Source organism: Panicum virgatum, chromosome 4N, assembly GCF_016808335.1.
Source record: "Panicum virgatum strain AP13 chromosome 4N, P.virgatum_v5, whole genome shotgun sequence".
In the NCBI taxonomy this organism is placed as follows: domain Eukaryota; kingdom Viridiplantae; phylum Streptophyta; class Magnoliopsida; order Poales; family Poaceae; genus Panicum; species Panicum virgatum.
The window spans coordinates 17,332,722-17,404,474 of record NC_053148.1 but is presented as its reverse complement, the minus strand read 5'-3'; the positions used below and the strand labels follow the sequence as shown (position 1 = coordinate 17,404,474).

Below are 71,753 nucleotides of genomic sequence, written 5' to 3'. Positions count from 1 at the left end.
ATATATATATATATATATATATATATATATATATATATATATATATATATATATATATATATATATATATATATATATATATATATATATATATAACCCATGTGACTCGCCAATGATTTGGGCTGTAGGTGAATATGATAGTGTAGAGATAGATGTCCCTGTGGAGCGGAGGAATTCTTGGGTGGCAGCGTCTGGTCGTGGCGTAACCTACGTGAACGTTAAGAAAGATCACATGCATGTTCTCCGCAGAACTGGCCGGTACAGGTTGACCGTGGCCACTTTGGCTTTTGCGCGTCATCGGCCGGGGAATGTTAGTTTGGAACATCCGGATGATTGCTTACCGGTTTGATCAAAGAAAAAGCGGGGCTTTGTGTGCGGACGGTGCAAAGGACAATGTAGGAGCTAGACCAGGCTAAATTTGCTCAGAAACTTCGTGAACAAGTGGGATGTTTAATTTCTTGCTCAACAGACCAGGAAAATTAAGCTTTGATTATCCGTCCATAAGCACGTATATCAACAACCTCGCCAAGCCAGTATTGTCACGTACTCCATAGCACGTTGCCCCGTGGAACATCAACGAAAGTATGAGTTGAAAGCATTCACCGCGGCAGCATTGTAGCTCAACTTTCGACATGTGGGTAATCGATTTTCGTCCAAAAATATTGATGAGCTCCAACATGATATTGTTCAAACTCTGATTTCCGACCTTTAGTTTTTGCTTCACAATTGCAAACTTGAACTGAAATAAAATGAGAGTTTTAGCATATATATAATTACTGAACTTTAAACACACAAACCTCACTATATATCAACTTAAGAAGAATTCGACTATAAATTGCAAAAGTGTGGAAAACAAACTTAAATTTTCATCAGAGTTTCAAGATGTTAGAGTTATGCATAATAGCTAGAGTTATGCACAATAAACTTAAATTCATAACTTTTCATATGATCTCGGATGAAGTCAAACTTTATATCAAAATTGTAGTGAACGGCGAGATCTGATCGTTGCGATCCGCGCATTCTAGAGCTTGTGTGTTGACCAATTCTACGTCAACATACTTTTTGGCGACTCCGCTGGGGAAGTATCTGAGTTCATCGGACGCTATGGCCGGTGATAAGGGTGACCCCAAGGTAGATGCGACTCCCATCGACATCAAGTATGAAGACATACCTGAGGAGACGCGCAAGCAATTCGAGGCGGCGTTCGAGAAGGAACAGGAGGATGCCAAGAATAGATTGCTTGCATGCTTCGGGAAGACATGGCAAGGCGTGTTCAAGAAAGAGGAATTCAAGATGCCTACATTCACACCGCCGCCGCCGAACCCATCTATTATGGCTACGGCAGGTGCTTCGTTTGCTTCCACTCCAAGCGAGGTAAGTTTTACCTTCGATTCCATCAAGCAGTTTGCCGATGCTTTTTTGAGTCGATTTGAGCAATCACAAAAGTTTACACAAGATATGCTTATTGACTTAACTATGCAAAACAAGGGGATGAAACCTGTCAATGAGTATTCTAATTTTACCCCTAAGGCCCTAACCCTAGTCTTTCGGCCGCACCATCAAATTATCAGTATGGTATGCTACCGAATTACTTCGCGGGGCAGACACCCCCGCCGGGCACAGTTCGGCCGTCCAGGGCCGAACCGGTCAGACCGGTCGCATCGACCGGTCAGACCGGTGCACCGGCGGGCGGACCAGTCAATCAGACCGGTCAGACCGGTGCCATGGTGCTCGGTTCTGCGTCACAGCCACAAGTCACGCCTCCTCCTGCTTCGACTGAGTATAGCCTGGAGCGAGAATTGGCGGATTTTGTGCCGCCGTATATGACAAACTCATACGGTGAACCACCTTTCCCTCCACCGTTGCCCAAGGATGTTTGGGATGATTGGCTTAGGGCCAATCCGCAGTACGCCACCGCACAAACGCTGTCCCCTACTGATCCTGCGCCACATCGTTTCGGCCAAACATCCACGGGTAATTATGAGGCCGATCTTGCTAGGATGAAAGAGGATCTGGCCGATATGTTCAAACAAAAGTTGGGTTTTGTTGCGGGTAGGAGTCAGCTATATCGTAGGCCGTATGTTGATGCTTTTGATTTGATTCCCTACCCTACTAGTTGGTGTGTTCCCGATTTTGTCAAGTTTAGCGGTGATGATAACGATCCACATGGGAGCATATTAGCCAATATATCGCTCAACTTGGAGAAGTCGGTTCTAGCAAGTCTTTGCGCATTCGCATGTTTTCTTTATCTTTGACTGGAACGGCTTTTTCTTGGTTTTCTTCGTTAACTCCTAACTCGATTCATTCTTGGGACGAATTAGAGCAAAAATTTCATGATCACTTTTATAATGGGGATAACGAAACTAAGTTGACGGATTTGACATCGGTTAGACAGGGTAGAGATGAGTCTATCCAAGATTACTTTAAGAAATTTAAAGATATTAAGAATTGATGTTTTAATTTGTCGCTTTCCGAAAAAGATTTGGTTGACTTGGCTCGTGCGGGTTTACGTTCTAGTTATAGGGAGAAACTTGATGGTTCTAGTTTTTATTTCATAAATCAGCTTCAGGCTAAGGCATTGAGTCAAGAAACTAAATTTAAAAAAGAAAAGGATATCTATAAGTCCCATCGTTCAAACACTCACATTGTTGAATATGATTCCGATTCATCGGACGATGAGGACAAAGAGGTATATGTTGCTGAGTTTGTTTGGCCCGCCTCCGCCAAACCATCTACTTGTACATCTCTTAAGCCGACTCAAAAGAATCGGCAGGAAGAGATGAAGTTTACTTTCGATGTGTCCAAGTGCGATCACATTTTTGATGAGTTATTACGACTTGGGCATTTGAAAATTACTCATGTTATACCACCGCTTGAGGAGCTAAAGCGGCGCGCTTATTGCAAATTTCATAATTCTTCATCTCATGCGACTAATGATTGTAATGTGTTTCGTCGACAGGTACAATCGGCCATAAATGAAGGACGATTGACTTTTCCGGAGATGAAGATAGATAAAGCTCCATTTCCCGTCCATACCATTGATCTCAACAATGCAAAGGTGCTGATTCGGCCGGATCAAGCCGAAGGAGCAAAGGGCAAGAATGTGATCATTGGGGATGATAGGCTGTTGACTGTTGATAACAAGATTCTGGTCAGGGAGGTGATTCAGGAGAAGACTCCTGATGGAAAGAAGAATCTGAGAATCATACTGAAGCCTCGCACGCTCGGGGGGCAAGAGGATTCTTTTTAAGGTGACCGTTCTGTTGCTCAGCAGAGGCCGGTCAGACCGGTTGCTCCAACCGGTCAGACCGGTTAGACCGGTCCTGATGGCCGGTCAGACCGCCCTGGTGGTCAGCCCCGGACATTCAAGCTGAAGCGTCCGGAAGTGGGTACATGAAAAACCAACCAGCCAAAGGTGCAGGGCAAGATTGCGAATCAGAAACCTACCTTTGGTCAACTGTTGAACAAATACTCAAAGGCCGCTCGAAACGATCGGCCCATAAAAAAGAGACCGAGGTCACCTCCGCGTCAAGGCGCACCTTCATCTCCTAGGGGAGAGTCAAGCAAGCGCAGGGGTGATGTGGTTACATTGTTCCCTCCTCAGCAGATGCAGCCGATGTACGCTACAATGCCATGGGTTCCACCGGCGTCGGATTCTCAATTTCCCGCATGGGAGAACAGGGGATTTTGGATGCAATGCTATCCGATGCCGTGCCCAATACTTCCAGGGGGAGGGAAGCTCCAGAGGACCTGTGTTTGATAGGTTGAGGCAGCCGGTTCACGACCGATTGGGTCAGCACCATTCTGGTCAGGGGCAAAACCCCAGACCGGTCAGACTGGTCTACCCTGACCGGTTAGACCGGTCTCAGCAGAGGCCGGCCCAAGTTCGTCCTATGTGTCAAGAATATCGCGTCAAAGAAAAGAAGGACAAATCAGTGCCGTTGCAAGTTGATTCTGAGAAGTTTCCAGCTACAAAGGTTGTGCAAGTTGAAGATGGAAAGGGCAAGGCTCAAGATGCACAAGGTGGACCGGTGGTTGTTTAGAAACCGGTCAATGTTTCTCAAAAGCTTGTGTTGGCTAACGATCATGAGGCCAGCAGCAGCAACCTCAAGGACCAAGACAAGGAGAAGTATTTTCAACCTAGGTGGTGCCCGCCGGGGTTGACACACACTCAAAAGAGGAGGTTGCAGCATCTTCGCCGCCAAGAACATAAGGAAAAGGAGGCGGAGAAGTTGAGGGATGAAATATTTGATGAGTGCATACCAAGGTTCCCTCAAGGCAAGATGTGGCGGGTAAAGACAGTTGATCAGCCCACAGGACCGGTCGGACCGCTCCAGCCGACCAATCAGACCGGTGTCCCAGACCGGTCTGACCGCTCAGAGCAACCGGTCAGACCGGTTGACTCTGAGCCTGAGCAGAAGGCTAAAGAAGTGGTTCCTACTTCGGATACTGATGTGTCAGATGTTCCGGCAGCTCCTTCTACAACAGAGGATGAGGAGTTGGTGGATTACGAGGCTTCTCCGGAACGCACAAGCATGGAGATCAATGTTGTGCGTTTTTCTGACGATTATTGGGCGGTTTTGGAGGAGGAGACGGCACATCTAGACTTTGGGCCCTGCGAAGCTATATTTCAGAAGCCCAAAGATTCGAACAACCACTTGAAGGCCCTCTATGTGAGGGGGCACATCAACGGGAAGCCAGTTTCTCGTATGCTTGTGGATAGTGGGGCAATTGTGAACTTGATGCCCTATTCACTCTACAAGAAGCTTGGCGGGACAGACGAAGAGCTCATCAAGATGAACATGACGGTCAGCGGCATTGGAGGAGGTGATCCCATTGGTGCGAAATAGGTTGCTTCAATGGAATTGACCGTTGGGAGGAAGACGGTTGCTACGGCATTCTTCGTCTCCGAGGTGCAAGGTAACTTTAACCTCATACTTGGACGAGATTGGATTCATGCCAATTAATGTGTGCCATCTTCCTTGCACTAGTTTCTTATTCAATGGATCGACGATGAAGTTGAGGTTGTGCATGGTGATGCATATTCCTTCATTGGTACCGCTGATTCTGAGTTCGTTGGTGCACATGATAACATCAAGTGCTTATCGGGCCTGGACTTGACCGATTACGACTTGATCAGTTGCACCAAGGAGGGTTTTGTCTCTGCAGTCCTAAAGCCGATGGAGAATCGGCTATATTTACTTCTATGATGCAGCAGGACAACGACACAAGGACGACTGGTCAGACCGCTTCCTCTGACTGGTCAGACCGGCCAAGGCCGACCGGTCAGACCGGTGCGTCATACCGGTCAGACCGGTCCAATGCAGAGTGGCTGCAGCAGCGCATCGAGCACTATCAGGACAAGGTGAATGATATGTGCGAAGCTATTGAAGACCTGGGCGACTTAGATAAGTTAGGCCAAGGTTTTACGTCAGCTGATCCTTTAGAAAAAGGTAGATATTGGAGATGGTTCTATTCCTAGGCCGACTTTTGTAAATGCAAACTTATCAGATGATTGTAAAGCCGATTTAATAAAGCTATTAAAAAAATATGTCGATTGTTTTGTATAGTTACAAGCCGATGTTATTAAGCATATGCTACAAAAGCCGATTTTGAGTGGAAGAATCGGAAAGTGGGCTTATGCGCTTATTGAATATGATTTGGCCTATGAATCTTTAAGAGCTATTAAGAGCCAAATTGTAGCGGATTTCATTGTTGAACATCGGATTAGTGATGAGCCTGATTTGGAAGTCGGCTATATTACTTGCACACCATGGAAGTTGTTCTTTGATGGATCGGCTTGTGATGATGGACAAGGGATTGGTGTCATTCTAATTTCACCGAATGGTTCTATTTTTGAGTTCTCAAATCGATTGGAGGAAGAGCGCATGAATAACCAAATTGAATATGAAGCACTTCTATTTGGCTTGGAATTTTTGGAATCCATGGGTGTTAAACATGTGGAAGCTTATGGTGATTCACTTCTAGTGGTGCAGCAAGTATCCAAGATATGCCAATGTTACAACGGTTCTTTAAATGCATATCTTGATAGATGCCTTGATATTATCTCTTACTTTGATGAATTTATAATCCGATATATCCCAAGAGATAGTAATCAGAAGGCGAATGCTCTGGCTCAGCAAGCATCTGGCTACAATATTACTAAAAAATATTTTAACATGAGAAAGCCGATGCGAGCAACAACCGAGTTACTGGTTCTAGACGAACCGGTCAGACCGGATGCTCCCACCGGTTGGACCGCCCAGACCGGTCTGACCGGTCCAGAAATCGGTCTGATCGGTCAGACTGCTGAAAACAGTGAGTCGGCCGCCACTTCCAATTCCAAAGGGAAGGCCGAGGTTGCTGACAGGAGGGTGCCTATTGTGACATATTTAAAGGATCCTGGTCGTGGTGCGGAGAGGAATATTCGGCGTTTGGTATTTAAATATATTTTGATCGGTGATGAGCTTTATCGTCGGACCGCCGAAGATATTCTTCTCAAGTGTTTAGATTCTGATTAGGCCCGTGTTACTATGGGGGAAGTTCTTGAAGGCATCTGTGGTACACATCAATCGGCTCCTAAAATGAAGTGGTTGCTTAGGAGAGCCGGTTTCTATTGGCCAACTATGATGGCGGATTGTTCTAGATATTATAAAGGGTGTGAATAATATCAGCGATTTGGTAATATTCAGTTAGTGCCTGCTGCGTTATTACATCCTATTATCAAGCCATGGCCGTTCAGAGGTTGGGGTTGCATTTCATTGGTCAGATTAATCCCCCTTCTTCAAAGGAACATCGCTTCGTGTTGGTTGCTACGGATTATTTTACTAAGTGGACCGCAGCGGTTCCTTTGAAGAATATGACACATCGAGAGGTAATTGGGTTTATTACAGAGCATATTATTCATAGATTCGGTATTCCTCAAACTTTGACAACGGATCAAGGTTCATCTTTTATTTCAAAGGAGGTACGTGATTTTGCCGAATCATATAAGATCAAGATACTCAATTCCTATCCATATTATGCTCAGGCCAATGGTCAGGCCGAGTCTAATAATAAAATCTTGGTAAAGCTCATCAAGAAGAAGATAGAAGAGAATCCCAGGAGGTGGCATGGGGTTTTATCTAAGGCATTGTGGGCTCATCGTATATCTAGACATGGTTCTACTAAAGTTACTCTTTTTGAGCTTATTTATGGTCAAGAGACTGTTTTGCCTGTTAAGGTAAATCTGGACGCTTATAGATTGGCTAAACAAAATGACCTTTCTGCTGATGATTACTATGACTTGATGATGGACAATATTGATGAAGTAAGCGACAAGCGGATGCAAGCTTTGAAGGAAATTGAGAAGGACAAGCTTCGGGTAGCTAGAGCTTACAACAAAAAGGTAAAAGCAAAATCTTTTCAGGTTGGTGAGCTGGTTTGGAAGACTATATTGCCTCTTGGGACAAAGAGCAATAAGTTCAGCAAGTGGTCGCCAAGTTGGGAAGGACCGTACAAGAACGTCAAGGTTATCTTCAGGAATTCTTATATGGTGGAGACGATGCAAGGAGAGCGTCTTCCACGAGCACTTAATGGAAGATACTTGAAGAAATACTACCCCAGCGTGTGGCAGGATGCTTAAAGACGATGACGGCCGGTATAAAATATCGCCCTTAGCATTATTTTTAGCCTTGTATTTTCTAGGCAGATCTATGTAACTAGGCTAGTTTCTGGTATTTACTTTTTAGTTTGTAAAGCTCACTAAAAAGCAGGGGGGCATATGTTGGCAGCCAAAATTGGCATTGCCAGAGGCCGACCGGTCTGACCGGTCGGGCCGACTGGTTAGACCGGTCTGGTTTGTGTAGTCCGAGTAGAGTTAGGGTTTGTGTTATGGAATCTGTTTGTAACTCAATTTGGATGGGGTACGACTTCCCCAGCCTATAAATATAAAGGCCACGGCCGATTGAGGTCCTTCTACCCAATCGAATCAATCAATTTACATTTTTTCTATTTTTCTCCAAACCTTAGCTTTTCCAACCTCATGTTATTCTTTGTTCATCTCGACGGCATTCAAGGGCGTCTTGAGTGGCCTGCCGACCTCAAGACAACCCTAGATCTTCGAGCTCCGACAGGGTCCCTCCTGAGCTTGAGATTCTAGGTTTCGCGGTGCTGTCTGCGTCCAACCGGTCTGACTAGTTGGCGCGACCGGTCTGACCGGTCGCCGGAGTTCATCGCTGGTGATCTGATCGTTGCGATCCATGCGTTCTAGCGCTTGTGTGTTGACCAATTCTGTGTCAACAACAAGGAGAGAGAAAGAGGTTCATCTGCATCGGGACAGTTATCTAGGGACATTCATGAGACGAGCTAGAGAGGAGTTTCATCTGCATAAAATTCATTCGGAATAGTTTTCTAATTCTAACTGTATCATAAAACTGTGCATTGAGATTGATCTAACTCTCCTGTTCTAAAATCAGTAGTTGTAGCTACCGATCTTTACTCCATAATCTCGGTTGACTCCGTACTATAACGTTGGGGTGACTCAACCTAGAGCAGGATGGTGACGTAATAACAATGATGTGATGCGCCTTGCCCGTCGACCTTGTTAGCCATCTATCATGCCAAGTAGTACCTGTCCGCGAAGTTACACGAACCAATGGCTACAACGCACATTCATTGACTGTCGGCCTGAAGAATTTTTGTTCCCATGTGAAATCAATCATATCAGAGTTTCCTGAAAGAATGAGTGCGGCAACTTGCAACTATATATGAAAGGCATGGTGCGGCCACATCTCACCTCTCAACCAATCCCACATGCACATTGCGACCTGCTGCGCCATTGATTATATACATATAGTTGCTGTTTGTAATGAACAAAAAAGCTATCCGTTACTATTACCAGCGCATATATATACGACCATTGACCTTGCAGGTTTAGTATTAAGACCTGCTGTACGGCGATACTTACATAGTGTTTTTTTTCTAGTTTTGGGCAAAATTCTTAATTTCAAGTATATCTTTTTCTTTCATTATGTATTGGCAGCAAAAATATAGATACTTATTTAAGTAATCTCTATATCACAAACACTTTACATTTGAATATTGAAAAAAAAAATCAAAAGAGACATCTTTAATCATTATTTTAATTTCTACCTTTTTTATGTCTTTGTTGCAATGGTACCGAGATGTACGATAATTATTTACTGCCAATGACAGGACATGTAATATCTCTTATTACCTAGGTATGGTTAAAAAGTTTTTCTGGTGATGGCCCTGGGTGTGGAACAACCATGCTTGAGCATGCACATTAGTTGGTAGTATGGCCTGACCTATACTGTGACAATCTTGCATATAAATGTAACAAGACCTTGCATTGACTATGGAACTTATCCAACAACACAATTACATCCCAGTGTTCATCATGAGTCTGTCTTTTTTTTTAATAAAATGGTGCCTTTGAGCATGAATAATCAGTAAAAATGATGAATTTAATTGATGCTATGATAATAACATCTTATGTTGTTCTTTTCTTATTTTTATAGTTTCTATTTTAGCATTGTGCAGGGCATCATTGAAGTGTGCCTTCACTTGCAACGTCAAGGGGCATGAAGAGGAGGTTATATATCCAAGACAAGAACCATCAGCTGAGCCGCTGAGGGACAAGGAAGAGGGTGTGTCGAGTGAAAGCTTCGGCATGGATAGCAATGCAAGGAAGGATTGGAGCTCAAACATGCATGTTTGGCATTGTCCTTGTCTGGCACAACTGATCGATGTTGAAGTAGTGTAACTGTGGAGAAGTTAGGAGCAGGATGACTGAATTTGGCTGTGCTGGTTTTTGTTTAGCATTGGCCAAATTATGTATAGTTTCTGTTGTCCCCTGAATGAGAAAGTATGTTAGGAATTCCCCTGGGTAGCCTATAAACCCGCAGTTGCATGTTCAGCAACTATAAGTTACTTATCCATAGTTTTATTTGATTTGTGTTAGTTCTAATTTCATTTTGAATTGTAACGTCCCGCCTCTCCGAGGCCGGGCCCGCTTACACTTGGCTGCTTTCTAGGACATAGATTGTCCTCACAGACCAACACCAGTCTTTTCTGCACACTTTGTCCTCACTCGTGCGCACCCGGAAAGAACTTTCCGGTCGGTCACCCATCCACAAATTTCTCCAGGCCAAGTACGCTTAACCTCGGAGTTCTTTGGAGACCGGCTTCCGGAAAAGAAGTTGCAACTTGTTGGTATGAGTATCCTATTAATCCTATTAAACCCTGGGCCGGGGTGCCACATGAATTATCCACGTTATTCTTACAAAATAAATTATTGCTCCTGCGTGGTTTAAACAACTATTTCCACATTTGGTTAGTGCCTTGAACCGACGGTGGAAACTTTATTTCCACCAGGGTCTCAATCACGAACTGACAATATAAAGTGTTGCATTTGTACATTTGGTGTTTAACTATGAACCGATGTACAAATATATTTCCACCATCAATTATGAAGTAGGACATGAACCAGTAAAAACAGTATGTAAAATGCAATGGACTGTGTACTCAAATTGACGGTACTGGTAAAAATCGATGGTGCTAGCTGTTTTTTCTTGAATCAGCACTACAAGACAGTTCTGTGATAGTATTAGGAATACTAGAACGAATTTCGTTTACAGAGGAAAATCAATTTGTAGCCTAGGATATCAAAAGAGAAATGCTATGTTACTTGCTGGTAACCTTTGAAGCTATCTTTCTAATTGAATGTTATTAGGACATTCTTTTTCTAGCCTAGATAAAACAAATCTTGGTTGGTCGAGAAAGTACACCAATCACAACGTGGAGACCAGCTGATCAGAGCTGTCCTTTTTCAGCTTCGTCTGCGGTAGATTACGTAGAACAGGATGGTTGCATTGCTTCACAGTTAGTGATGATACGCCCTATCAAAATGATGATTTGATCGATACGCATTCTCCTTCTGACCTGACCCTTTCTAGACATGTGCACAATCATGCGTAGTAATGCAGGTTCACGAACGACGAACTGCACTCGGCAGCGCGCGTTGATTGACCGTCGGCCTGTGGAAATTTTTGCCCCCTTGCATGTGAAGCCAATCAGAGCTTCCCCGGCCGGCTACCTGCAGGTAAATCATTGGTTACAGCCGAGTCTCAGCTCCTCGAGCCTCAACCGATCATCTGTCCCACATGCAGATTTGACCTGTGCCATACTGCCATTAGGATATCGATATATGAGGATTGAAACCATTGTATGCAATGTGCTCTCTCAAACTACCTGCTGGTGTGACAGATAATATGGATAGAATCAGAAAACAGTGCCTTTTGGAGAAGGAATGATAGATCCCAAAGAGGAGGTCACTTGGCAGCTTGGCCTATGGTTTTCAAGCCAAAAACCAAAGGAGGGCTGTAAGTCCTCAATCTTAGAGTACAAAATGATGCGCTTTTGCTCAAACAGCTCCACAAGTTCTATAATAAAAAAGATATCCCCTGGGTACAATTGATTTGGTTCAGATATTATGATAATGGTAAAGTGCCACATGGCTATAGAGAACTGGGTTCTTTTAGGTGGAAAGACTTGCTAAGGTTGTCTGTGCTTTACCGAGGTATTGCAAAATGTCAAATTGGAGATGGCTCAACTGTCCTTTTTTGGGAGGATCTCTAGGGTTCACGAGTTCTAGCTTTTGCAGCTCCCATGCTTATTTTCGTTTGCTAGAGATCAGAAAATCTTAGTCAAAAAGGTGATGGAGGCTGAAGACCTTGCCTCTCTTTTTGCACTCCCCTTGTCAGAACAAGCACACATTGAATTACAAGATCTACAGAATGAGCTTCTTTCAGTGCCATTTGTTGATGGCCTAAAAGATGTTTGGACCTTAATGTGGGGTGCGAAGGAATATTCATCTTGCAAATTCAATACCTTAGTCTTCTAGAACATGCACACTCAATTGTCCTTCTCTTGGCTCTGGTAATCAAAGTGCACGCCTAGGATTAAGTTCTTTGGCTCGTTAACAGACTAAACACGAGGAATATGCTCAGAAGAAAACATTTCCATATTCATGATGGCTACACATGTGTAATGTGCAACACAGGGGCAGAGGAAGATATCTTCCACCTTTTCTTTGACTGTACTTTTACAGTGACCTACTGGCAGGCGATCCAGTTTGATTGGCCAGCTATCAATGATATACATACAAAGCTCTCCTATGGCAGAGCGAACAATGCACATGGTTTCTTCATGGAGATTTTCTTAGTTGCTGCTTGGGAACTTTGGAATTTGTGAAATGACAAGATTTTTAATAATGTCATTGTCTGCAGAAGCCTTTTGGATACTCAAATTTAAGAAGCAAGTCCACCTTCAGCTCTTAAGAGTGAAGGAGATATTCCACCCTTAAATTGTACAATGGCTAGATTCTATTGTATAGAGCTTTTGCTTTTCTTTTTTTCGTTCTATCCTCCCTGACTTTTTGTAAGTATCTCTCTACTATACAGTTTTATTGCCTTTTATAAAATTCAAAATTGAAGCACTGTGGAGAACTCCCTCACAATTTTTCTTCAAAGAAAACCATTGTATGACGATACAAATACAATAAGCTGGCAAAATACTTGATGTTTGGGCAATAACAGTATCATTACAACATAACTTTGGCCATCATTAATTAATTGTTCTATTAAGATATTATTTATTGTAAAATCCAGGAAAGTATGTTGTGACATTATAAAAATAGGCATTCATACATGCATATCAATGTTACAAATCCGAAATTATCTATATTTGGAATCAGAGTAGCAAATCAGAAAAAGAAAATGTTATACATAGTTGACGAGCTGAGCGATGGCCTCATCAGCACCGTCTGTGTTCTTGTTTTCTATCCACTGCTCTCTTCGTTTTAGGAACGCGTCAATGCCTAAAATCATTTAGTTCTTGGAGGAGGCTACGCAGAGAATGGAGCTAGCACATGGGTGTGATTCATACCCAGCAACAGGTTGTCCAAGCAACAACTTTTTTTTCGCAATAGTGTCTGAGCACATCCAAGCAACAACTTAGGCAATACCATTTCGCCACCAGCAAGCCTAGCTAGAGCCTCTATAAATACCAGGAGTTGCAAGGGCAAGTCCATCCGCACATTGCATTCTAGATCGCATCACCGAAGAACATTCTTGTTATAGCCACGCAATTGCAGCTTCTGGGCCTGCAGTTGTTTAACACTACCGATCCATCAGCATGGCAATCAAGTCCTGTCTACTGCTCCCTTTGGCACTGCTGCTTCTTGCCAGCAGCTCGCCGGCAGCGGGCCAGCTGGAGGTCGGCTACTACAGCAAGACATGCCCGAACGTCGAGGCCGTCGTCCGAGAGGAGATGGAGAAGATCATCTCCGCCGCGCCCAGCCTCGCCGGCCCGCTCCTCAGGCTCCATTTCCACGACTGTTTCGTCAGGGTAAGTGTCCCTGTTCTGATCAATCTGAGTATTATATTGAAGCATTAATATACTTGATCATCATCATGTTCTACTACTTACACAAGCATTTCCATGGAACGCGAAATTACAGGGTTGTGATGCCTCCGTCCTGCTCAACTCCACCGAGGGCAACTCTGCCGAGCGGGACGCCAAGCCGAACAGGAGCCTGCGGGGCTTCGGTTCCGTGGACAGGGTGAAGGCCAAGCTCGAGGCCGCCTGCCCCAACACCGTCTCCTGCACCGACGTCCTCACCATCATGGCGCGCGACGCCGTGGTCCTGGCCAAGGGCCCATTCTGGCCGGTCGCGCTCGGGAGGAGGGACGGCAGGGTGTCGAGCGCCACGGAAGCGGCCGACCACTTGCCTCCTGCCTTCGGCGACATCCCGCTGCTCACCAAGATCTTCGCCGCCAACGGCCTCGACCTCAAGGACCTCGTCGTGCTCTCCGGCGCGCACACCCTCGGCACGGCGCACTGCCCGTCGTACGCCGGCCGGCTCTACAACTTCAGCAGCGCCTACAGCGCGGACCCATCCCTCGACAGCGAGTACGCCGACAAGCTGAGGACGCGCTGCAAGAGCGTCGACGACAAGGCCATGCTGTCCGAGATGGACCCCGGCAGCTACAAGACCTTCGACACCAGCTACTACCGCCATGTCGCCAAGCGCCGGGGGCTATTCCAGTCCGACGCCGCGCTCCTCACCGACGCCACCACCAGGGAGTACGTCCAGCGCATCGCCACCGGCAAGTTCGACGACGTGTTCTTCAAGGACTTCAGCGAGTCCATGGTCAAGATGGGAAGCGTCGGCGTCCTCACCGGTGCTCAGGGCGAGATCAGGAAGAAGTGCTACATCGTCAACTAGACTAGCTAGCTGCTAGCGGAAGCTTTTGCACCAGCACGAAATGATGGTAGTGCGGTCTGTAAGCGCAATGCATGTTTGTCTGAATTATTAATCAGTTTATTATTCTAATTGATGCGATTATTCTGTACATTAGCTCTTGTAAGTACTTCTTGCAGTACACAACTACACATAGCTGATGTTCTTTATCCGAGCGAGTGCCAAGTCTACGCAAGTACAGTTTAAGCAACGTCGAAACTCGAAAGCTGGGTCTGAAAAGGAATCTCAATGCTAGCTCCAAGTGCTTGAAGAAGGGAAATATAACCAATTTGTCATTTTGGAGAGTTTCAAGTTTGAAATTTAATTAAATAGTGAAGTTGTAGCCAACATAAAAGTTGTTGTATCAATCATGTACTACAACATGGAAGAAAGTTTGAACAAAAAATTTAAGTATTTGAGTTGGTATCAAATAGACAAAACAGGATAAGATTTCCGATTTCAGGATAAACCTGAAATACCCAAGTGTTGGGATGCAGTGAAAAAGGTGAAAGCTTGAATGGATTTTAAGTAAAAGTTTGTGAACGAAGTTTGAACAACAAGCACACCTAACTAAATTAAGTAGAAAATATGGAATATTTGTCTGTTGGTCAACCCTTTGAATGTAATGATCACATGCTGGCATATGGAATCAGTAAACCTATGTAAACCATTGTTGTTCTGCTCTAGGTGCGAAGAGCTCATAGTCAAGCTTTATGATAAAACATTGAAAATTTAAGCATCTACTCGTAGTGAACATTTATAGCAAAACTTAAGTCAGCAAGTTCACTAGTTGAGTAAATTTTATTTAGTACCTCTGTACTTAGTATAATTTTAATCCTTTTGTAGCAATGCCCTCCTAATAAAAATGAAGAGCAACACATTTTACCATCATAGCCATATTTTAAGGTCTTAATCCTTCATCAATTATTTACTTGATCTAGCTTGAAGCTATCAATAATATATAGAGTTTTACTTATGTTCCATACTTGACAATTATACAGTTTGAATTTTATTATATTAGTTCTTATCAAATTATTATTAGCTATTCTATACTGTTTCATATATCAAATGTTATTAAAAAAACTACTTGGTGGAACCGTGATGAACATGACAAGTTGAAGACAATCCGGTAAGTGCTTAATATGTTGTTTAAAGTTTAAATCAATTATTTAAGAATCTTAGTGACTTCAATCAAATGGAAAAACTCTAAACTACAAAGTTGTAGATCTCGCTAAGAGCTACATTTTTTTCGCGAACATGTCTGAGCACGTAATTCATTAAGAGAAAGGCAATATGACCATTATAAATCTTAATAGGCAGAGGCTATTAAGGCGGAAATAGGACACCACCAAGCAAGTGGCAGATGACCTCAGCAACAAACAAGACCAGGATGAACAACGGAGGAGGACACACCCGAAATCGCAAACCTATCCACGACCACACAACTAAACCTGCCAAAGAATACTATAATGTCAAAGGTGCAAAGGTCTACAATACAATAATAAAGGTGGCAAAACATCCACCTAACCAACCAACCACGGCGGCAGCATCCACTCAAAGCGATCCACGACCAAAACGATGGTGGCGGCAAAGCATTTGCCAGAGCAACAGTGACAAAGAAAGGCGGCAAAGCATCTGCCAGCTGACAACCAATGCAGCCCAAACGAAGTAGATGAAACGAAGCAAGGTAGACATAGAAGCAGGAGCCCTCCGAAAAGAGTAGATGACCACCACCATCAGAGCTTCGAAGACGACTCCTCAAGGGAGGGAGCGACGCCACAGGCGCCGTCATCTTCCGACCATGTGGTCAAGGCTTTCACCCAGAAGCTTGCAGAAGAGGACGGAAGAGGGGGAAGAATATAATGATGCCTTCAAGAAGGAATACGACGCCCGAGGGCGTCGCCATCATGGGTAATCTGCAAGCAGACCTATAGAATTTTTCCTTCACCCAAATTCCACCCAGAGCCAAAGGCCAATAACACTGCCACACGCATGGACTGGATGACGCAAGCAAGACGAAGGCCCGCCCTAGGGCGAGTAACGGTGGCGTTGTGGCCATGGCCCCTAGCGAGAGAAGCAATGGCAGCGGCGGCGCAGCCACAGCCTGGCATTTAGCACCTGATATGGCAGGGGCTGGTCCCGATCTTTTGATGAGAGGAGGGGTAACTTCGATTTGGGGGTGGAATCGATGTTGGCTGTCCGATTACAACAATCATAGGATGCTGCGCCTTAGCAACAGGTACACCGATACCGACGTTGGCTGTTCTTGCCGTGCCAAGAACACCCTTGAACCTGCTAGCAATCGAGAACAAGCAAGAACAAGATGAACAAGCAAATAAACTCACAGATCTGAACCAAATGAAACCTGAATCACGAGTTGGGGTCTTGAATCAAGTAAATCGGGTGGTCTAGTCGACACACACGTTCACTAAGAACTAGCAGTAGCTAAACTTGCATCTAAACAAAACCCACCTTCCTCCTGGCGGCTGGAGCCTCTATTTATAGATAGGAGACAGCCAAGAGGCGTGGGGAGGTGGAAACCCTAACACAATATGGGTCCTTAGTGGGCCAAACAGGTTACAAGGCTATCAGCCCAAGACTAGAGGTCTGAACATCTTCTGATCGATACAGAACGTCTCCGGTGGAATTTTGTAGTGGGGTTGGATCTGTTTGAAAGCAGACTTCAAGATCTTTCCAATGAGTACTCATATGCCTCAAACAACATCCGGAGTCAAAAAATATTGCCAAATCAATTTGATGTTGCCCGGCTGTACGAACTTGAAGTCTAAACTTGGTGTCCGATTTTGTGCTTCCTTGTTGTGCAATCTTGATGTCCAAACTGATTGGTTGACCTATTAGCTTCCTCTCCATCATTCCTAATAACAATAAAATCATCACAATGATTTAGTAGCATCCAATTCTGAGATGAAGGTTTATGGACAGCGAGGAACGAGTTTACCTGAAAATTTAGCTCTCATGCACGGGCTCTTGTCATTGGTCCTTGCTGCGTAGTAAGCATGGTTGTATCGTTGGAAGGGATGTCCTCATCATCCTCCCCATCTTGCATTTGAGTCGTCCTCGACTCAAGTTCATCTTCTTTGCCCAAATATGGTTTCAAGTCTGCAATGTTTAATGTGGGGCTGACCCCAAAATCTACAAGAAACTCAAGTTTATATGCATTATCATTGATCTTAGCTACAACTTTAAAAGGACCATCAAGTCTCGGAAGCAACTTTGACTTCCTCAAATCAGGAAACCGATCCTTCCTCAAGTGCAGCCAAACCAAATCACCTGGTTCGAAAGTGACATGCTTCTTTCCTATGCTACCAGCAAGTTTATATTTAGCATTCATGTTTTCTATGTTCTCTTTTGTGGTCTCGTGCATTTTTAACATCAACTCAGCACGTTGTTTAGCATCAAAATTCAATCTCTCAGAAGTTGGTAGAGGCAGCAAATCAATAGGGGCTCGAGGTACAAAACCATAAACAATCTCAAAAGGGCTCTTTTTAGTAGTAGAATGTTGTGAACGATTGTAAGCAGACTCAACATGAGGCAAACATTCTTCCCACATTTTTATGTTCTTTTTCAAAATAGCCCTAAGCATGGTAGATAAAGTTCTATTCATGACCTTAGTTTGTCCATCAGTTTGGGGGTGACAAGTAGTGGAAAATAGCAACTTAGTACCCAATTTAGCCCACAAAGTTCTCCAAAAATGACTAAGAAATTTTGCATCACGATCTGAAATAATTGTGTTTGGTACACCATGCAAATGAATAATTTCACGAAAGAACAAATCAGCAACATGAGTAGCATCATCGGTCTTATGACATGGTATGAAATGTGCCATCTTAGAAAATCTATCCACAACCACAAAGATACTATCCCTCCCCTTCTTTGTTCTAGGCAGTCCTAAAACAAAGTCCATTGAAATATCCTCCCATGGTGCATTAAGAACAGGTAGAGGCATATACAAACCGTGAGGATTAAGGCGTGACTTAGCTTTTTGGCATGTTGTGCAGCGAGCAACGAATCTCTCCATGTCCCTCCGCATCTTGGGCCAAAAGAAATGATCAGCAAGGATGTCTTCTGTTTTCTTCACACCAAAGTGTCCCATCAGTCCTCCTCCATGCGCTTCCTGCAACAATAACATACGCACAGAGCTAGCTGGAATGCATAGCTTGTTAGCTCGAAATACAAACCCGTCATTGAGGACGAATTTGTTCCATATTTTTCCCTCCTTGCAATTCAGCAACACATCTTTAAAATCACCATCATGGGCATATTGCTCTTTTATTGTTTCCAAGCCAAAAATTTTGAAATCAAGTTGTGAAAGCATGGTATAACGTCTAGACAAAGCATCAGCAATTACAGTTTCCCTCCCTTTCTTGTGTTTGATGACATAAGGGAAAGACTCAATGAATTCAACCCAGCGAGCATGCCTACGGTTCAGTTTTGCTTGACTTCGAATATGTTTCAATGATTCATGATCAGAATGTATAACAAACTCTTTGGGCCATAAATAATGCTGCCATGTTTCCAAAGTCCGAACTAGAGCAAGCAATTCTTTATCATAAGTAGAATAGTTCAAACTAGGCCCACTCAACTTCTCGCTGAAGTATGCTACAGGTTTTCCCTCTTGTAACAAAATACCTCCCAAACCAATTCCACTAGCATCACATTCAAGTTCAAAAGTTTTAGTGAAATCAGGAAGTTGGAGCAAAGGGGCATGGGTTAACTTATCTTTCAATGTGTCGAAAGCACTCTTGTGTGCTGCAGCCCAAGCGAACGTGACGCCCTTCTTGGTGAGTTCGTGCAATGGGGCTGCAATAGTGCTCAAATCCTTCATAAAGCGGCGATAGAATCCAGCAAGCCCGAGAAAGCTTCTCACTTGTGTGACCGTTGTGGGAACCGGCCAGCCATGTATTGCTTCAACCTTGGCTTGATCAACTTCAATTCCCTGCGGGGTCACAACATAGCCAAGAAAAGAGACTCGATCCGTACAAAAGGTACACTTCTCAAGGTTACCAAACAAATGTGCATCACGTAGAGCATTAAAAACCACACTCAAATGATCAAGATGTTCCTCAAGTGATCTACTGTATATCGAGATGTCATCAAAATATACCACAACAAATCTGCCAATGAAAGCCCGTAAAACTTCATTCATTAATCTCATGAAAGTGCTGGGTGCATTAGTGAGACCAAAAGGCATGACTAACCACTCATATAGACCGAATTTAGTTTTAAATGCTGTTTTCCATTCATCTCCTAGCTTCATGTGAATCTGGTGGTAACCACTACGCAAATCAATTTTTGAGAACATAATTGAGCCACTCAGTTCATCAAGCATATCATCTAGCCTAGGAATAGGATGACGATATCTGATTGTAATGTTATTAATCGCTCGGCAATCTACACACATGCGCCAAGATTCATCTTTCTTAGGAACCAAAAGGACAGGAATAGCGCAGGGGCTCAAAGACTCACGCACATAACCTTTGTCGAGCAATTCTTGCACTTGGCGCTGAATCTCTTTAGTTTCTTCGGGGTTGGTCCTGTATGGCGCATGGTTGGGCAAGGAAGCCCCGGGAATAAGGTCAATCTGGTGCTCAATCCCACGGATTGGTGGCAGCCCTAGTGCACCTCCTTTGGAAAAATGTCCGCATACTCCTGCAAAAGGTTAGTGACTGCAGGAGGCAAAGAAGAAGGTATCTCCTCATGTAAAAACAAAGTTTGTTTACAGATCAAAGCATAGCAAACAGCAGTACTAGCATCAATCTCATCCAAGTTAGATTTGGTTGCAATGAAACATGACCTTTCAACTTGATCTCATTTTTGTTATTGTGGGCAGATTTGGTGTTCTTTTTGTGCTTTTCAAGTTCATTTGCCACAATCTGATTTTCACTCTTAGCATGCTCCTGATTCTTTACTTTAGTAGCTCTAGCAAGTTCATCTTTCAAAATAGCTTCAGGAGACATTGGGTGCAAAACAAGTTTCTTGTTATTATGCATAAAAGAGTATTGATTTATTTTACCATTATGCAAAGAATCAATGTCAAACTGCCAAGGTCTACCTAACAACATAGAGTATGCTTGCATGGGTACAACATCGCAGTCAATAGAATCATGATAAGAACCAATAGCAAAATTAACTCTCACCAATCGTGTCACCTTCACCTTACTGCTACTGTTCAGCCATTGAATGTAGTAAGGTTGCGGATGTGGCTGGGTGCACAATGCAAGCTTCTCCACCATTTCAGCACTTGCCAAGTTGTTGCAGCTCCCTCCATCAATGATGACTCGGCAAGAACTCTCCTTGATCACACACTTGGTTTGAAACAAAGTGTGGTGCTGATTTTGTTCAGCCTTCTCCATTTGTGCACTCAACACTCGTTGTACCACGAGGCTCTCATAGTGTTCAGCATGTTCCGTTCCAATGTGCTCCTCATTTTTGTTGCGCTCCTCATCTTCCCCTACATTGTTAGCAGCAAGCAAGGCATATGTTTCTTCATCTAAATCACTAGCAGAGGAATACTCACCATCAGGACGCACAACTAGCACACGTGCACTTGGGCAGTCCTTGTGCACATGACTGTAACCTTTGCAGTGGAGGCATTGAATGTCTCTTGTTCGCCCCGAAGATGCAATTGAGGATGAACTCTTGGTTGGTACAGCCGCTACGCCCTTTGTTGTTTCGGGAGGGTATGGTGAGGAATTTGTTGTCGAAGGTCGTGGTTTGCTGCTTGATGAAGATGGGGCAGCGCCTCGGTATAGCTGGGTAGTGGAGTTGGATGGCGTCCAAGAGGAAGCACGACCTGCAAAAATGTTAGTTCTCATGATAGCTCACCGTCCCTGTACTTCCCTTTCAGCTTTAGAAGCAAGATGAAACAAAGGAGTGATCGAATTGTATTCTTTGTAAGCCAAAATATCCTGAATTTCCCGATTTAGCCCACCCATGAACCTAGCCATAGCTGCATCCTCATTTTCTACCAAACCACAATGAAGCATCCCTGTTTGCAGCTCTTGATAGTACTCTTCTACAGATTTATTTCCCTATCTCAAAAGTTGAAGCTTGTGCAAAAGATCACGTGCATGACAAGAGGGAACAAATCTAGCTCGCATAACTCTTTTCATACCATCCCAAGTTTGTGGAGTGTTGTTTGGATGGCTGCGTACATATTCACTCCACCAAATAGAAGCAAAATCAGTAAACTCACTAGTAGCAGCCCTAACATGTTTGTTTTCAGGAAAATCATGACAAGAAAATTTTTGATCAACAGCTAGCTCCCAAGTAAGATATGCATTGGGGTCATATTTTCCATCAAAAGAGGGCATGCTAAATTTAATCTTCCCCAAAGAATCATCATTGTCACGTACCTCACGTCGTGGTTGACGAGCACGTCCACCATGTCGACGGTGGCACTGCTGCTGGTTGTGCTGGCCATTTACCTCCCCATCAAACTCCGTGTCAGCTGAATATTCTTCCTCATCTTGCCCAGCAATGCTGCCCTCAGTGTTGTTGTTGTTGCGTCATCCCATACCATCACGACCCTCCTGCTCCATCCTACCCAAACGCTCCAAAATACCTACAAGAGAAGTGTTAAGAGCCCCAAGGGTCCTCTCCATTGAGGTCAGCTTGGCGTTGGTGTCAATCTGTGTGGCCTCCAATTGGCCAATGCGTTCATTTGTGACTCGAATATCCTCATCAAGGTGTTTAGCATGCAACCTCACTTGGCGTTCAAAGTGTTGAATGATACCCCTTGTTCGAGGTGAATGAGCGCGTCCATCATCCTCATTTCCTGCCATGGTTAGCTTGCAGCAAAAGAGAGAGAAAAAAATGTCCTATCAACTAGCAGAACTAGATGGCAACAAACTCCATTCTCTCAATCTTGTGCCATCAAGTTCTTACATGTTCTTACCATGCTAGGAAGTTGGTGTTGGCAGTCGATAAGAACATTACAAAACGTTACACAAGCACAGGCCTAAGTCGTAGTAGATAATTTGTGGAGCTATAGGTGGCTGCAAGGAAAGTCAAGGCACAGCTAGAACCACATTAGTCAAAGCGAGTTGAGTAAGTGTTCACAATGGTAATGTGCTGGTCCTAGGGGTAAATCCAGTTAGAGACGTGAGCCTGAACACAAGCGTTGTCACACACACCAAAGCAACAATGGAATTCAAAGAAACAACAGCTTTTACCCCCTTCTCTTTTGTTTTCTTTTTTTTCTTTCCTTCTTTCTTTCTTTCCTTTTTTTCAGGGGCTAAAACTCCTTTTTTTCTGTATCACAACAACCCAAAGGGATTACTTCACACAACTCCTTCGAAATTAGATCAACATCTCGAGTTTTAGACAGCAGATCGCAAATCTCTTGTGCGATTACGAACTGCTGTGACACCTCTGGTGTCTGTACACTAAAGGTCAATCCATTTAACTCAAATAAATCATAAGAAGGGATTTGGAAATTAAATTCAAAAAGAAAAAGTCAAATACAACTCAAACCACACATTTTGAATATTGAATGTGAGAGCAAAGATAATTAAAAACATACTCAAATTATGTTTGAAAACATGCACAAAAACAAGTTTGGGTTGTAGTTAGTACCTTAAATGACATGTGCTTAATTCAAGTTTCAGCCAAATCCAATCACAAATCAAATAAAAATCAAAGCCCTTTATTGCATGTTTGGAATTATGAATTACTTCAAAATGTGAATTTCAAATGAAATTTTGCCTAAGATAAAAGTTGTAGATCTTGAAAAGTTACACAAGTTTGGTATTCAACACTTTTTCATTTGGCTCCAGGAATATAGAGAAAATTTTAGTTTACCTAAAGGTCCCTGAGCTTTTGGAAATTACAAATAAGTCCCTACCTTCATCCTCCCTCTCTGTCCTCAGCCCGCGACGCAGCCGCACGCCGCCGGCGTACCGTGGACTCCGTCCACGTCCATCTGGACCCCCAAGAGGCCCCAGACTTGCCGCTTGGCACCCTAGCTGGCCGCTCCTTCACTTACCATGCGTCCCAGGCCTCCTGGCAGGCCGACACGCCACCCGCCATGCGCAGCGCCGCTCCGGTCGGCCGCCACCTTGCCGGCGAGCATCTCTGGCCCGATTCGACCTCCCCCAGAGCTCATTTGCTTCACCTCTAAGCCCTCCAGCCTATAAATAGGACCAGAGACCCCACCGTCGCGCGACCCCCCCTCTTTTCCCCCTTTCTCCGCCATCCGTCATCGCCGGCGAGTCTGAGCTCGCGCGGACATGCCACGTCCGACCCACATTCCTCCATCCAACCTCACGAGTTGCATCCCCTAACTCTCGTGAAGCTCACGCACTCCCAAAAAGCCACCCAAAGCCACCGACGCGCCGCTGTGACTTCGCGCCGCCGCCGGTGAGCCCTCGGCTCACCATGGACCGGCCGATTCCGGCGACAATCGAGCACAAGACCAACCCCAGCAGCTTTCTCAGGCCCTCGCGGTGCTTGTGCACTCGACGTTCGGCCACCTCGAGCCCTCCTTCGTCCACGACGCCGACGACCCGAACGCCGCCGCCGCCATTCACACCGGCGAGCTCGATTTCGGTCACCCCAGCCTCGAACACCGGTACTGGAAGGTAGCTCTCGAACTCCTCTACCCCACATGCCTCCTAGTCGCAGCACCGGTAGTAATTTCTTCTTTTCATTTAAGGGGCTAAGTGCAAGTTTTTCTGAGTGTTGTAGTTAACTTTAAAAATGCATAAAAAATCACAAAAAAATCATAAAAATTCAAACTCAAATATTCTAGAATCCTTGCGATGAAATCTACGAGTTTTGTTACATGCAAATCTTCAGATTATGTCCACATTTTAATGTACAAAAAAGAATAGAATAACTAGCCCATAAATGTTCTGGTAGTTTGGTTCACTGGATGTATGTGATTTTTGGATCTGTTAAACCTGGTAGAGTTATAAGCTTCTGGTAAAAATATGAGGTCTGTTTAAATTTGTTTACTTGCTTAAATGGTAAAAATTCCTAGATCTACTAGATAACTTCATGTATTAATGCTGATAGTTGTAGACATGGTTCAGCTCTGAAATTTTTCTTGGATGAACATGTTACTGAAATATTGCTGATGTATAAGTTTGAGAATTTTTAGATCTGGTGTGCTATATATTATGTTTAATTCTTATTTGATGAACTTAATTCATGGTATATAGTTCCTTTGTGTGGAAAAATCTAGATTTATTTCTAAAACATTTTTTTAGCCTTGAAATCCTGTCTGCAAAATTTGATCTGCTTTTACTAAGTATTCTTACAGTTAAAATTCATGATTGTAATATCATGCTTAGATTTCCTATTTTTGTTCTGGGTGCAATATTTCATATCTGGCCATAATCTTTGGACATATTCTTAGTTAGAATGAATACTTCCTGTGGTAATACTTTCACGTGCAGTACTGGTCATCTTGAATCTCGAATGAATATGCAAGTTCATATAGAGTTTAATGCATAAGTAATTGATCTGGTAGAAATAATGCTTGAATTTTTTTTTGAAACATGTTTAGTCCATTTCAGGCTCTAGAAAATTTTTGAAGTCCATAACCTTTGTATAAATCTCTATGGAATTGATTCTTGTTGCTAGCATATTACTTATGTTAATTTTATAACTCTTGTTAAATGAGTAGATAAAATCTGGAAAATTTACAGTACTGAGTATATCATGTCTAGATGCTGCTGTAAAAATTTAGCTCCAGAAACCATATCTAACAACTTGTACAATTTGGTGAAGTATATAGGTTAATCTGTTTGCATGATTTTTTCATGGTTAGATGTCTTGTTGTTAAATGCTGAAAGTTTTACAGTAGATGCTAGTCATTCTAACATGTTCTACACAAATTTTTCATCACCATATCAAGAATACATTTTCTGTAATGAAATTGTGAACATATGCTTATGTTTTAGTTCTAGAAAATGGAACACACCCCACACACTCATTCATGAAGTTAGTTAACTATAAGTACTACTCCATAAATGACTGTCCAGGAAATGAAATCACAAAGATCATCACTAAGTTAACTTTTTGTTGGACTATAACTTCATCAAAAGATCATCACTAAGTTAAATGACTACGAGTTGGTTCCCTCGGATTCTCCTGCTGCGACGGATATTAATCTTAACTGTGTTAACTTGAATCAAGACCTGGGCCAAGCCCCAGAGGACTCTCAGTTTGACAGTGCACAAGAAGGCAAGCCCCGGAGCATAACCCATTATTTTCCGTGTTATTATTCATCTAACTATTCGTATATGTTGTAATAATTTTATTTGTGCATTTACGTTTTCCAGGCGTTGATCGAAAACCTTAGATACATGATCCCTAGGAACCTATGGTTGACATCCGGATCTTTTAATCGACTAGTTGCCCGCTAACTAGGAATGTTAGAAGTCAAGTGGTTTCCTACCTCTCACGAGCATATAGGATTTGACTGACTTTACCTTTCGCTGAAATATAAGGACAACGGGCGGGGTTGTGTAGTTGTGATACCCCACTGGTGTAGTCGAAATTGGTTAAGGTCGCGGTGTGTGGCTCATTTCGTTAAGCATTTGAAAATACTAGCCACATGCCGAGAAATATGGTAATCGATAAGCTTAGGTACCTGATTGGACCAGTGAGTGGAATGACCTTGCACCGTCTTGGTAGAAGTAGGTTTTATTTTTGTCCGGACGTACGGGTGCAGAGTGGTCGGACTCTGTAGTCGGGGAGGGTGCCCCGGATCCACGGACTGGAAAGAAAGGGGAATAGTAGCATGGGCGAAAGCGAAGTCGATCCCCATGCGTGTGCGTTAGATTCCCCTAGCCAGGTTGAAATTCGATTCGGAATCGTCCGCCTCTCACGGCATGAAGATGTTAGGCATAAAATTTCAGCTGGCTGGTTGAAATGGCGGCAAGCTTCTGACATCCTTTGTGACAAGAGGGTGCCACAAAAGCTAAAAGGCAAATTCTATAGGATAGCAATTCATCCGGCGATGCTATACAGTGCTGAATGTTGGCCTACAAAAAGGCGACATGTCCAGCAACTGAGTGTAGTAGAGATGCGGATGTTGCGGTGGTTTTGTGAGCACACAAGGAGGGATAGAGTCCGGAACGAAGTTATTCGGGATAGGGTCGGAGTGGCACCAATTGAGGAGAAACTTACCCAGCATCGGCTGAGATGGTTTGGACATGTCCAACGAAGGCCTCCTGAGGCGCCGGTGCGTAATGGGGTTCTTGAGCGGGTCGATAATGTAAAGAGGGGTAGAGGTAGACCTAAACTGATGTGGGATGAGTCGGTTAAGAGAGACCTTAAGGATTGGAATATCTCTAAAGAGATAGCTTTGGATAGGAGCACTTGGAGACTAGCTATCAATGTGCCTGAACCTTGAACTTATTTCTTTCGGGTTTCATCTCTAGCCTACCCCAACTTGCTTGGGAAAAAAAGCTATGTTGTTGTTGTTGTATAGAGTAACAAGTGGAACTTGAGGATGATAATACTGCTGGTTGCTTAAATGGTTGCTCTACCATGTTTGTGTAGAGTTAGATGCAAACTTAGAATGGTTAATTCAATTAGAATATGGCAAAGTTAAAATCTGAAAATAAGGATCAACTCTTAGTGGCATTTTTGGCAAAACAAACCCCACAAACCAAAAAGCCTTGCATGTCTAGTTATCGGACTATGGTATATCAGGTGACGGGCAAGTCTTGCTGAGTATTAGTATACTCAGCCTTGCTTGTGGCACTATTTTCAGGTACTAACTTCGAAGATATGATTTCGAGTCTGACTTGGTCGTGTACTTTGCCTCCGGGCTGGTCTGTCGAGTGGGATGGCCCTTCAACTGGCGCTGATCACCCTCCCACTGAGTGACGCTTTTCATACGGGCTTTATCGATGCGTCACATGTTTCGCTAGTCGTCATTTTACTTCTTCCGCTGAAATAATGAGACTTGAATAAATTGTGTAGTTTGGACTTTTGTAGTACTTCGCTACTCTGAACATGGTTTGTAATAAATTTACTTTCCGCTGCAAACTCTGATGATGTCTCAAATGCTCTGTGTTGTAATCTCTGGGCTCACCTTCGTGTGAGTATTGTCTGTGCAATCCTGGAATAGCGTGGCTTTAATCGAGGCTTCACTCGAGGAACTACCGGTGCGTGCCGAGTTGGGTCGGAGTTGCTTAGCAATGAAGATCAGTGCACTTGGGCCCAGTCTATTGGGTGGTTCCGCCACAACTGCTCAAAACAAATCTGGAAGCAAGGTTAGATCCGTTGGAAAGAACACAAGATATGCTTTCCAGATTGTATTTAAATACTTGAATCGGATATGTAACACAAGATATGGGACTGTTTTCTTCCAGTGCTCAGATCTGGGAAGATGGATTCGTGGTGGCAGAAATGACAGCGAAAATATGAATGGATTTAGTGGATTTCGTGGTGACTAAAATGTGACCAGAACTCAAAACTCTAAGTATTGAACCACTAAGAACCAGCACACGACACCACGATGCAACCACAAACTCAACAAGCCAAGAACTAGGTAGAACAGCAAGGCTCAAACTAGTTTTGGGGTTTTTGATCTAACCTTTTTTTGGTATTTTTGGACTGTAGGTAAAGTAAAGAATGGGTAGATACTCTCACCGATAAACCTTGCTCTGATTACCACATGATATGGCAGGGGCTGATCCCGATCTTTCGATGAGAGGAGGGGTAACTTCGATTTGGGGGGTGGAATCGACGTTGGCTGTCCAACTACAACAATTACAGGATGGTGCACCTTAACAACAGGTACACCGATACCGACGTTGGCTATTCTTGCCGTGCCAAGAACACCCTTGACCTGCTAGCAATCAAGAACAAGCAAGAACATGATGAACAAGCAAATAAACTCACGGATCTGAACCAAATGAAACCTGAATCCCGAGTTGGGGTCTTGAATCAAGCAAATCGGGTGGTCTAGTCGATACGCGTTCACTAAGAAGTAGCAGTAGCTAAACTTGCATCTAAACAAAACCCACCTTCCTCCTGGCGGCTGGAGCCTCTATTTATAGATAGGAGACAGCCAAGAGGCGTGGGGAGGTGGAAACCCTAACATAATATGGATCCTTAGTGGGCCAAACAAGTTACAAGGCTGTCAGCCCAAGACTAGAGGTCTGAACGTCTTCTGGTCGATACAGAACGTCTCCGGTGGAATTTTGTAGTGGGGTTGGATCCTTTTGAAAGGAGACTTCAAGATCTTTCCAATGAGTACTCATATGCCTCAAACAACATCCGGAGTCGAGAAATATTGATAAATCAATTTGATGTTGCACGGCTGTACGAACTTGAAGTCTGAACTTGGTGTCTGATTTTGTGCTTCCTTGTTGTGCAATCTTGATGTCCAAACTGATTGGTTGACCCATTAGCTTCCTCTCTATCATTCCTAATAACAATAAAATCATCACAATGATTTAGTAGCATCCAATTCTGAGATGAAGGTTTATCGATAGCGAGGAACGAGTTTACCTGATAATTTAGCTCTCGTGCACGGGCTCTTGTCATTGGTCCTTGCTGCGTAGTAGGCGTGGTTGTATTGTTGGAAGGGATGTCCTCATCATCAGGCCATGGGCAAAGGCGAGCATTAGCGGACATCGGTTCTGCCATCTGAGAGCAGCAGCAGCGGCCACCAGACCGCACCCCTCAGTCCACCATGGAGCGGAGGCGGTAGACGCGGAGGAGGGCGGCGTGGTGCCTCGGGGAGCGGCGCAGCGAGACGCCCAAGGGAGCAGCGCAGCTCGGCACCCCTCCTGATGGCAATCACCGGTGGCGACCGGTGGCCACGTAGAGGACAGCGTGGCGCCCGTAGGAGAGGCGCGACACCCACCGAGAATGGCCAGGGGCGGCCTGATCCGGCGAGGGGGAGCCCGGATCCGGTGAGGGGGAGGCCGAATCCGGCCCTGACGAGCGGCGGCAGTGCGTCAGAACGCGGTGAAGTTTGGCGCGGGGGGAGAGAGTTCAAGGGATGGGGAAGAGCGAGGAAAGAGGGGAGGCAGCTAACTTTGCTGGCTTCGACTCAGCAGCGGGCCGCCGTCACCGCCCGGACGGTCGGCGGGAGGGGTGGGGGGAGGGTGGCAAGTTACATTGAAGATCTTGAACTGCTTGCATGAATTCTGAGAGCTATAAGTTTTTATATTTAAAATTATCTTTATTAGAGTTTGTATAGAAAAATATGATTTTCTAAGGTGAGGTTCCTTATCACGCCAATGCATGTGGTACCGGCGTGACCAAACGAGACGAAGACCGGAGAACCGGTCTGCCTCTTCTATTTGTCTCGCCACTCTCGCGACAGTTGACAACGATGACGTATCGTGCATCTAGCGAACAAGATATGGCTTGCGGCATGACAACGACATGGATGGATATGTGGGCCACACGAAGATGCACGCATGAACGGCAGCTAGCAGGATCTCCCGTCTATACCCCCACCCACATGAAATTGGCTGGGGCTCATCGTCCCCCGCCCGGCTTGGCTGCCGATCGAATAATTGGCCGCACATGCATATCTGACTTCATGCTGTTATTAATATATACTATACTAGTATTTTTTTTAATTCAGAACGAGGCGGTGATGCAGTATGGTGTAGCATGCACAAAACTCAACTCCCGGATCTGAGTTTAGGTCACTTTCAGTATATAGTTTTTTTTAGAGAAGAGGGTTTCCCGTTTTAATCCATAGGAGAAAAACGTAACCAGTGCAAGTTTAGGCATATTCGAGGCGTGCCCGCCAAAGCCAAAAAAAACAAAGGCACTCAGGCCACTGAACCAGTAACTAAGGCAGGTACATGATGGTCAAGCAACTGAAGATCAGGCATGTGAAGAGCGCCAGTACTTGATGAAGTTCGAGTTTCCAGCGGTGGCTCCCAGCTCATTGTAGGTGGAGCAGTACTTGACCACCGCGACTCCCGCATGATCCTTAAAGGTTCTCTGGTTTTTGCCTCCAGTTGTGCGACGACTCCCTCCAGCTGCCAAACGTTTTCTTCCTTGTATAGTCCCTGTCATCTTCTCAGCGCAGCCATTGTTTTGCGCATCAGCCTCCTCACATCTGACCACTTCTCCCCCTGAAAACAAAAAGCATTCCTTAGTTTCCAGATACACCATAGAAGCAGGGCCGGCTCAAGGGGAGGGCAACCAGGGCGACGGTCCGGGGCCCACGGAGGAGGGGGCCCAACATTTAGTATGTCGTAGGTAGTATTATTTAGTCCAACTTAGAGTATACGAACAAGCAGCAAGACATGTAGCTAGGCACGTAGATCTTCTAGCAAATATTAAGAGTCACACGTGTGACTGGCAGTCAAACTATCAAACATAATGGAACATTTTTTTATGCTGAAACAATTTGTTGTTCCAGCAATACAAAAATCATTCCATGTTAAAAAATATTTCAATTTTCTTATATTTGCCATGAATTGATATATTAGACCAACCTAACTTCTTAATTTCGGCCCATCCTGCCTAACATCCACTCGGGGTCCAAGTAGCGCACGGTCTTCCGAACTTCCACCCTTCTGCACCGCGATCGCAACTCGAAGTTCACCATTTCATTTTCATTTGCTTTTGCCCGGGGCGGACACCAGATGTTCTCGTTCTCCACCAGACACTAACATCGGAGATCGGAGCCCGACACATTCACACACAGGCTGGCTGATGTTGCGGCACCGCGACCTGCGCGAGCATTTGCTGCCTTGGCGCTAGCACTAGCGCTCTAGCAGGTTGTAGGTATTTCTAGTTTCATATTCTGCTATTTTAGTTTCTAATATTGATATTATTATTTATTAATATCTATTTTATTTTTAATTACTATTATAAATAAAAAATAGTTGGGCTAAAGGGCCCATAGTATCGGGCTCGCCCTGGGTCCCTGAAAACTATGAGCCGGCCCTGCATAGAATAGCAGAAGTGCAAATATTTAACACAGCATGTTTCTTCCTACATAACCACCACTTGGCTACATTTTCAAGGGTTAATTGGAAGCATACCATTGCAACTTTTAAGAGTTGGATAAACGTTACTACAACTTCTAATATTGGAGATATACTACTCTCATACGTCTTTCAACACTTTGCGCCCACCCACAGGGTATGCGTATCCATCAGGCTTTTCCGTATGGACCGTATTGCCTTTTTGTAGATCGGTACGTCGCTCATCCCATCATCAACACTCGATTGCCTACACCGCTATGCGTCGCGCCGACTGCCCTAGGGTGCCGCCGCCGGTCAACTGAAATGCAGGGGCGCCGCCGCCCCAGGCCCCTGCTGCGGGCGCAGGCCCTTGCCACGGTAGCCTGACTGCGTGTTTGGGCCGTTCCTTGGCGAGCGAATCTCGGGCCATGTCGGAGTCCTGGAACTGAAGTAGTCGTTTGTGCAAGGGCCTGCGCCCGTGCAGTCAGGCTGCCGCGGCAGGGGCCTGCGCCCATGGCAGGGGTCTGGGGCGGCGGCGCCTCTGCAGTTCAGTCGACCGGCGGCGGCACCCTAGGGCAATCAGCGCGACATACAGCGGTGCAGACGATCGAGTGTCGATGATGAGATGAGCGACATACCGATCTATAGAAGGGCAATACGGTCCATACAAAAAAGCCAGAGGGATACGTACCTGCGGGTGGACCCAAAGTGTTGAAAGACGTATGAGAGTAGCATATCTCTAATATTAGAAGTTGTAGTAGCGTTTCTCCAACTCTTAGAAGTTGCAATGGTATGCTTCCAATTAACCCCATTTTCAAACCCTCCAGTTAACTGGATACTAAAGATAGAAGAACACCAGTCCCACATAGAATTGGCTACACAACAATCAAGGAACAAATGGAAGATACTCTCAGGTTCGGTGCAACAGACACAGGTTTATTTTATCACCCACTTCCCTCCTCTTCACCAGGTTATCCCTAGTGAGAAGCTTATTGTTGCTTAGCAGCCACAAAAAAACTTGCACTCTAGGGGGAATGCACAAATCCCAGATAGCTGGGGGCACATCGGTTTAACACCTCTAAAACTTAGTAACTATACTGGTTGGATGTCAAGGAGATGAAACTACTTTCACATCCTATGAAACTCTCCATCCTCTCTTACAATGATCTTGTTAAATCAGTAAAATTGCCGATGTGATATGTTATCTAATACATATGAAACTTCTATTGAGGACCTTACCACTGCTGGAAAAACCGTCATTAGTACCGGGCCGGAACCCCCGGTTTGTACCGAGCACCGGCCCGGTACCGCCTGGCCGGTACTAAGTGGGCCGCCACTTAGTACCGGTCAGGCGGCCTGGTACTAAAGGTGCACTTTAGTACCGGTCAGTAACACCGACCGGTACTAAAGTGCCTGCCACGCAGGCGCCGCAGGTGGAGCACTTTAGTACCGGTCGGTGTTACCGACCGGTACTAAATGTCTTTTTTTTAATTTTCTGCTTTTCCATTGTTTGGGTTTCAACTAATTCATATTCATATACGTTTGCATGTTCGTATTCGTTACATCTGCGTATTCACATTCTAGCACGTCTGCGTATTCGTATATATTCGTATCTAGCATACAATTGAATACATTTATTATAATTACATAAAATTTAAATATTATATGTACTTCTAATATAAATATATTAATAATAAACTCAGGATTCATAATATATTTACAAATCGTCGTGCACATAGGTTATGTTCGACAAATTTCTACAAGATACTAAGGGTCCTTAGGCACCTCATCATCGCTGATGTCCTTATTCGGATCCGCTCGACCCACACTTATCCTAGGATTCGCATAAAATTCTCCAGTTGGATTTATGACCTCATCTAGGATGAATCCACAGATTGATTCTTGAATTGCTTTGATTCTTTCCGGATGGATGAGGGCATCCGCCATGCAAGTAATCTGTCAAGTGCAAACACCAATACTTTGAATTAGTACCTAGACGGAACTAAATGCAAGTAATTGTTAGAAATATTGTTGTATGTACTATATGTTCATGTTGTGACATCGAGCTGCGGCAGGCAAAATCCATGATGTACTCACATACATAGAAGCCACATAAGTTGTTTTCCTGGCGCCTGTCTCATAATCTATATATACACATATATATATATATATATATATGGGTTATGAAATATTTATGTTGATTAAAGAAATGACAGTAGATGTGCGATATGTATTCGTACCGGCCAGTTAGTGGTGAATTCTAGTGGGGCTAGAGGTGACGATATTCCTATATGTTTTTGGAGGAAGCGAGCCCATACTTTTTGGATGATGTTTATGAAGTCTTGATAATAATATGTTGGCTTCCTCATGGAGTCGTACACCCGAACTCGGCATCTATCAATCTTGATAATAAGAAGGATTCAGTAAAACCTGTTTCATGCACACATATGTATAAGAAATGTTGGATATATATACACATATATATAGTGAAGTCAAGAAAAAAGATAAAGAACTCACTCGAAGTTGTATGGAAACAGAATGTATTGACAAGTATTCTGCTTATGCAAGGCCCTAAGTATGTTGTTCTCGGTCTGATTAGGCCATTTCCTGACACTCTCCTCATGTATATTACATAGGTCTATGAAGCCGTCGTGATATATCCCTTTTCTCTGGCATTCTTGAACCTTCATCCTACATGATTAAAAATGAAGGAAGAGGATGAGAAAACACATAATTAGTAGAGCTATGGTACTATATACAAATGGTAGGACGAAGTACACTTACATACAAAATACACTGAGGAGAGACTTGTCTAGGGTGTCTTGATGGTACAGATCATAAAGATTTTCAAAATAAATCCATATGTCATCCAACCCCCGATGGAAATGCCTATCTTGTATTCGGGCACGAAAACATACATCCTTCGATGCACTTGCTTTCATGTACCATGCATGCAACTCACGCATCCTAGTTGGTAGCTTCGGAATCAACTCTTCCTACATAAGAGGTTCCCCAACACGAAAGGTTTTTTGTTTGCCCCTGGGTGAACCTTGATTGGAGCCTCTTCGAGCAGCTGAGCTTTTGTGAGGCTGCTTTCCAGCACAAACTAAGCAGTAGCTGCATCCTAGTCGGAGAGGACTTTGAGCGGGGGTATCGATTGCTTGGACTATTGTCTGAGCTGGGGAACTTGGTTGCGCCGACGGTTACTTGGCTTCTCCCAGGGGTGCCCTGTACTTCGGTTGGAGTAAAGATCTGAAGTATTTCTTATCTGCCTCTGACCATTGATGCGCTGATGGAGGCTTTTTTGGCACGAAATGAGCTCTGATGTGCTCGCGCACAAATTCATCCAATTCCTCCTGAGTCATATGGTATGTAACTTCTGTGGTGGAGGCTTTTCTTTCTTCTTCTTGGGGGTGTTCCTCTTCTTAGGAGGCGGCGTGACCCTTGTGCTCTTCCTTGCTTGCGGAGGCGGTGGTGGTGGGACCAAATGCTTCGCGCTATCCTTCTTCGCCTTCGGAGGCGATGACAGTGGGACCCAAGGCCCTGAGCTGGCACTTGAGTCCCTTGCGGGCTCGGGAGCCGAACTGGGACTCTTTTCTGCAGCCGGTGCTGTTCTGGGAGCCGGACTGGGACTCCTTTGTGGTGCCGATGGTGATCTCGGAGCTGGACTGGGACTCTTATGTGCTGCCGGTGGTGATCTTGGAGTTGGACTCTAACTGGGACCTCTTTGGGCTGCTGGTGTATCGGCAAATTGTATCCCAGAGGCCAACAGATCCATGTGTACACGGCGTGTCCGAGTTCCTCTTCTAGGGATCTCAAGGTCGAGGTTTTCCCATCCTAGCTCGACTCGATCGACCATGACCCTAGCATATCCTTTCGGAATCGGCATGCCATGAATTGTCCCACCTTGGACAAGCACTTCAGCAATGTCGTGCGCGACCGGTTTGATCTTTTTCCTCTGCTAATACAGAAGCTCACAGGGTGTCCTCACGCTGATGTCATCCACCGGGTAATGTTCTGACTCGTCCGCAACCACTGTGGGTTGACCTCCGACTGGGTGCTCCATGGAAGCGATGCTGCTACGGCGATGCGAGCTAGGGCTGCTCTCCAAATTTACGGCTGATCTGGCTTCTTGTTGGTGTGCCTAGCTGCTACCTGCCATTACCCCTTCAATCGAAGCTATCCTCTGTTCTAGGGCACGCATCTTATCTTCTTGTTCAGCCTTTTCCTGGATCGGCATCGATAGGTCTCAATGTCAGCACTGAAGCCATGCTTCCATGGAACTACACCCATACCTCGCACCTGTCCTGTGTGTTCCGGTGTCCCGAGAGCATATGTCAGCTCATCTTTCTCTCTATCCAGCTTGAAACTGCTTTCAGACATGGCCTTTAGTGCCTCATCCAGCCTGTTGGCCGCTTCTCTTATGGCGTCGTTAGTAATAAGCGAGCCATCTTCCGAATTTAGGGAGCCTCCATGAGCATAGAAGAAATGCTTTGCTCGCTGCGGCCAGTCGAAAGTCGCCGGTACGATTCCCCTTGCAGTGAGGTTATCTTCCATTTTCTGCCATTTGGGGATCGCCGTCGAATAACCTCCTTGCCCAAGATGATGAAAGTGTATCTTCTTGCTCGCGTTCTCTTTGGCTTGTGCTGTCCTTTTCTCGCTGGTCTCGGACAGTTTGTACTGCGCAAATGCATCCCAAAAAGGATGTTGCTTCATGAAGTGCTTCTCGAAGTCTGGCACGCGGCCCTTCTTTATGTAGTTTTTGTTCAAGTTCTTCTTGAATGTCTGGAAAGAAATAGCCATCTTCTTCATGACCCAATCCTTAAAGATTTCTTCTTTGTCCTCTGGAAAACTGAAGTGTTGTTTGACATCTTCCCATAGCATTTGCTTCTCTGTTTCAGGGACGATGTCAATATCATTATCTATGCTTTTGGTTTTCTTCCAAAGCTTGAAGCTAATGGGGATGTTCTCCCTGACATAACATCTGCATTGATTCACCACAGTCGTCTTAACCCCCTTGGGAGACTTGGGTTCCCCATCCGGGTGCAACGAGGTGATCGTGGTACGGCCCTCCATCTTTTTTTTCGAGCCTCATTTACGTTTCGAGCTCTTCGATCCGGAAGCCTAAAATTATATATATGTATATATGTTACTACATGTTTGACATTCATAAGTCTCTCATATCCTATGATCGAATTCCATATACCTCGGGGATGTCATCTTCCACATGCATTTCTTCCATAGTGTCGACATCGCCATCACTGGTATCATTGAGATACTGGCTGCCATCATCCTCGTTTTGATCCTCTTGAAAACACCCTGCGGCCTGGGTGCCTTCTTGGATCATTTATTGGAGGGCGAACTCTTCTTCGAAATCACGTTGAAAGGGATCCATCTCGATCCCTATGCAAATATATAATAATACACGGAGTTACGTGTGAAACACGAAATTATATAAGATGCGGAGTTCTTGTATGGAATTATGTGTCGTGATAATATTAATACATAAAAAATACATATGGAATACAAATGGAATTATGTGTCATGATAATATGAATACATCAGATAATATGAAATTTTCAACAATTGTCGGTGTTTTGACCCGGCGGTCCGGCACCAACTAGTAAAATGTTGCGTGATCCCTCACCCTGGATGGTTGATGCAAGAGGTAACACAGGAACGCACGGGTTTATCCTGGTTCCGGCCGCGGGGCCGTACGTCCAGCAAGGGTGTGCGAAGGCACTGTATTATCTTGCACAGGGGGTGCCTGTAGTAGGGGATACAAGCTAGGCGAGAGAGGAGGGAAGCTCACAAGTCTCTGCTAGAGGAGGTGATTGAGGCAAGTGCCAATATCGGGGCTCAAGAGAGCGGGTGTGTGTGTTCTGCGAGTTACATGTGTGTGAATGATGATATCGTGCAGAAGATGGTGCCCGCCTCCCCCTTTTAGACACAAGGAGGGGCAGAGTACATGTATGTGGAGATCTAAAGTCGTCGTCTTTTCCCCGAATCGGGGGCGCGCAATGGGTGACTATTGTAGAAAGTACACTGTGGGACACTGAAGAGCATGGCACCGGGCGTGGCGGTTGTCCTGGGCGGCGTCCTGGCAGCTCCAGCGGGCGGCATGGTGGCTCCTGTAGAGGGTACCGTCCCCTGCGCTTGACGTGGCGGCATTCCGAGGGTCCTGTAGGCGGAGGTCTTGATCTGGTCAAGGCTCGGGCCGCGCCAGAGGGTCTTGCCCATGCCATTCGAGGGGCCTGCAGTAGAGGAGGTACACGGAGTAGGCAGTACAGTTGAGGGAGCAGCGCGGAGCACATCTGCACAGTGCGTCGCAGGTTCCCACATTGTTGCTACAGCGCCGGGGATGGTGGAGCAGTGACCGGAGTTGGCGGACGGGACTCCGGGCACTGTTGCTGTGCAGAGTGGCGGCCTGACGCCGTCTGACCCGGGTGCTGCAACGGAGTTGTTGGCATTTAATGCCTACATACGGCGGGCAGGTGAGCGGATGGGCCGTTTGTCCTTTCCGTCGAGGGGTGGCCTCGAGCAAGACGGAGTTGATCTGCTTTCCCGAGGGTTGGCTCATTGCCCTCGAGCGAGGTGAGAGTTGGCGTGCTTCCCCAAGGGTAGGTTCGCTACCCTCGAGTGAAGCGGAGGTGCGGGGAGCTGTCGAGGGCCTCGGCAGGGAGACCTCGAGCGAGGCGGAGATTGCTACGCAGGTTCGAGGGGGTGTGGATGGGCCGCACTGTGTACTTGGGCCGTGGATTAGGCTTCTTTGAGTCCTTTCCTTTCCTTTGGATTGGAAGGAGACTGTTGGCCTTCGTGGGCCCGCTTGCCTAATATGTGTTTTGTGTTTTAAGGGCAATTGGGTCCCCTAATTATGGTACCTGACAGTAGCCCCCGAGCCTTTGTAGGGCTGAGCATCAGCCCTGCAGAGGCTTGATCCCTCGAGGGCGTGACTCGGGTGCTGACCGTGGGGATCTTAGTTTGCCCGGGGTGTGATAGTGCCCCGGCGAGTGTTGTGGGAGGAGATTAGTCGAAGATTGAGGTTCGTTGTTGGAGAAGAGGTGGGGAGGTCACTCCGAGTTGTCTATGCAGATCATAGTCGCTTCGAGCACTATGGCGTTGCTGCTGGGGGCGTCGCCATCGTGCTGATGGGAGAGTCCGAGCTAGTCTGCGAGGGATTTCAATCCTCGAATGTGTGAAGTTTCCTCCGTGGGGGCGCGTCAGCACACCCGCGGGTGTAGCCCCCGAGGCCTTGGAGGAGTGCTTGCACTCGTCCAAGGGCTATAAACGTCGCTCTGTGCGATTGATTGGTTGGGGCGACTGCGCAGCTTCCTTTTCAGCCGGCCTCGGCATTTTTCGTGCTGATACAACGGCCCGTGATTCTGTTGAGCAATCCAGCAGGCGCGTGTAAGCGCGGGAGGTTCGTTAAACTCGTGGGATTTCACAATTGCCGGTAGCCGATTCATTCGAGGGTGCAGCCTGAGCCACGGTGCGCGAGGAGCCCCCGAGCCCTGGCCTGCGTGAAGGCGTTCAGGGGACCCTCGACTTTTTGTTAAGACCCTCATCGCCCTTCCGCAGGGAGGAGGGGTGAAGCGCGCCATGCTACCCATGGCCGGGATGTGAGCCATGGTTGCTTCGGTGAGCTATTAGCGGGTGGTTCAAGTGGACGTCCGTGCCCCGTTCGATAAGGGCCGGCTTGCGGTCTGGGGACACGTAGCATAAATCACTCGCAAAGGTTCGCTAGGTGGGGCCCGGACCCGTTCGATAGGGTCCGAGGGCTCGGTGCTCTCCCTCGATGGGATCCCCCTGCTAGGCACCCTCGACCGGCCTTGAACACTGCGTGGGACATCTCGAACTCCGCGTTTGAGGGTAACTTGTATGGCACGCCCATGCAGTCCCTGACTCTGGCAATCTAGGGCACCTGTCGAACCCTCGACGGGCCAGGCTTCGAACCCATAATTAGTAAGGCCTCGGAATCGAGTTCCTTCGATGGTAAGGAATCCCCGGAGGGAATATTCCATAACAGTTCGCTAAACGGTGCGGAGTTGCCGGTCGCGCGCGGGTCTCTCGCCAATCGTGGGTGACGTGGCCCAGTACGCGCGGTGCGGTGCGGTTGCGCCTTTTCAGGCAGTTGCCTCGGGTAGGCGGAGAGGCGTGGGCGGTGGTTGGCGGATGGGACGGCGCTACAGTCCCGCCATGCCCCGTCAGTTACCGCGCCATAATTATTGCTGAGCGCGCGGGTGGGAGCCTCCGCGGCCGTGGGGCTCGGTTGTCGGCGGCAGCGAAAACCTACCACATTCAATGCGGTAGATTTGGGGCTGCGGCGGCGAATCCGCCCGTCGTGGTGGATAAAAGCGAGGAAGGGGGAATCGATTGGGCTTACCTGGCCATTTTTCTCTCGCCTCCCCTGCCTTCTCCACCTCCCCTGCATCCAGAGCCCAGAGCCAAGAGTGTGAGGAGGAAGAAGATGAGGAGAGAGTGAACCTTAGCCATTGTTTGAGCTTGCTTCCCGTGCTCCCCACCGATTCGAAGCGATGGCGTAGATCGAGGAGCCGCTACCGTGGGGGAGGTCCTCCCCCACCGAGGCGGTCTTGGAGGGGCTGGTCGCTGTTGGCGCCTACCAACGTCACCTAGCAATGACGCCCGCAGAGAAGGCGCCTACCAACGTCACCTACCAACGGCAGTATTTCATGAACCACGAATAGATTCGCAAGCGCACGGAATACCGCTATAGCATTTTACCCGGGAGTATACCGGGGTGTCATTTATATTTCCGCAGGGAAGGCGATGAGTGAGAGAATATACAGATCAGTTGGTGAGCTCTATCTAGATTGGATATTCTCATGCATAAACAGGGGTAAGATAATAACATGATAGGAGGTAGTGTGACACAAACACAAACTACTCTCTTGGATAAAAGAATAAAGGTTACTTTAGGCCGGGAGCAAGGTAAAAGTCAGAGCTCGAGTCAGCTGTGCTAGGCTAGCTATATCTACACTTTCTCATTAGTTAGATCATCAGAGATTAAACTACACAACATGGAGATCGCTATCGAAGTAACGGGAGGAGCCCGTACACCCCGGCGACTTTATGTACCTCCTACCCCCCATACCGAACGTGGAGGATTACTAAAAGGCACGGACAGGGCTGTCACTACCTGCCGGCTACCTCTACAAACTGTGGGTATAGTTGACATCCAACAACTCTTAGCTAATCTAGACGCCATGTCTACACTAGTAAGGGATACTCTAGTGTCCCGCATGGAGCCCCCACCCTCCGGATGGACAGACATCACACTAGAGCAATCATATGAATACTGGAGCAGTTGATAGAGTTCTAAGAACAAAAGACTAACCATCTCCAGCACTAGGCGATCATGCAATGCAAGCATTGAATAATAACACAACCATGACAAGAAGCATATACTCGATAACTCAGAATATACTTCAAGCAGATATCGGTAAACATAGTCTAATTCTATTACAAACGACCGAATATTACAAGATAGAGCTAGAGATGAACCCATACCAGACTCTCGAGCAACTCCGGCGACTCGATGACTCCTAGACTTCTCCTAAACTCCACTATGCCTAAAGACTATGCAAGGAATGCAAGAGAGGAAGTGAGAGGTGTGGTGTGTGTGTGTGTTCTATTATCTACCCCCCTTCTATTTATAGCAGGGAGCCACCAGCAGCAGCACCCCAAACTGATGTTGTGAGCCAACAGGGAAGCGCCACGTGCCTTGGTTGAGGTAGTGGGGCCCATAGGCCTGGCCGGCCGACCAGGTAGGTCGGTCGGCCTGCTTGGGCCGCCAACTGCCCCCCACTTCCTGGAGTGGGCTTGTCTTGGTCTCCCCTTGTCCTAAAGTTGAGGCACGGCCTGCCCCAGCTGGGTTTGCTTCAGTTCTTGGGCTTCACTTGGTCCATTTGAGCCTGAATCGGTACTCTGATATTTTCTGTGATTTTGTGTCGAGACAAAGTGTGCTTGTAACCTGCATATTAGCTTGAAAACACAACTTGCATATTCTAAATGGTAAAGTGTGATTTAGGAACTTTATTGGATAAGGATGTGTGTAAAAAAAATGCAAACTCTCGTGATTTTCTGATCAAGTTGACGCCTGGAAATGGTCGTTAGTGAGTATCAACAAGATCCCCCAAGCTGTCCTTTGCTCGTCCGGAGCAAAGTAGGACAAATCAGGTTGTTGATCAGAAAATCACTTTGACTTGTACCTTACCTGTCATGTCATAGTCTGAAGCAAAGAGATTCATCTATAAGCTTAAATAAGTTGGTTAGCATACCTTTGCTCAATTACCTTACTCCCTCATGGGGCTTTTTAGCTGTCTCCTTGTCTTGGGCTATTGAGAGTTAGAATGGTGCATAAAGCAGTACTTACTTGTTCATAGATCCTCAATCCATCTGGAGACACTTTTTTTTTGAAAGATTTTTGAAAACATGGCAATGCCCCAGGATAACTCTCTCGAGGCACTCATCTTGTATTTCCTTACCAGGGCAGTGTTTGCCTTTGATCTTCCCTACTACTACAAGCCTTTGTGGAGCTCAAGGTAGGATAAGAACAGAGCACACTTGTATTCTATTTATTGTAAAGTCAAAGAAAGGATCCATGGAGAAACAAGTCATGCAATCTCGATCAAAAGGTGCAAGTGTATGAATGGATGGATAGATGGATGAATATGGCTTACTCCTTGAGGTAATGGCTTTTCTCTCTCGAATCATCCCTGTCTCTCTCTCTCTTTTTCTTTTTCTTTTTGAGACATGGTTACCCCCTTTTTCTCTCCTTTTTTTTTGGGTCATGCTTCTTTGGCATGCCATCTTTTCTCTTCTCTTTAGGGCAACCATAATCTTATGATCGAGAAAGCATGAAGAGCATCTTACTAGGGTCACCCAATTTGACAAAACTCAACAGAATATCAAGTAGCATATGTATAAGGGTTTTTCATGGAATATGACATATGACTCTGTTAGGACATTGCATATCGCTGGGAAACTTGCCTTTTAATATTTTTTTAATTTTCTTTTTTTTGAAAACAACTCCAGACTTCAAGCATCACTAGAACAAGCTTGCATAACCTTGTTTACCATATCTAAACTCACAACAACTTAGACTCGGATCAAGCATACGCAACCCACGGAACTTTCCGGTTTATTGGCAACATATTTGTATAACCAACGAATATAAACTCAAGAGAACTCTTATTTTCAAACTAGGCACAACGGACATGATAGAGCAAAGCAAAACTCATCCTTTCAACTTATCAAAAGGGAGTTAAAACATTCTTACCGCGCATCATGGAAAAGGGAAATAAAGCAGTAAATTTTTATTTTGTTTTTGGAAGTTTTTATCAATTTTTTATTGAAAGCAAATAAAGGGATACAGTTGACTTAGGGGAGGGAACCTCCCCCAAGCTAGCTCTTAGTTTAGGGTCAAAAAGTAGGACCTTTCTCCATACCTGATCAGGTTGAGGTCGTTTCGTCCGTACCTGGAGAAGTAGTAGCGGTCGATGACGTCTTGTTATTCTTGCGTCACACCTTCTTGGTCTTCTTTGGTGGCGTAGGTGGCGCAGGAATAGGATCCTCGGATGTTGGATAGACGATTTCCAGATCTTCCTATACTGTATTGGTGATGAAATCAGGGATCTTCTGATCATCTTCCATTGGCTTGGTTGGTGGACTATGAATTTCCCAATCCTCCCAAGCTGGCTTGGAAGAGGGATGATAGTCTTGATCATCCCAACCGGACTCTGTCCATAGCCCTTGTTTCTCACTATCCTCATGAATTAGTAATACCTCCCTTTTGTTTTGGAACTTGAATTTCATGGTCTTCCCCATGATACGGAGGCTGATTCTTCCTCTTCCCACATCAATTCTGGCATTTGTATCCTTGAGGAACGGTCGCCCAAGTATGAGCGGAATTCCAAGATCTCCTTCCATATCAAGGACTACGAAGTCCACCAATATGTAGGTATTCTTGACTTTTACCATTAACCTTTCCACAACTCCGTCTGGATATCTTATCGTGGAATCTGCCAGCTGAACACACATAGTGGTAGGGGAAATTGATGGATAGCCTAGCTTCTCGAAAGTCACCTTGGGCATGATGTTAACACTGGCTCCAAGGTCACAAAGGGCGTGATCAAATTCATAATCAAAGATTGAGCAGCTGATCACTGGAGTTCCGGGATCTTCTCTTATTGTGGCTGCCAACTCGCCCCACGCACCTTTTCTTGGGCGTGTGAGCTTCTCTACATAGCTGAGGGATGTCCTGCTAAGGGGCTCTTTCCACATAACATTGATGACAGTCACACTTTCTAGAGTTGATTCGGGTTGCCCCGGAATCTTCCCTAGTTCAGCAGCAGGTGTAGCAGCAGCTAGTTGAGCCAATTGAGTTTCTAGCGCCTTATTGAAACTCATTTGGTTCTTCATAGCAGTGGAGAATCCGTCCATCTTGGCATGGATGGTCTCCATAGATTTGTTTGTAGCGGCCAACTTCTTCTGAAGGGACTCATTGATCTTCGCTTGGCCGTAGATAAGATCTCTCAAGGTAGGCTGGTTAGGACCGAAAGAATTCGAATTCCCATTACCTCCTTGGTAATATGGGCGTGGTTGATTCCACCCTTGACCTCCTTGTGGACGAAACCCATTGCTGCCATTGAGGAATAGAGCTTTTTCTTGGGTTTCTGGGCAATTGTCGCCCGAATGTCCAACATTCCCGCAGACCTCGCATGTCATGCGAGTTTCCAAGGTTTGAAGTGTTTGCATCTGAGCCATATCTTGGGAATAATCCTCAAATTTCTTGAGGAGGAGATCAATCTTCATAGCAAGCATGTCGGCCTCCTTGACAGAGTGAATACCTCACTGGCGTGGTTGGAGGCGATCATCGCTCCAACCTTGGTTGGAAACCATCTTCTCGATCAATGATGTAGCTCTTTCAATGGTCAGCGAGAAGAAAGCTCCACCCGCAGTGGCATCCACATGATCACGGGATGACTGTGTCAACCCATTGTAGAAGTTCTGTAGAATGAGACAATTATCCATTCCATGATGCGGACACGCCAGAATATACTCCTGAAGCCTCTCCCATGCTTCCGGAATTGACTCATTTGATGCCTGCTGGAAGTTCGAAATCTGACCACGAAGTGCATTGGTTTTGCCCGTCAGGAAGAACTTCGAGAGGAATGCCTTGGCACATTTGTCCCAAGTATCCATAGCAGCCTTGTTAGCATAAAACAATTGCTTCGCTCTCCCCAAGAGAGGAAACAGAAACAGACGGAGCTGGATTGCATCTTGCGATACACCCTTGATAACAAAAGTACTGCAGAGCTCCAGGAACTGCTGGAGATGAGCGCTGGAATCCTCATTGGCCCTGCCATAAAATGGGCTGGCCTGCACCATCATAATGAAACCCGTCTTGATCTCGAAATTTTCTCCTTCGGTGTTAACCTCGGGTCCGGTCGGGACCTAGCTAGCAGACAGAGCAGAGTAATCACGGAGTGTCTTCTGGGTCATTGCTCTAGGATCTGACAACGATGCGATGACTGGATCAACTGCCGAGAGTGATCTCCGAGGTGATACGAGAGGAGATCGCGTCCTCCTCAAAAGTGACTCTGGATCGGAATGAAAGTTTTGCGGCAAATCGAAACCAGTCATACACTACTCTATTTTCATATCAACGAAGACAAGAAAACAAAGCCAAGTTAACCTGTTTAGCAAGCGAATACCAATTTCGATTTTATTCACAACTCTGTCTATATATTTCACTCTATGCCTTCCCTGGCAATGGCGCCAAAAATGCTTGTTGGCGCCTACCAACGTCACCTAGCGATGACGCCCGCAGACGCCAATTTGGGACGGCAGTATTTCATGAACCACGAATAGATCCGCAAGTGCACGGAATACCGCTGTAGCATTTTACCCGGGAGTATACCAGGGTGTCATTTATATTTCCGCAGGGAAGGCGATGAGTGAGAGAATATATAGATCAGTTGGTGAGCTCTATCTAGATTGGATATTCTCAAGCATAAACAGGGGTAAGATAATAACATGGTAGGAGGTAGTGTGACACACACAAAAACTACTCTCTTGGATAAAAGAATAAAGGTTAATTTAGGCCGGGAGCAAGGTAAAAGTCAGAGCTCGAGTCAGCTGTGCTAGGCTAGCTATATCTACACTTTCTCATTAGTTAGCTCATCAGAGATTAAACTACACAACAGGGAGATCGCTATCGAAGTAACGGGAGGAGCCCGTACACCCCGGCGACTTTATGTACCTCCTACCCCCATATCGAACATGGAGGATTACTAAAAGCCACAGACAGGGCTGTCACTACCTGCCGGCTACCTCTACAAACTATGGGTATAGTTGACATCCAGCAACTCTTATCTAATCTAGACACCATGTCTACACTAGTAAGGGATACTCTAGTGTCCCGCACGGAGCCCCCACCCTCCGGATGGACAGACATCACACTAGAGCAATCATATGAATACTGGAGCAGTTGATAGAGTTCTAGGAACAAAAGACTAACCATCTCCAGCACAGGGCGATCATGCAATGCAAGCATTGAATAATAACGCAACCATGACAAGAAGCATATACTCGATAACTCAGAATATACTTCAAGCATATATTAGTAACCATAGTTTAATTCTATTACAAACGACTGAATATTACAAGAGAGAGCTAGAGATGAACCCATACCAGACTCTCGAGTAACTCCGTCGACTCGATGACTCCTAGACTTCTCCTAAACTCCACTAAGCCTAAAGACTATGCAAGGAATGCAAGAGAGGAAGTGAGAGGTGTGGTGTGTGTGTGTTCTATTCTCTACCCCACCCCCTTCTATTTATAGCAGGGAGCCACCAGCCGCAGCACCCCAAACCGACGTTGTGAGCCAACAGGGAAGCCCCACGTGCCTTGGTTGAGGCAGTGGGGCCCACAGGCCTGGCCGGCCGACTAGGTAGGTCGGTCAGCCTGCTCGGGCAGCCAACCGCCCCCAACTTCCTGGAGTGGGCTTGTCTTGGTCTCCCCTTGTCCTAAAGTTGAGGCACGGCATTCCCCAGCTGGGTTTGCTTCAGTTCTTGGGCTTCACTTGGTCCATTTGAGCCTGAATCGGTACTCTAATATTTTCTGTGATTTTGTGTCGAGCCAAAGTGTGCTTGTAACTTGCATATTAGCTTGAAAACACAACTTGCACATTCTAAAAGGTAAAGTGTGATTTAGGTACTTTATTGGATAAGGATGCGTGTAAGAAATGTAAACTCTCATGATTTTCTGATCAAGTTGACGCCTGGAAATGGTCGTTAGTGAGCATCAACAGTCGCCGAGAGGCTCCTGCCGCTGAACACCAATCCGTCGTGGCCGGTGTGGATCCCTCCGCGGCCGGAGGTGATCGAGCTGAATCCGCCAAGCGGCTACATCATGAGCCTCGTGCAGCTCAATGAGCGGGGGTTCGGCGTCTCCATGGGCAGGTTCATCTGCGCGCTTTGTGACTACTACGGGGTGGAGCTGCACAACTTCGTCCCCAACTCTATCTCACAGGCGGCGGTCTTCGTCGCCCTCTGCGAGGGTTACCTGGGGATAGAAGCGCATGGGGATCTGTGGATCCATCTGTTCTGCGGCCAGCTCTACATCGACAACGTCCAGGGCCAGCCGAAGAGATACGCCTGTGCCGGTGGCCTCATGCTCCACTTGCGCACGCAGCGGGCGAACCTGTACATTTCCTGCAAGATGACCACGAACAACGCCGGGTGGTCCCGAGGATGGTTCTACCTGCATAACGATGACCAGCGGCTCCCGGCGTTCACCAACAAGGTGCTCTGGGAGAGGCCAAAAAAATGGAATTGGGGGGTGTCGCCCGCAAAACAACAGGACAGGCTCGAGGTGTTCACCAACGCACTGCAGTACCTGGTGAAGAAAGGACTGACGGTGGCTGCCGTCATCGCGAATTTCCATCGGCGGAGGGTGATCCCTCTTGTGGAGAGGAGGCTGCCGATCTTCGAGCTCACCCCCGAACCCGCGGCCGAGGGTTCGAGGACGTCGAATGAGCTGCTGTCGTCCCACGATGCCGCGGCCCAGAGGGCGAGGAGCATGGTGGCGCAATTCCCCTCCAACCCCAAGGATCTCTGGAAGATTAAGATGCGCTCCGAGAAGGGGTACATCACTCTGGTGAGTTTGGTTTCCAATTGTTGTCAATTTTGTGTTGTTCCTTCCCTTGCCTCCTGCTCCTGATTCAGTCGCATTTGCAGGGACTGAGCCACAAAGGCTACGTCTCGAAGCCCCCGACTCCAGAGGCTCGCAAAGCCAACCTCCTTCACGGAGAGGCGGTGAAGAAGAAGAAGGACGCGGTGAAAGAGGCCGCCGCCAGGAAGAGGGAGAGGAAGGAGAAGCACGATAAGGTTTGCAAGATAGCCCAAATGGAGGGTGCCCCGCGGCCACCCACGCTCGAGTCCACCAAGGAGGAGGATTCCTCAGACTATGGACTCGATTTCTCGGAGTCCGATGACTTCGAGGTGGTGACGGACGCGAGTCCCCCACCGGCCCATCGAGGGGCTGGCGTTGAGGGCTCGTCAATGGCGCTGGGCGAGGCGAGGCTCTCGCCAGGGTCACTGGAGGGGGTGCTCGCGGCAAGGACGGAGAGGACGTCACCCACGCCGGCGGCGGGGCAGAGGTCGCCCATGCCAGCCGTGGGCAGGAGATCGCCCGCGCCAGCGACGGGGCAGAGGTTGCCCTCGCCGGCGACGGGTAGGCGGACTGCCATGCCCGTGACGTCGACTAGCGGCGGGCGGTCCATGGCAAGCGCGGAAATGCCCGCACGGATGGACCCGAGGCTTCAGGCCGATCCGAGGGCAATGCCCTCAGGCCAGTCGTCGGGAGGCGTCAGCGTGCCGCGGGCCCGGAGGAGTGGCATGGGTAAATGCAGCATGAGCGCCCGGTCAGAGTAAGTGATCTCGACTTTCTTCTTCGCATTTGTTTACCCGACTCTGTAATCCCGCTGGCTTCAGCATTTTTCTCCCCGTCAGCCCTGCTACAGGGAAACCACCAAGGATGCGGCCCGCCTTGCGCCGACCAAGGCCCTCAAGACCGGGGTGCACGCGATGCCGCATTCAGCACTGCAGCCCTCGACCGGAGGTGACACGGCCCTAGAGGCGGAGGCCGTGAAGCTCCGAGAGGCGGTGGCTTGGGGGGGCCTGTCGGCCCAACAAGCCTGAGCATGGGAGGGCAAAAATGACACTGGCCGGAGCGGCGCTGTGGCGGCCGCCCGGGCCAACGCCGAGGAGGAGGCCAGCCGGGGCGGCGCGGAGAGCGCCACCCAGCCGGATGTCGAAGCTGGCAAGGGCGGAGCGGGCAGCATCGCCCAGCCGTAAGCAAGAGAAGGAGGAGCTGGTGGGAAAGCGCAGGAGCACCCCGCCAGCCAAAGAGAGGGGGAGACCCTCGCCTCTGAGCCCTTGAGGGCTGGGGTCGAGGGGGTCACGGACGTGGAGTCGGCGCCGGTGGTGGAAGAGACCCGCCTCCCGGAGCCCGCGAGGGCCGGGGACGAGGGTGCTGCTACAACGGCGACGGCGCAAACGGCGCCGGAGAACATGGAGCCGGTGGTGGAGCCGCGACTGCGACCAGCGCCGCTCGGATTGCCGAGTTTATTTCGGCCTCCGAGGACATCCTCGGCGTAGGGACGTCCGAGGGGCCCGGTCATGGGGCCAACTATGCGATCGTTCAGTCCGGGGTCCCCTCAGAATTCCTTCGCAACGAGCAGGAGGAGGAGGAGGCCTGGAAGGCACAGTACGATATTGGCTCTAAGATCCAGGATGCCCTCGGCCGCGCCTTCCAGCTCCATCAGAAGACGAATTTCCTTATTAGCAAGGTAAGTACTTTCCCCTAGGAATTGCTCGTTTTTTATCTTGTTCTTGTGTGTTACACTCATGCTCCCCCGCTTGCAGCAGTTGAGGGAAATCTCACACAACAAAAGCGCCGAGCTGGCCCGGTTGTACTCCCAGGTGCGCTGGCTTGGGCAGTACAATGCCAGTTTGGTCGTTCGGACGATCGAGGCCAACACCTTGGTGACCGACCTGGGCGCGCCAGCGTGCGCTGTAGGAGGAGCTGGTGCAGACCGCCAATGAGCGCGATGGCCAGAGGGCTGCGGCAGAGCGGAAGGCCCAGGAAGTCGAGGCGCAGGCTACCGAGCTGTAGCGGAAGGAGGCCGAGCTCCAAGGCAATGAGGCCGAGCTCCAACACGAGAAGGAGACCGTCTCCACGCTCTCTGCGACCCTCACTGAGAGGGATGCCGCCCTTGCTAAGCAGGAGGCGGCCGCTCGGAGCACAGAGGCTGCCCTCAAGGAGAAGGAGGACTCCTTGTCCACACTCCAGGAGTAGGCAAACGCCGCGCAAACTCGGCTGGAGGAGGCGCAAGGAGACATCAGAGGTGAGTGAATGAGGTTTTTGCTTAAGTCGATTCTTGATTTTCCTGAGGCTTATCTTTATTTCCTCGTTCAGAGCTGAGGAAAGCAGTGGCGGACGAGACCGCGGCGAAGGAGGCTGTCCATGGCGCGCTCACGGCGGCACAAACTGAGTACACAGAGCTGGAGCGGACCGTCGTGGCCGTATGCCAAGAGCTCGAGGGGGAGGGGGCTTTATCTGGTAGCTCGGTGGCCAGCCGCCTGCGATCGCTAGGTGGTCGGGTGGCCGAGCACATCAAAAGCACCTTCCGCCATGGCGTTCAACGGGCCCTCGCCGTGGCCTCGATGCACTACGATATGGACCTCGAGAGGGTGTCGTCGGGGTACGCCGTTGCATCCGGCATCGGTGCGGACGCCGCGTCGGCTGCCATGGATGACGCCGATGCCGCCGTCGAGGAGTTTGCCGCCGTCTTGGCCATAAAGCTCGAAGATGACATCCCCCTGTTGGTATTTTGCAACGTCACGAATAAAATCCGCAAGCGCACAAATACCGCTGTAGTTTTAACCCAAGAGTATTCCAGGGTATCGTATCCACTGAGGAATGTGAGTACGCTATCTACGGGTTCAGGCTCATCCAATGACACACACGCCGGTGTGGAGAAGACAGAAGAGAGGATTTTCTATATCTAGAGTCTATGCCTAGAAGAAGAGATCACGTCGCCGTTATACTTCGAGCTAAAGGTGTCAACCGGCTTATACAAGCCGATAGCTCCTAAATGATGCTCTATCCAATATCCGAACATGGAGGATTACTAAAAGGCTCGAACAGGGTTGTCACCACCTGCCGGCTACCTCTACAAACCATGGGACTATCAGACAACTGAGTGGTATAGTCCAGCCTTGATACCACGTCTACGCCTTTCCCTACTAACCGTAGCCCTGGCCAAGACTACCCTTTTCTATCCGGGGTCTTAAGCTAAGATCAAATGCTACTTGCTAGCATACACATAAACTAATATAAGGCATAGATGATAACTTGCGATCTAAACTCTAGTTTCAGATAAACAAACAAAGAAAGTCTCGAACACTTACAACCGAATAAGCATCCATCGAGGTACAAGCGGAGAAGAGTGCCGACAAACCCGGCACTTCCCCCGACTCCTCCTCACTCTCCTCCCCTTCTTCTACACCTCCTAGTCTACCTAAGCATCTAGGATGAAGGCCTCAAGATCCAAGGGAGGAAGGGTGAGTTGAGAGGGTGAGATGTGTGTGTTCATTCCTCTACCCCCCCCCCTCTTTGTATTTATAGGAGGGAGCCACGGGGTGAGCTGCAGCCGAGCCTCATCAAACCGCCATCACCAGCCAGTAAGAGACCTCCACGTGGAACCTGAAGGCGGTGGGGCCCACGGGTAGGTCGACCAGCCTGCTTGGTCGGCCGGCCTCCTAGTGGGCCCACCGACCTTGCATTTTGGCATGTGGGTTGCTTCCTGGGCCCACTTGTCAATGGCATGAGGTTTATCTTTTATCATGTCGGTTCCTTGCTCTGGTGGGCCCTATACTCCATATTCTGACACGTGTTGCGTCCTGATTTGCCGGAACGTTGTGTCTTGGATTAAACCACACCATTATGCTGCAAAATTAGCTCAAAATCACCTGCACACATTCTAGAACATCATTTGTGGAATCTGTTAGTAAATAAATCTATCCTTGCATTTATTCCACATTTTGGTTCCTTTTTGTGCAGGAGTTGACGGTCAAAATTGGTCGTTACTGACCGTCAACAAGATCCCCCACACTTGGCCCTTTTCTCATCCCGAGTAAAGGTCAGGACTGAGGTACTGCGGTAGCTTCCTGATAGAATATCCTGCACAAAAGTTATTCCATACCTTGCTTTTGCTTGTGAACTTGAATGTGTCTATCATGATATCTTAAGTTGTTGAAGAACAGAATGATCTTGGCTTCAAGTGTCATCCTGTAATGTTGCCAGACATTGGGGATTTTGAAAAGAATTTTTTTAGAAAAAAATGTTCATGGTCTTACTCTCTTCCATGGGTCTTTCAGAGTCGCTCATAGCTTCTTACCAGCATTTATCCCTATTTTACCTCACCGACGTTTCGGTGGATGAGGTAGAATATCCTCTCCCTGGCTCAAATCTGTTGCAAGATCAAAGATTGGATCCATAGGTTTACACTCTTATTTACGACATATAAATACATACTCCTTTTCATGTCTGACTTTATTTGTTGGGTCTTGCTTCTTTGGCATGCCATCTTTTCTCTCTCTCTTTTTTTTTTGGGTCTTGCTTCTTTGGCATGCCATCTTTTCATCTCTCTCTCTCTCTCTCTCTCTTTTTTGAATACTATTGTCAGATAGTATTTAAGGTGCACGAGGTTCATCTGGGCATAAAACCTTAAATCAAATGCGTAAACAAAGTAAAACCATAATGGGTCACAAAATTTGACCGAGCTCAAGCATGGGGTTTTTTTCAAGTGGATAGTATCATATGGCTCTGGTAGGATAGTGGATAAAGAGATAAGACCAAGAACTCAGTTTTTGTTTTTATAAATAAAATTCCCAAACTGGTCAACATGAGAGAAACGATCAACTTTAAACCAGATGCATCACGTTAGTCAACAACTAAGCATCATGGGTCCTATAAAATATGGTTCACAAACTTAAGCGCAGTAAGAAAAACATTTATGCAAAGCATCTATCAAGAGCTCTTATTAGTAAATTTCTTAAACAGGTTAAAGAATTTGAGAATATATGCTCATGTTTAGAAACGCTAAAGGGAGGAAACAAGTGAGGTGATGCAAACTCATGAGTCGGAGCGGGAGGTGCACATGACGTGTGAATGTGTAGTGTCATGGGATCTCCCCCCCCCCCCACTTGTTTTCGACCTGCTCTTCGATCATAGACAAAACAAACCAAATATGAAAGATAATTGGGCTCTGCCGGCATTAACACCGGTGAGCCAATGTTCACACTTTTGAAATAATAACCGGGCGCGACTACACTAACCTAAACCTAAATGACACAATTAAAACTAGTGCCCAACTAATCCTATGATAATGACCTTTCTTAGGAGGTGACTCCTAATAGAGGTCCTTGTGACCCGTAGCCACAAACAAGCGCTTCATCTTAGCGCTCAACCCTCTTCGTAAGAGATGGAGGTCATCCCGAAGCTCCTCCACCTCGATCTTCCTCTCCGCAAGCTGGTCCTCGAGACGCCTATTCTCCAAGCGTAGCTGCTGGACCATCATGGTGAGGTCGGCAATGGTGGGTCCATCTGAAGTCATGTCGTCCTTAGGCTTTGCAGGCGACGACTGGGATCTGGTCTTCTTTGGCGATGGACTGGCAGTTGTGCTCCTCCTATGAGTGTCCGGAGTCCATGTCGGGGTCGTCCCCTGTGCAGATCCCGGAGTGCTATTCTGTATCACAGGAGCAGCCTGCGCGATCTGAGGGGACGTGGGTGGTCCTGTTGCCGCTCCATCATTGAAGAGCTGCTGAACGATCGGCCTCAACAGGGCCGGAGCTTCCTTGGACGGCCTTCCATAGGGACTATGTGCACGTGCCCTGGATCTTGCAATCTTGAGAGGCGAGGGGGATCGTACAGCGGAGCGGGGGCGCTGGATATCACGCCCCCTGGTCGGCCGACCAGGCAGGTCGGCTGACAGGAGGGTGGCGCCCACCGGTCCTCCGCTGTTCCACTTGGCCGGGATCATGGCCAGGGGCTGCACAAAGGTCGCCACGTCTTCCATCGATGCTTCAGTTGCAGGAGTTGGGGTGTTGATTGCTGGAAGAGTCGCTGGAGGAGTCATGGCCGGTGTGGTGGCTATGGTTTTGGATTCTCCCTTGCCGGCCATGGGTTGATAGTGATGAGATGCTGGTGGAACCGATGAAGATTTTGGGGAATAGATGGAAACAAGGTATGGAGTTTAGGGTTTCTGAGGAAAAGAAGAAGGGTATGAGACTCCTTTTCTCGTCGCGAAACGCCGTCATGCCTCATGGAGTTGGACTCTAGGTGGGTCAAGGAGGCCGTATCCCGAAACTGGGCCTCACTGGGGCTAGCCCAGATTCGGCCGACCTATAGGTCGGCCGGCCCAGGCTGGACCCCAGTGGGCCCTAGCTTGCGCGGGTCAACTGGTGGGGTTAAAAGTTTGAGAGGTAGGATGGGTCCACCTGCCCTTTTGGCCTATATGGCTCTTTTTGAATGTAAGTACGGGATCAACTAAGTCAATCATGTCTATCTCCTCATCAAGAGCTTTATTATGGTCTAGGAAAAGCTTGAATCGTTGACCGTTTACCTTATAGGCGTTACCATCGTCATCTTGTATCGTGATGGCTCCATGTGGTGATGTGTCGATGACGTGATACGGTCCTTTCCATTTGCTTCGTAGTTTCCCATGACCAAATAACTTGACCCTAGAATTAAAGAGCAATACCTTGTCTCCCGGATTGAAGTTCTTAGGCTTCAACCGCTTATCGTGCCATCTCTTGGTTCTTTCTTTGTAGATCGAGGCACTATGATAGGCTTTATCTCTCCATTCCTCCAGTTCCGAGATCTGGCGCTTCCGGTACTCTCCGGCTATTTTAAGTTCCATGTTCCACCTCCGGATAGCCCAGTGTGCTTTGTGCTCCAGCTCTACAGGTAAGTGGCAAGTTTTCCCCTAGACAAGCTAATAGGGTGACATTCCAATGGGTGTCTTGTATGCTGTCCGGTATGCCCAAAGTGCATCCGGTAATTTCAGCTTCCATCCCCTTCCCATCTCATTCACGGTCTTCTGCAGAATATTCTTGATTTGCTTGTTAGATGTTTCTGCTTGACCGCTGGTCTGAGGGTGGTACAGAGTCGCGATGTTGTGCCTTGTCCCTAGTTCCTTGAGGAAGTTCCAGAAGGCCGAGTCAATGAAGTGTGACCCTCCGTCATTGATTACCATCTGTGGTGTGCCAAACCTTGGAAAGATAATCTCATGGAACATCTTACGGGCATGCTTTGCATCAGCGGCTCTGCATGGCATGGCTTCGACCCATTTGGAGAGTTAATCTATGGCGACTAAGATATACTCGCATCCTTGGGATTTCACAAAGGGTCCCATATAGTCAATACCCCAGACGTCAAAAAGTTCAACTTGAAGATTATAGTTTAGGGGCATTGAATCGTGAGCTGTGATCCCACCATGCCTCTGGTAGTTTGGACATCGGCAGATGAAGTTCTTTGTATCTTTGTACATAGATGGCCAATAGAAACCACTCTGCCAGATTTTCGCTTGAGTGCGAAATACACCATAGTGACCTCCATATGGTGCTCCATGGCATTTCTCTATGATCTTTTGTCCTTCTGCCGTAGGTACACAACGTCTGAGTAACCCATCTGCACAGACTCGGTACAGATATAGTGCGTCCCATAAGTGGCGTCTGCTCTCTTGAACTAACTTCTTTTTGCTCTCCCTTGGGGGTACATACCCCGAGACCATGAAGTTCATGATATTCGCATACCAGAGGTGCGAAGCTGTTACTTTGAGAAGCATATCATCCCGCAGGAAGTCATTTATCGGCAGGTCTTGGGTATTCGTATTGGTCATGCGCGATAAATGATCCGCCACTGAATTCTCTACTCCTTTCTTATCTTTAATTTCCAAATCAAACTCTTGGAGTAGAAGAATCCATCTGATCAACCTTGGTTTAACATTCTTCTTAGTGAAGAGGTACTTGAGTGCGGCATGGTCTGTATAGACGATGACCTTGGTACCCACTAGATAGGACCTAAACTTGTCGATAGCAAAGACAACTGCTAGGAGCTCTTTTTCTGTGGTGGCATAATTGAGCTGAGCTCCAGTGAGTGTTTTGCTTGCGTACGCGATTGCGTGATGCTTCTTATCCTTGGTTTGACCAAGTACAGCCCCCACCGCGTAATCACTAGCATCACACATCATCTCGAACTGGGGCTTCCAATCTGGGGGGTTGAATGATTGGAGCCGAGATGAGTTTCTTTTTTAGCGTGTCAAAGGCTTTATGGCACTCATCTGTGAATCGGAAAGGAACATCCTTGGCTAGGAGACTTGTGAGGGGTCTAGCGATCTGGGAGAAGTTCGCGATGAACCTTCGATAGAATTTGGCATGGCCAAGGAAGTTTCTGATTCCTTTCACATTGATGGGAGGCGGAAGTTGTTCAATGACTTCAATCTTTGCCTTATCCACCTCTATCCCTCTTTTGGACACTAAGTGTCCTAAAATGATGCCTTCACAGACCATGAACTGACATTTCTTCTAGTTGAGGATCAGGTCTTTCTCTTGGCATCTCTGCAAGACTCTGTCCAAATTTTCTAGACAATGATCGAAGGTTGTTCCATAGACTGAGAAGTCGTCCATGAAAACTTCCATAATTTCTTCGATCATGTCGGAGAAGATGGACATCATGCACCTTTGGAATGATGCGGGTGCGTTGCATAACCCAAACGACATTCGTCAGTAGGCATATGTTCCATAGGGGCACGTGAACGTAGTCTTGTTCTGATCTTCGGGATGAATGGGTATTTGATGGTAACCAGAATAACCATCAAGGAAACAGAAGTAGGAGTGCTTCGCCAATCGCTCTAACATCTCATCGATGAAAGGTTGTGGGAAGTGATCCTTCTTAGTGGCCTTGTTGAGTTTTCTGTAATCTATACACATCCTCCATCCCGTGACGGATCGTTGGGGAATTAGCTCATTCTTGCTATTTTCCACCACCGTTATGCCTCCTTTCTTGGGCACGACTTGAACTAGGCTTACCCACTCACTATGCGGAATAGGATAGATAATTCTAGCATCTAAGAGTTTGAGGACCTCTTTCTTTACCACCTCCCTCATAGCATTGTTCAACCTTATTTGGGGTTCCCTAGAAGGTGCTATTGCGGGATCCAATGGGATTCGGTGGGTGCAAAGAGCAGGACTGATGCCCTTGAGGTCTTGTAGGGTATAGCCTAGGACTGATCGATGCTTCTCTAGAACAGTGATGAGTTTATTCGTCTCCTCTTCTGAGAGTTTGTCACTAATGAACACGGGAGACTCTACATCGCTAGTCAGAAAGGCATATCTAAGCCCGGAAGGTAAAGGCTTTAGCTCAATCGGAGGTCGTGATGGCGTCTTAGTCACGAGCAGTTCAGAAGTTTCACCGGGATCTTCTTCCGCATCGCTGACTTCTTCCGACATTTCCTCAATGTCCTCCTCGAGGTCTGAGTCAAAAGACTCGAAAGTGGAAGTGTTCATTATTTCCTCGATTGGCTCTGGAATAGGGAGAACTTCCACTGAACATGTCAATGCTCGATCCACGGGGACGTGGAATGTGTCCTTCCCTAATTTGATGTTTAAACATCCGTCTTTAGGAACATCCGTAAAGAGATCTTTAAGGGGATGTCCTATCAAGAAATCGAAGTTGAGATCTTCGAAGATATGGAAGTTTAGACAGATTTTAACATCATTGTGCCAAAATGGCACATCGGTGATTATCCCGTAGCTGCTCGTAAGAGAACCTGAAGGTCTCTTAAGCTGTCTGTCTGTCGGAGTGAGATTGTAATTGCACAGAAAGGCTAAGGCAAACTCATCTGACATTAGATTGGTTCCAACAGCGGGACTATAGAGAGCGTCCACATTTTGATCTTGGAGACAGCAACGGAATGATGAGGAGGGAGAGTTGAGAGAGATTGGAGATAAGGATAATTCTCCTTCCTGCAGCCATTCGTTGCTGATCAATGTTGTCAACTCTTGAATCGTCTCCCGAAGAATATTCTCTTCTAAGGGATCCGTAGGAGTGACAGGACTTGGTGGTCACTTCTGGCAGAAATATCTTGAGGTGTTGCCAAAGTCTTCAAAGACATCCAGCTCGATACTTCGGAGAAACTCCGGAGGTGAAGGGTCTTCCTCCTCCGATGTTTCAGATTTATGTTCAGGGGTGGTTTCATAGATTGAATCTACTGATGGGCTTTTAGAGGGTTCCGATTCAATTTCTGAAGGCTCCGCTTGACGCATCTCGGGCTCTGTGGGAACTGGCTCGTGGATACGAACGGAAGAGGTTCTGTCCAAGATTTTGTCGAGGTCTTTCCTACTTTCGGTTAGGGTAAGATTAGCGAAAGATCCTCCAGAGGTAAGATCGAGATGGTGTGCAGACTCTTTGTCAAGACCAGTATAAAAATGCTGGAGCAATAAATGCTCGGGTAATGACAAATCTAGGCCTGATTTTTCCAATAAGGTAAATCTAGCCCAAGCTACACCGATTGATTCCTTATCATTCTGACGGAAAGTTAAAATTTCTGTTCGTAAGGAACATATTCGTGAAAGCGGGAAGAATGCAGAATAGAATCTGTCCCGAAGTTCAATCCAACTTCCATTCACACAGCCTACGACACAAATGTACCATTGCTTCGCTTCTCCCGAAAGGGAAAAGGGAAACAATTTCCATTTAAGAGTTTCGTGTGTCATGCCTAAAATTTTCTTGCATGAACACACTTGCTCGAACTCGTGCAGATGATGGTAGGGATTTTCACAATCCCTTCTGGAGAAGGAATTTTCCTGAACAAAGGCTATGTAGCCTGAGTCGAGTTCATAGCTAGTAGAAACAATTGGGTCAGCAGAGGATGCTGGCTCATAGAACTCGCTCTTGGATGAAGAGAGCTGTAAAAGGGATAGCTGCTCCATGGGTAACGGAGGTTGAGGTACAATCAAGGAAAAAGAAAAAAAGAAAGTACGAGGATGACTGAGTCCGTAGATAATGTAGCTACCGTTCCCCGGCAACGGCGCTAGAAAGCTTGTTGGTATTTTGCAACGTCATGAATAAAATCCGCAAGCGCACGGATACCGCTGTAGCTTTCACCCAAGAGTATTCCAGGGTATCGTATCCACTAAGGAACGTGAGTACACTATCTACGGGTTCAGGCTCATCCAAGGACACACACGCCGGTGTGGAGAAGACAGAAGAGATGACTTTCTATATCTAGAATATATGCCTAGAAGAAGAGATCACGTCGCCGTTATACTTCGAGCTAAAGGTGTCGACCGGCTTATACAAGCCGATAGCTCCTAAATGATGCTCTATCCAATATCCGAATGTGGAGGATTACTAAAAGGCCCGAACAGGGCTGTCACCACCTGCCGGCTACCTCTACAAACCATGGGACTATCAGACAACTGAGTGGTATAGTCCAGCCTAGACACCACGTCTACACCTTTCCCTACTAACCTTAGCCCTGGCCAAGACTACCCTTTTCTATCCGGGGTCTTAAGCTAATATCAAATGCTAGTTGCTAGCATACACATCAACTAATATAAGGCAGAGATAATAACTTGCGATCTAAACTCTAATTCCAGATAAACAAACAAAGAAAGTCTCGAACACTTACAACTGAATAAGCATCCATCGAGGTACAAGCGGAGAAGAGTGCCGACAAACCCGGCACTTCCCCCGACTCCTCCTCACTCTCCTCCTCTTCTTCTACACCTCCTAATCTACCTAAGCATCTTGGATGAAGGCCTCAAGCTCCAAGGGAGGAAGGGTGAGTTGAGAGGGTGAGATGTGTGTGTTCATTCCTCTACCCCCTGTTTGTATTTATAGGAGGGAGCCACGGGGCGAGCTGCAGCCGAGCCTCATCAAACCGCCATCACCAGCCAGTAAGAGACCTCCAAGTAGAACCTAAAGGCGGTGGGGCCCACGGGTAGGTCGGCCGGCCTCCTAGTGGGCCCACCGATCTTGCATTTTGGCCTGTGGGTCGCTTCCTGGGCCCACTTGTCAATGGCATGAGGTTTATCTTTTATCATGTTAGTTCCTTGCTCTGGTGGGCCCTATACTCCATATTCTGACACGTGTCGCGTCCTGATTTGCCGGAATCTTGTTTTAGATTAAACCACACCATTATGCTGCAAAATTAGCTCAAAATCACCTGCACACATTCTAGAACATCATCTGTGGAATCTGTTAGTAAATAAATCTATCCTAGCATTTATTCCACATTTTGGTTCCTTTTTGTGCAGGAGTTGACGGTCAAAATTGGTCGTTAGTGACCGTCAACACCCCGATAGCCGAATTCGACGCCGTTGAAGATCTGCAGGGGCGGGAAGGCAACTTGTAGGAGGTCTGGGCCTCGAAGCCCATGTAAATAAGTTAGTATTTTATCGTAGCTGTTTTTGAGCAAGAAAACTGGTTATTGTATATCGACAGTGTGGCCAATCAAGGCCTTGTGCGTTCGAGCCCTCGTTTTTTCTACTTTACTTCCATGTTCTCATATGCTTCTTAGATAAGTTTTGGCGAGGAAGTTTGCGTTCACAAATGGCTTAGGCGTAGGGAGGTGAGTGAAGATGCCGTATCCCGGAAGTGTAGACAGTCCCACGACTCGGCCGATCCTGTTCCGTAGTCGTTTATGCCTTGCGTCTACCTTTCTAAGTATGCGAGAAACTTAGATACGGAAATTTTTTGAAAAAATGTTGGCGTTATTGGTGACATTCGGGGGCTCCCCCCGTAGTAGCCCCCGAGGGAGGCTTGGCTTTGCCGACGGTAAAGCCGAGCGTACCTCAGTGTTCGTGAGCGTCTGAGCCCCCGAGGGTTCGGAAGGTTCCCAAAAAATAAAAAAGTAAAGCATACTCTTTATTGCTTCAGGAAACATTAGATATAAGTACAAACTATATACAAATGTCTTGGGAATTCAAGGGTAGAAGCGACGTAACTGCTAAATATTCCAAGCATTTGTGAAGACTTTGCCATTCTCGTTCGCCAGCTTGTATGTGCCGGGCTTGAGCACCTCAGCGACGATGTCTAGGCCTTCCCATGGCGGTGAGAGCTTGTGGCGTCCCCTGTTGTCCTATCAAAGCCTCAGCACCAGGTCCCCTTTGTTGAGATCTCGACGTCGGATCCTCAGCGCTTGATATCTTCGCAAGGATTACTGATAACGTGCCGAGTGTAGGAGCGCCACATCTCGAGCCTCGTCTACTTGGTCTAACGAGTCCCCACGCACTTGTTGGTTTTGTTGCTCCTGATAAGCCTTGAGCCTTGACGATCCGTACTCCAAGTCCGTGGGGAGGATGGCCTCGGCGCCATAGACGAGGAAGAACGGGGTGAAGCCCGTGGCTCTACTCGGGGTCATCCTCAGGCTCCAGATGACCGAGGGTAGCTCGGTGAGCCACCTTTGGCCAATCTTATTCAACTTGTTGAAGATCCTTGGCTTGAGGCCTTGTAGAATCGTGCCAATGTCACGCTCCAGTTGGCCATTTGTCTGCGGGTGTGCCACAGCTGACCAATCCACACGTATGTGGTAGTTGTTGCAGAACGCCAAGAATTTTTTGCCCGTGAACTGACTGCCGTTGTCGGTGATGATCGAGTTCGGAACCCCGAATCTAAAGATTATGTCGGTGAAGAACAGCACAGCCTGCTCGGATTTGATCTTGCCGATGGGTCAAACCTCGATCCACTTGGAGAACTTGTCGATCGCTACCAACAAGTGGGTGAAGCCCCCGGGTACCTTCTGCAGCGGGCCGACGAGGTCCAGTCCCCACACGGCGAACGGCTATGTGATGGGGATGGTCTGCAGAGCATGTGCCGGGAGGTGCGTCTTCCGGGCGGAGAACTGGCAACCCTCGCAGGCCTGCACGACGTCAGTGGCGTCGGCGACCGCGGTGGGCCAGTAAAAGCCTTGTTGAAATGCGTTGCCCACGAGGGTGCTTGGCGCGACGTGGTGACCGCAGATGCCGGCGTGGATGTCTCGGATCAGCTCCGTGCCCTCGGGGATGGGAATGCACCGTTGCAGAATGCCCGAGGGACTGCGCTTGTACAGTTCATCGTCGATCAAGACGAAGGACTTGGCTCGCCTGGCAATGCACCGCGCCTGAGCGCGGCCCGAGGGTAAGACCCATCAGATCATCCAGTCGAGGTACTGGGTACGCCAATCTCGTGGAGGCGGGGCCTCGTCGATCTCCATTGCTTCAGCCTCATCCACTGAGGAGGTCTCGATGTCAGTGTCCATGGCCTCGGACTCCTCCGTTGAGGAGTCTTTGGCTGATGGCTCCGTGGTCGCAGCCCCCGTGGGTTTGGGTGCTGCTGCGATGGCTTCCGCAGGATTCTTGAAGTCGATGGATAGCTTAGTGAGGTCACGGGCAAAAACGTTTGGGGGAACGGTGGTCCGCCCAGACGCGATCTTGGCCAGTTCGTCCGCTTCTTCATTGTACTTGCACGCGATGTGGTTAAGCTCGAGCCCGTCGAACTTGTCTTTGAGGCGATGCACTGCATTGCAGTACGCCTCCATCTTCTCATCGTGGCAGCTAGCCTCCTTCATCACCTGGTCGATGACAAGTTGGGAGTCTCCCCGGACGTCGAGACATTTGATGCCGAGTTCGATGGCGATGCGGAGGCCACTGAGGAGGGCCTCGTATTCTGCCATGTTGTTAGACGCCGGGAAGTGCAAGAGCACCACGTACCGCATGTGCTTTCCGAGGGGTGAGACGAATAGCAGGCCCGCGCCCACACCAGTCTTCATCACTAACCCATCGAAGTACATGAGCCAGCATTCGGCTTGAATCTGAGGCGGGGGTAGCTGAGTGTCGGTCCATTCGGTGATGAAGTCTGCCAAGATCTGGGATTTGACTACCTTGCGAGGGGCGTAGGTGAGAGTCTCTCCCATCAGCTCCACTGACCACTTGGCAATCCTACCCGTGACCTCCTGGTTGTGAACTATCTCCCCGAGGGGGAAAGACGAGACCATAGTGACGGGATGAGCCTCGAAGTAGTGGCGCAGCTTGCGCCATGCGAAGATTACTGTGTAGAGCAGCTTCTGGATCTGTGGATACCGTGTCTTGGTTTCGGACAGCACTTCACTGACGAAGTACACCGGCCTTTGGACGGGCAAAGCATGCCCCTCCTCTTGTCATTCCACAAAGATGGCTGCGCTGACGACCTGAGTCATTGCTGCCACGTATAGGTAGAGGGGCTCGCCGTCCATTGGTGGTGTTAGGATCGGAGTGCTTGTAAGCGATGCCTTGAGTTTGTCTAGGGCTTCCTGGGCCTCGGGGGTCCACGAAAAGCGTTCGGATTTCCTTAGGAGCCTATACAGAGGCAAGCCTTTCTCACCAAGGCGTGAGATGAATCGGCTGAGGGCCGCTAGGCAGCCCATGACCTTCTGCACCCCCTTTAGGTCTCGAATTGGTCCCATCCGAGTGATGGCCGAGACTTTCTCAGGGTTGGGTTCGATGCCCCGCATGGAGACAATGAAGCCCAAGAGCATGCCTCGAGGGACTCCGAACACGCACTTCTCAGGGTTGAGTTTCACCCCCTTAGCCCTAAGGCAATCAAACGCGATCCTGAGATCGGCTACCAGGTCGTCCGCCTTCCTGGATTTCACAACGATGTCGTCGACATATGCCTCTATGGTCCGCCCGATATGGTCATTAAACACATAGAGCATACATCGCTGGTATGTAGCTCCAGCATTTCTAAGGCCAAAGGGCATCGTGACGTAGCAGTACAGGCCGAAAGGGGTAATAAAAGAAGTCGCGAGCTGGTCGGACTCTTTCATTTTGATTTGATGATAACCGGAATATGCATCAAGAAAGGACAAAAGTTCGCATCCCGCAGTTGAATCAACTATTTGATCAATTCGTGGCAAAGGAAAAGGAACTTTAGGAGATGCTTTATTTAAACTAGTATAGTCTACACACATCCTCTATTTCCCACTCTTTTTCTTAACTAGTACAGGATTAGCTAGCCACTCGAGATGGAATACCTCCTTGATGAATCCAGCCTCCAAAAGATTATGCACCTCCTCGCCGATCGCCCGTCGCTTGAGCTCGTCGAAGCGCCGCAGGCGTTGCTTGACTGGCTTGGAGTTCGGTAGGATATCAAGGGAGTGCTCGGCGATCTCCCTCGGGATGCCAGGCTTGTTCGAGGGGCTCCACGCGAAGATGTCAGTGTTGGCTCGGAGAAAGTCGATGAGCACCACTTCCTATTTGCTGTCAAGGGTAGCGCTGATCTTCAGCGCCTTGTCGTTGGGGGTCTTTGGGTCAAGGGGTACGTCCTTGGTATCCTCAGCGGACTCGAAGTTGCCCGCGTACCGCTGCTTGGAGTCCATGGCCTCCTCGGCCATTCCTTGTAGCTGCGTGGCGAGGGCCTCATCGAGCGCCAGTGCCTCGGCGTGCTCGACGCACTCGATGTTGCACTCATAGGCATGCTCGAACGAGGAGCCAACGGTGATGACACCTTTTGGTCCCAGCATCTTCATCTTGAGGTAGGTGTAGTTGGGGATCGCCATGAACTTGGCATAGCAGGGACGCCCAAGGATGGCATGGTAGGCTCCCCCGAACCCTACCACCTCGAAGGTGAGCACTTCCTTGCGGAAGTTGGCCGCTGTGCCGAAGCAGATGGGCAGGTCGATTTGGCCGAGGGGTTGGACTCGCTTCCCCGGTGCAATGCCGTGGAACGGCGACTTGCTATGGCGGAGCTTGTCCAATCCGATCCCCATGAGCTCCAAGGTGTGGGCGTACATGATGTTGAGGCTGCTGCCTCCGTCCATGAGCACCTTGGAGAAGCGGGTGTTGCCGATGATGGGATCCACAATGAGTGGATATTTTCCCGGGTTCGGGACGTAGTTGGGGTGGTCCTCGCGGCCGAAGGAGATGGTGTCCTCCGACCAATCGAGGTAGGATGGCATGGCCTTGGTGACGGAGAAGACTTCTCGGCGCTCGCGCTTGCGCTGCAGAGAGGTCATGTTCGCCGTCGGCCATCCAAAGATGAAGAAGGCGTTCTCCACCGAGGGGAACTCGCCGTCTCCACCCTTGTCGCCCGCATCCTTCTTCTTGTCCTCATCGCGATGCGCCATGCGGTTGTAGTACTTGCGGAGCATTTCACACTGCTCGAGGGTGTGGTTGACCGAACCCTTGTGGTAAGGGCACGGCTTCTTGAGCATGTCGTCGAACAGGACGCCGCCGCCTCGAGGGGGGCCTCGAGGGCCCTTGCGGTCTGGGGAAGCGACGAAGGCCTCGTCGGAGTCCTCCGCTTGCCCCTGTCCATGCTGGTTCGGTGGGACCGGCTTTTTTCCTTTCTTCCCCCGCTTTTGTTTCTTGGCAGGGGCCTTGGTCTTGCTGTTGCTGCCCTCTACGGGTGCATCCTCCTTGCGCTTGTTCGCCTTGTTGTCGAAGATGGCACCAACTGCCTCCTCGCCGGCAGCATAGTTGGTGGCGGCATCGAACAACTCGTTGATGTTGGCGGGATGGCTTCACACAAGCTCGTGCACTAGGTTCCTACATGTCGTGCCTTCGAGGAAGGTGTTGATGACCTCGATGTTGGTGACGCTGGGGAGCTCGGTGCATTGCTTGGAGAAGCGTCGCACGTAGTCACGTAGGGATTCATTGGGCTTCTGCTGACACCTTTGGAGATCCCAGGAGTTTTTGGGGTGCACATAGGTGCCCTGGAAGTTGCCCACGAAGATCTTGACTAGGTCGGCCCAGTCGTGGATCTGATCCACGGGCAGATGCTCGAGCCACGTTTGGGTGGCGTCGGCAAGGTGAAGAGGGAGGTTGCGGATGATCACGGCGTCATCCGTCGCGCCGCCCAGCTAGCATGCTAGGCGGTAATCGTTGAGCCAGACCGCGGGGTCTGTCTCTCCTGAGTACTTGACGAGGGTGGTGGGCTGTCGAAAACGTGGGGGGAAGGGAGCGGTGCGAATCTCCCGACTGAACATGCAGGTGCCCAAAGGCTCCAGTGACAGTCCCCTGTCGTGCTCGGGATCGAAGCGGCCACCTTGTCGAGGGGTGTACTTTCTCCCGTTGATGATGTTGCGGGCGTCGCCGTCGTCGGCGCGTCTGCGCATGTCGTGGAGGAGCTCCTTTGCAGGAGTCCTCTTGACGCGGTCGTGCACCGAAGGTGCTCCCACATCGTCGGCCGCGGCCGCCTTGCCCTATCCTACCGGCGGAGTACGCACTGAGGTCTCGTAGCCCTGGTGAGCTGCTCCTTCGGTCTTTGAAGCTGCCGGGCGCATGCAAGACGTAGAGCTCTCAGCCTGATGCACTGCAGCCTGCTAGATGAGCACCTTCGCCTTGTTGCACAGGGTGCATCCGTCGGTCGTAGAGGGCTCCGGCATGGCTTGAAGTAGGTAAGCCGCAGCGATGAGCTTTTGGCTGGCCCTTTGCAGTTCAAGCGGCTTATCGACATTGTCATCGGCTAGGATCCGCTCCCGAGCGACGCGCCCCGCCGCCTGAGCCCGCGCACCGCGCGCGGTGCGCTCCTGCTCAAGCGTGGTACGTAGCAGTCGTGTCTGCCGATGCTCCTCTTCGAGCCTTTTTTTGAGCTCCGTGAGTTGCGCCAACTACGCCTGCCGCCCCGTCGTGCTTGATGAAGCGGCGGGGTTCGGAGGGGGCGCCACCACTTGGTTCGTTGGTGGGGGTTCCTCGTTGTTCCCGTTGTCGCTCGATGCTTCGTCAACCACCCCATCTGCCAGCTCGACCATGAAGCACTCTCGGGTGGGGTCGTAATCCCCCGCGCTGGAGTCTTCGGAGCAGGTGAGGTAGTAGTCCACTGCGAGCTGAAACGACCAGAAGGCGTTGAGGTCACGGACCCCAGAGTAGTCCCGCTCCGTGGTCGTGAAGTTATCCATGAAGAAGTTGATGTCATCGGCGATCGATCCCGCCGTGTCGGGGTTGGAGTCGTCGGGTGATGACCTGATGAGGTTGCGGATTGAGAGGAGGTGGTGACCCGGCAAGTCCTCGTATGCGCTCATGCTGGTGCTGACCGACGAAGTGTAGGTAGCAGCCGTGTTACGCATCCCGAAGGGAAAGGGCGATGGTGCAGTCGCGCCCTCCTTGGGAGGCTCCGGGGCCGCATTCGGTGGTGGTGCCGTCACAGATAGCGCAGGAGCACATGGTGATGAAGTGGCGACGCCGCTAGCTGTGACGCTGGGCTGCGATACGTCAGCCTCAACCCACGTGGGGGAGCTGAGTTGTGCCGCCTGCGCCGCTCCATGCGCGCTTGCCACGCGCGTTGGCCCGAGCGCCTGTTGCGCTGGGTCAACAGAGTCGGAGTGTCGGGGTTGGCCTCGGGCGGGAGAAGCTCCATGTCGAAACTGTTGCCGGTCGCGACGAAGTTGAGGCTACCGAACCGAAGCACAGTGCCCGCCGGGAGTGGGCGTGGCTTATTCGCCATCCAATAAACAAGAGAGAACGAAGACAAGATGTCGCGTAGCGCAACCCCTACCTGGCGCGCCAACTGTCGGTGTCCTGACCCGGCGGTCCGCCACCAACTAGTAAAATGATGCGTGATCCCTCACCCTGGATGGTTGATGCAAGAGGTAACACAGGAACGCACGGGTTTATCCTGGTTTCGGCCGCGGGGCCGTACGTCCAGTAAGGGTGTGCGAAGGCACTGTATTATCTTGCACCGGGGATGCCTATAGTAGGGGATACAAACGAGGCGAGAGAGGGAGGGAAGCTCCCAAGTCTCTGCAAGAGGAGGTGATTGAGGCAAGTGCCAATATCGGGGCTCAAGAGAGCGGGTGTGTGTGTTCTGTGAGTTATGTGTGTGTGAATGATGATATTGTGCAGAAGATGGTGCCCGCCTCCCCCTTTTATAGACACAAGGAGGGGCGGAGTACATGTACGTGGAGATCTAAAGTCGTCGTCTTTTCCCCGAATCGGGGGCGCGCAGTGGGTGACTACTGTAGAAAATTTCCTATGTTTATTTTGACTTTTTCAACATAATTAAAAAAATCCTAACTATTTTCTATACTTCCCCAACTATTTTCTATATTTCCTAACAATTTCCTATATTTTCTAACTATTTTCTATAATTTTCTACAATTATTACAATTAACGACATAATTAAAAAAAAGCTGACGTTAGCACTAGGTAGTGCTTACGTCAGCAAGGGCTTACGTTAGCCCTGCGTCGAACCGGTCGGGGCGGCGGGGCATGGGCGCACGGCCAGCGGCGGTCCGGGGCTGGCGGTCGAGGTCGCAGCGGGCGGCGCACCGGCGGTAAAGGTCGCGGCGGTGCTCGATGGCGGGGGCGGCGCGGGTCGACAGCGCGGTTGAGGTCGGGCCGGCACCGCACAACGCGGGTCGGCGTCGAGGGGGGCGGCCGGCGCGGCGGGTTGGCGTCGAGGGCGTAGCGGCGGTCGAGGCAGGCACGGCAGCGATCGAGGGCGGCGGGGTGGCGTCTAGAGGGCCGGCCGGCGAGCGGGGCGGCGGTCGGCGTGGAGGTCCGGCGGCGGATCGAGGTCGGCGTGGAGGTCCGGCGGGGGAGGTCGGCGGGATGGCGGGGCAGCAGCGTCGCGGGACAGCGGTGACGGGCGGCCGGCGACGACGACGTGAGCGAGGGAGAGACCAAGAGGGGGAATGGGGGAAATCGATCCAAATCCTGGCTTATATAGGACGGCAGTTTAGTAACGGGCCGTGGTTGCGCCGGGTACTAAACTGCCTCCTGGGGCATTTAGTACCGGGCCAAGCTTGTGCCCGGTACTAAACAGCTGCCACTGGCCGGAAATTTTGGTGGTGGCAGTTTAGTACCGGGCCAAGCCTCTGCCCGGTACTAAAGAGCTACAATTATTAATTCGCAGTTATTATTTTGTTTATGAATTATGCATTTGTATTGTGTAATAAATTGACTAAGGCATTAAAAAATAGAAGGATATAATATTTTGAACATGCAAAAATTTTGTAGGGCACTTTGCATCATGAAAAATTATAGAAAATTGTTTTATTTTCTTTTTAATTGTTTTTGGTGAGTAAAAATACAAATAAGGGGAAGGGGGACTTGACTGAATTTTTCCTTGGCTTGCTTGGCATGTCCTTCACATAGAACACCTGTGCGATATTCTTGGCTAGGACGAATGGTTCATCTTTATATCCAATCTTTTTAAAGTCGACAATTGTCATCCCATACCGGTCTATCGTTATGCTGCCTCCAACACGGTTCACCCATTGGCATCGAAACAAAAGAATCATCAAAGGCCCATATTCTAGTTCCCATATCTCCTCTATGACTCCGAAGTAGCTGTCCTTATTTCCATCATTGCCTATTGCGTCTATACGCACACCACTATTTTGGTTGGTGCTATTTTCGTCTTGAACTCTTGAATAAAATGTATACCCATTAATCTTGTACCCTTGGTGCTGCATGATTGTCATTGATGGGCCTCTTGAACTCTTGAACTCTTGCAATCGTGCCGTCACCTATCAACTTTTCTCTAAGCCAAACTGCAATGTTATCAATGTGATGTCTAGAAATCCAGGCCTCGGGCTTCCCTGGGTTTTCAGACCTTATGATATTCATGTGCTCATCCATATATGGAGCCACGAGGGACGAATTTTGTAGAACTGTGAACTTTGCTTTGCGGATTTCACTCTTTGGGATGTGCATATTAGATTTCTTCCCTAGTATGCCCTTTCCGTTCAGTCTCCCCTCATGGCGTGACATGGGGACCCCTATTGGATTAAGATCATCAATAAAGTCAACACAAAACTCAATGACCTCCTCTGTTCTATAGCCCTTGGCGATACATCATTCTGGTCGAGAACGATTGCGAACATACTTCTTAAGAACTGACATGTATCTCTCGAAAGGGAACATGTTGTGTAGTAATACAGATCCCAGAATATTTATCTCTTTGACAATATGAACCAAGAGATGTGTCATAATATTAAAGAATGAAGGTGGAAACACCATCTCAAAGCTGACAAGGCATTGCATAACGTCATTTTGTAGTTGTATGAGCTTCTCCGGATCGATTGCCTTTTGTGAAATTTTGTTGAGGAAAGCACATAACTTCATGATTGCCAATCTAATATTCTCTGGTAGAATACCTCAACACAACTGGAAGCAATTGCATCATAAGGACGTGACAGTTATGAGACTTTAAATTTGTGAACTTTTTTTCTTTATGTTTAATCTTCCTTGTATATTTGACGAGTACCCGGATGGTACCTTTATACTATTCAAGCAATCAAACATGCTTTGCTTCTCCTCTTTACTGAGAGTGAAGCTAGCAGGACGTAAGTAGTGTTATCCCTTCTCTCTCTTCTTAGGTTGAAGATCTTCTCGTTGTTTCATTTCTTTCAGGTCGCGTCTTGCTTCGAGTGTATCTTTTTCCTAACCATAAGTACCAAGGAAACCTAGTACATTCACGCAAAGATTCTTTGTCAGGTGCATGACGTCAATTGCGTTACGGACCTCCAAGGCTTCCCAATAAGGTAGCTCCCACAATATAGACTTCTTCTTCCATATCGGTGCATGACCGTTTTCATCATTCGGAACTGGTTGGCTGCCGCAACCCTTTCCGAACACTACATGAACATCCTTTGTCATCAAGAAAACACGCTTTCCGTTACGGAACATAGGCTTAGCACAAGTTTCCGGTTCCCCTTTGAAATGTCTCCCTTTTCTTTTCAAGGGGTGTTTGAGGGGCAGAATCCGACGATGGCCCATATAGACGACCTTCCGAGAATTTTTCAGGTACAAGCTGTCGGTTTTATCTAAGCAATGGGTGCAGGCCTGATATCCCTTGTTCGACTGCCCTGACAGGTTGCTAAAGTGCAGGCCAATCGTTGATGGTTACGAAAAGCAATGCTCGGAGGTCGAAATTCTCTTGTTTGTACTCGTCCCACACACATACACCTTCTGGCTTCCACAACAATAAAAGCTCATCAACCAACAGTTTTAGATACACATCAATATCATTGCCAGGTTGTTTCGAACCTTGGATAAACGCCGGCATCAATATATACTTCCTCTTCATGCTTAGCCAAGAAGGAAGGTTAAACATACAAAGGGTCACAGGCCATGTACTGTGACTGCTCCCACACTCACCGAATGGATTCATTCCATCTGTACTTACACCAAACCTTATGTTTCTTAAGTCGCTGTCAAAATCTGGGAATTGTCTATCCATGTTTCTCCACTGAGACCCATCTGCAAGGTGTCTCATCAGCTGATCTTGCTTACGCTCTTCTTTGTGCCACCGCATCAACTTAGCGTTTGTTTTGTTTCTGAACAAGCGCTTCAAGCGTGGTATTATCAGGAAATACCACATCACCTTAGCCGGTACTTTTTTCCTTGCGGGTTCACCGTCGACTTCACCAGGATCATTTTGCCTGATCTTATACCGCTTTGCGTCACAGACAAGACATGCATCCAGTTCCTCGTATTCACCGCGATAGAGGATACAATCATTAGGACATGCATGAATCTTCTGTATGTCCAACCCAAGAGGGCAAACAACTTTTTTGGCTTCGTAAGTTGTCAGGGGCAGTTCGTTCCCCTCTGGAAGCATCTTCTTTACAAGTCCTAGTAGCTCCTCAAATCCTTTATCTGAAACACCATTGGCAGGCTTCCACTGAAGCATTTCCAATGTGGTGCCCAATTTTTTTAGCCCCTGCTTGCAATCTGGATACAACTTTTTCCTGTGATCCTCCAACATCTTCTCAAACTTCTTTGACTCCTTCAAAGTTTCAGCGTCTCTGTGTGCATCGACTAATACCTGACCTAGTTTGTCAGGTGGCTATTGTTCTTCTGCAGCATTTGTTTCTGCCTCATGCATTGGTTCATCTTCAAAGACACCCATTTCATATAAGTAAGCCCAGTCTGGGATGTTATCATCATTATTATCTTCTTCATTGTCTTCCATCGGAACTCCAGGTTCACCGTGCTTGGTCCAAAGAGTATAGTTATCTATGAAACCCTTCTCAAAAAGGTGGACATGTAGAGTATGTATTTTTGAGAACTCCTTTTGATTTCTGCAAATACGGCATGGACACAACATGAAATCTTTCGACGACTTGTGGGTCTTAGCAGTTTCGAGGAAAGTTTTAAGACCGTTAATCCATGCCATTGTGCACCGCTGGCCGTACATCCATTGTCGATCCATCTACAAAAAATATATTCTCGTTCGATAAGCAATTTCATTCAGTGCAAAAAAGAACTTGACAATTTTTTAATAACAAGCATTTTTATTACATCCAACACAATTTATTCAACAACACATACATAGATTGCATTCGAAAACTAACACAAACATCCCAAAAACAAACATGCAACTTAAAAATTCGGACAACAACACATAGGTTTTCAACTGTCCTTGTGTGGGAACGCAGAATGCTCTAACGGATTTCTAGC

At 47.7% G+C, this 71,753-nt stretch overlaps 3 protein-coding genes and 1 non-coding gene across 4 annotated transcripts; 2 read left to right on the top strand and 2 right to left on the bottom strand.

Moving 5' to 3' along the window:
* Positions 1-13,100: 13,100 nt before the first annotated feature.
* Positions 13,101-14,475, top strand: LOC120670255 (peroxidase 1-like). Its single transcript, XM_039950335.1, has 2 exons — positions 13,101-13,410; positions 13,523-14,475. The coding sequence occupies exons 1-2, from the start codon at positions 13,198-13,200 to the stop codon at positions 14,288-14,290; spliced, it is 981 nt and encodes a 326-aa protein (XP_039806269.1). The 5' UTR covers positions 13,101-13,197; the 3' UTR covers positions 14,291-14,475.
* Positions 14,476-44,284: 29,809 nt separating this feature from the next.
* LOC120671658 lies at positions 44,285-44,391 on the top strand. The gene has a single exon (XR_005673757.1). It is a non-coding gene; the product is annotated as a small nucleolar RNA R71 (small nucleolar RNA).
* A 3,883-nt stretch (positions 44,392-48,274) lies between these two features.
* LOC120669190 lies at positions 48,275-48,940 on the bottom strand. The gene has a single exon (XM_039948982.1). It carries the CDS (start codon positions 48,938-48,940, stop codon positions 48,275-48,277), a length of 666 nt encoding a protein of 221 aa, XP_039804916.1.
* Positions 48,941-63,598: 14,658 nt separating this feature from the next.
* On the bottom strand, positions 63,599-64,114 carry LOC120669189. The gene is made up of 2 exons (XM_039948981.1): positions 63,962-64,114; positions 63,599-63,874 (listed from the first exon to the last, which is right to left on the bottom strand). Exons 1-2 carry the CDS (start codon positions 64,112-64,114, stop codon positions 63,599-63,601), a joined length of 429 nt encoding a protein of 142 aa, XP_039804915.1.
* Positions 64,115-71,753: the final 7,639 nt, after the last annotated feature.

Bases quoted from the DNA above. Each gene is read 5' to 3' on its own strand.
- LOC120669190 (XM_039948982.1), bottom strand. From the start codon at position 48,940: ATGACCGGGCCCCTCGGACGTCCCTACGCCGAGGATGTCCTCGGAGGC.
- LOC120670255 (XM_039950335.1), top strand. From the start codon at position 13,198: ATGGCAATCAAGTCCTGTCTACTGCTCCCTTTGGCACTGCTGCTTCTT. The intron at 13,411-13,522 runs GTAAGTGTCCCT...GCGAAATTACAG, and splicing joins TCCACGACTGTTTCGTCAGG to GGTTGTGATGCCTCCGTCCT.
- LOC120669189 (XM_039948981.1), bottom strand. From the start codon at position 64,114: ATGGGGATCGGATTGGACAAGCTCCGCCATAGCAAGTCGCCGTTCCAC. The intron at 63,875-63,961 runs GTAGGGTTCGGG...ACCTACCTCAAG, and splicing joins AAGTGCTCACCTTCGAGGTG to ATGAAGATGCTGGGACCAAA.